Source organism: Cryptomeria japonica, chromosome 11 (genome assembly GCF_030272615.1).
Source record: "Cryptomeria japonica chromosome 11, Sugi_1.0, whole genome shotgun sequence".
In the NCBI taxonomy this organism is placed as follows: domain Eukaryota; kingdom Viridiplantae; phylum Streptophyta; class Pinopsida; order Cupressales; family Cupressaceae; genus Cryptomeria; species Cryptomeria japonica.
The window spans coordinates 514,436,780-514,508,868 of NC_081415.1; the positions used below are offsets into that span (position 1 = coordinate 514,436,780).

Consider the following 72,089-nt stretch of genomic DNA (forward strand, 5'->3'; position numbering starts at 1 on the left):
TAGAATAAGATGAGAGCTAGAGAAAGGTCACCCTAGAGCATAGTAGACAAGTATGACAACCAAATCTGCTTTGTAATTAAACGTGATGAGACATGGATGGAAGTAGTTAGTCCTAGAACTATTTGGGTTACTGAAATGGGTGATGAAATTGATTTACACATTCTGGAAACATATGCAAAAACATTACTTGAATCACCTAGAGAACCAACTAAAGAAACTTGGAGAAATGCTGAGCCCATTGAGAGTGTTCTTACAATGCAAAAACAGAGAAAAAGAAGAGAACCATTTACAAGAGATGCATCCAAGATGGCCAAGGAAGTCAAATAAAATGTGATGAACATAAATGGTATATCTACCAGTGATTTAGAAGGATTGAAATAGGAAGATCATGTTTCACAGATTGTTACTTCTTAAGATACTAACAGTGCAAAAGTTGCAGAGTTCAAAAGAGTAGAGAGCGGGAAGAGAAAATCTTGACCGATACCCTCTCCTTCTCCCAAAAGGACTAGAAATTTGAGGAAGAAGTGATAGGCAGTTAGGGAACCTAAAAATAAACTAACACCAAAGAAGAAACAAACTAAGACACCGGATACCCTGACACCAGAGAAATTGGTAAATGAGATCACACGAGATGGAAATCTTTGCAATGTGAATAAGTACTATCATTCCTACAAAGATTCAAACAAGGACACTATAGAGGCTAGTATAATTTTACATTTAGATTGCTATAAAAAGGTTTTGATTGAAGTTGTAGAGGATCTACCGAATGACTTATATTTAAGGTTAGAAGCTAAAAGAATGTCAGTAATGGAACTGGATAAAAAGCTAAAAGTTGAAACACTATTGGCAGTGCACCCTATAAACTCTAGAAAGGAAATTGATGGATTAATCTCTGAAGAAAACCGATCAGTATTTATCAATGGACATCGGTAAGTAAGCCTAATGGCTGGGAGAGTTAAGGAGATTGCTGATGAGACTACAGATAAATAGCATATATTCATTGTTGAAAAGAAAAAGCAAGAAGAAAGGAGTAGACCGAAAATGGACAAGACCTTTAAGGTATATCAAAAGAATAAGAGAAAAGGAAAAGTTGGTAGTGTTCCTTCAATAGAGATTATAGATAATCTTCCACCTCCAACTCGGGATATCCCACCAATACATTTAGTTAGTCCACCTGGTACGGGAATTGAAAATGTTACTCTTGATAACACTAACCCAGATTCTAAGATTATTTTTTTTGTGAACATTGATCAATAGGATATTAACATTTTTGTAGTTAAGGAAACTATAGAGGTCAAGGAAGATGATGCTAAGGTTAGTGAGATCTTTGAGAAACCGGCACAAGCTAAGCAACTAGAGACTGACATATCGACAGAAGATAAATGAATTAATAATAAGAAACAATCTGAGGCAAAGGTTCATGTTGAGTGTGAGAAATCGATAGTTGAAGAGGTACCTGTACAGACTAAAAAATCAAAAGTAGGGGTACAAACATAGACAAAGGAACTAGTAGAAAATGTAAGTAAAGTGGAAGAAACTGATGGAAATAAGGAGGAAATAGTAAATGTAATTGGTCAAGCATCTGTTGAGAGGAAACCCATAGCAGAACTAAGCACATCTACAGGTGAATTTAGACCCACTAACATAACAAAGGTTCTATTAGATTCTATCAAGAGGAAAACAGATTGTAATGCCTTAACATTTAAGGTTGTTGATAACACAATACCTATCTTAAAAATGATTGCACCTACCTGTAAGATAGATCACATTAATGATTCTTTAGGTAAATTGGACACATTATCCAAATTCATTGCTGATAATGTCATAACTATAGATAAGGTGAATGAGGATACTATAAATGAAAGAGTAGATAAATAGAAAGGAAAATTCTTTGAGAAAACCATCAAAAAATGTAATGAGCATATGTATTCATTAATAGCGGTACTCAACTCAACAATTTTGGAGTATAAGGAGCTATATAGAGAAGCATGTAAACCTTATTGTTTGACAGAGGATATAAATGAGGAAATCAAGAAGACACTGAAAGAAATCGATGATATTGCAAATAATTTGATAGGTTCTTCAGGACTTATCTCAGTTTTGAGCAGGAAATGGTAGTTTTTGAAGAGAAGTTAGAGAAACTTGAGAAAGAGAAAGCAAGGATAAGGTCAAAAGCTCGAGAACTCAAAATTAAACTTGGCCCAAAATTGGATTGTCTCATTACTCAGTGGGTTGAGCTATCAAGGGCAACAGTTCAAGGAGAATGATCACCTAAGCAGAAAATGCACTATCTAACTGACATGATCGAACATATTGAGACCATTCTCTTCGACAACAACAAATTCATGCAGAGCCTAAATCTACTTTTGGCAGACATTTTTCAAATTGTAACCAACTAGTTACAGGCGATGAGGTAGCATTTTTTTGTATTCTTTGATTCTTTTTTACATCCTCTATCATTGATGTCAAAGTGGGAGTAGTAGTATGGAGAAAAATAAGCTATACGATGGAGAAATTAAATGCACTAAATGCACAAAGGAGGAGATCACTTGCTTAGGGGGAGCACACTTCTTTTTATGATTTCATTTTTGGATAGCAGTTTTGGATTTTTCTCATGAGTGTTGCCATCAATGCTAAAGGGGGAGATTGTTGGCATTATACACTCTAATGAGATTAATTTATGTTTTCTTTGATGGCAACCAACTAGCAACCAAACTCCAACAAGCTTCTCCACATGCACCAGCATCACAAACATCATGCACCGGCAGGCACTTTCATCGGCATCCAAATCACACTAGAAATGAAGTATACTAACACTCAAGCTGACATGGAATAAAGTTTTGCTTATAAGAATTATATTGTAAATCTAATTAATTATTTGTAACACGACTTGGTATATTTTAAACACTCATATATGTATGAGATCTCATAGGTCATTTTGAAAAAAAGATGATTGAATGTAATGAATATTGTATGAGGTAATATAGTGGACAACGAAGTTTTTGGTTAAGGTATCTGACTGAGCTTAAACCGGTACTGAACTAAGCATTTGAGATGCTATTTTGAGAAGTATATTATATTGGATTTAAATATCTATATTGTAGTTAGTGAGACTCTTTTGAGCAATGCGCTCTAGGCAGTTGGGCTCCCTGCATGTGTAGGCCCCTATTGTAAGTAGTATTTATTCATATTGGCCAATGAGTAAATATTGTGGGTCACAAATCCCATGAGGTTTTTCCCACACCGGGTTTCCTCATTAAAATATCTTGTGTTATGGTGTGCATTTATGTTGTCTCTGTTATTTCTATTTGTTGCACTATTTCTTGTTTACCGGTACACTATTTTGGGTTGCAAAGTTATAAATAAGTTCAATTATTTAATCAACTGGTTAGACACTGATTCACCCCCCCCCCCTCTCAGTATCTTTAGGACTGTCATTGAATCTAATAGAGGAAGGCTATGAAGGAAGGCATATCAGTTTTCTTCAACAAACAAAGTGAAAGGGATTGAGTGTGGAAAATGGCTGACAACGGCTACAAAAGAAAAGACCTCATGAATCTTTGGGTAGAAATGATGGAGGTTATAATGAGGTACATCACTCTTGATGGCCATTTTGCTAGCATTTTTTCCTATCATTTCACCATTTTAAATTATTTTAAGCATGATAGGAAAATTTCTTTGCCTTTTTATTTACTTTCCTTGCTAGAGCATAGTCTTCCAAATCATGCCAAAAATAGTGAGAACCCTATTTTACATGAGGGGTTAATATTTCTTATAATGGAATATGCCAAAGCGTAAGAGGTTAAGCCATCCTCTATTGTTAACAACCCTAAATCCTTGGCTAGCCCTAATGTGCATGTGGTTTCAGACATCAAGATTAATGAGAAAGAGTTGGGTGAGAAGACCATGGACTCGCATGACCTTCATGTGTTTCATGACCTAGATTATTGGCCTTTGGAGGAAGAGGGACCCCCACAGAAAGTTACTCTCTGCACAAACAGTAGCAGAAAAAATAAACCCCACCCTAGACTTGCAGCTAAAATGTTGACAACCCTCCCTTCTAAATCCCAAGAGTTTGACTCTTAGAGCTGGAAAAAGAAAAAAGTGGGGAAATCAGGTCAAAGGGTAAAGGGGAAAAGTGTTTTCATTGGGTAACTAGTGAAATCACCTTCACCAAGTAGGGAATTAAAGACATAATCAACACCTTTATAGAGAACCCTATGCCAGACAAAACTAAGAAGCTCCTAAGAATGACTCAAAAATTAACTGAAGATGTGAGGGTTATGAGAACCGAGAATGAGTCAAGAATTGCTAATCTAGAGAAGAGTATGGAGGAATTAAAGGGAAATCTCAGGGGTTTGGTGGAAATAAGAAAAGAGGATATGAATAATAGTGTAAAAGGTGTTAAAAAGGTAAATGAGAAAATTGTTGTTCGGAGATTCTAGCTGCTCAGCGGTGTGCCGCCTTCAGCCGCCAAGTTGAAAAAGAAGAATTTGGAGATAAATTCACAAGGGGTGGATATCCAGGTTTCAACTAGACCTTCTACCATGACTAGAAGTAGGAGCTAGGAGAGGAGCACTACAAGATTAATCATGCAGAATCTTGAAAAAATAAATAAGAATATAATCCATAAAAATTTTGAGCTCATGCAAGCTCTTGGCTAGTCTTTTGTTTGTGTTGTTGGCTATTTTGCTCATGTTTCTTTGTTTTTTGTTGTGTGTTGTGGGTTGTTTTTGTTGTTGTGTAGCTAGGTCAGATCCCTTCTAGGGCTGACCTAGTGCACAAATTTCCAAGTGGCCTATTAGCCTTGGCATTTGGATATCTGGGTTGTATGAGTCTAATTTGGGGCAGTCCCTATTTAGGTGAACTAATTGTATGTAACTTGTGATTAAAGTAAAAGTAACTTGTAACTAAGGGAGACTCATAAGTAACTTGTAATGTATAGGTCTGACCCTATCCTTGGTGCCAAAAGTATATGGCCGACTTGAGGTCTATTAGGAAGTATTGATTCATATATATGCAAGGTCATGATTGCATCAATGACATGAATTCAAGAACATGAAGGACATGTAGTGTGCTCGAGGGTGACGATAAGAGCTTATCGTCTATGGTTGGGAAGGCAAAAGATATGATGTTTGCCTATGGTTAACAAGCACTACCATTAAATCAACATGGTATCATAGAGGGTTCCTTCCATAGAGGCTAACTGCTTGAAGGTAGATCATGTGCTTTTGAGGGAGTTCAATCAAAGTAATTTGCAAACTAAGAAATCTAAGTGCAGGCAAAGATGATTACTTGAAATTTGATCTATGAAATACAGACGTGAGAATTGTGAATGCCTTGTGGTGAGTGATGATCACAGAGGTGCCAACGCTCGCCTTAGACTTGGTGCAAATCGAGAACAATTCGCTAGTGCTCAATGACAAATTCATCATGCACAGGTTGGGCCTCATCCCACTCACCTCCAAGTGCGCAATGGAGATGAGCTTCTTGTGTGACTATGATCGGTGCAATGGCATGCAATGGAGATGAGCTTCTGATGTTGCATAGCTATTTTTTGTACTTTGGTTCACTACTGGTTTAATTTTCTTTTGTTTGGTTTTAGGTTTCGGGTCCCTGTAAACCCATTTTATCATAATAAAAAAAATTGACACACATTGTTCCCCTTACTACATTGTTCCTATAAAATCCTAAATTTTATCTAGCCAAGGGATACCCCTTAACGCTTACATCACAAAAATTGTTGATTAGATAAAATAAATACACATTCTTGAGAAGATATTTCTTTGGAGAAAGAAGTCCTAAATTAAAGAGAGTTCCATCAAGCTATAGGATGACCATCAGAAGGGTCTCAAGTCATCAAATTCCTAAATTATTTGACAACAAGCTATATTGAGTTGTGATAGAGCTCTAAAAATATAACTTCACAATACATGTATTCCCTTAAACCTATCATTATTGAAAGAGGATAGCAAAATAACCAAAAATGCTTCTCATGTAAATCATAATCTCAAATTTAGAAGCTACCTTAAGATGATAGAATTTCTTTCATGGTCCAATTTTAGCATCCTCCAAAACAAACCTATTAAACTTTATCGATATGGTGTCTTAGATGAGTCTTTGGAGGACTCATCAAGTGTTAAAAATATAGCGGCAATTATTGTAGTTTGAGGGTTAATTCATTTTCCCCTTGTTCTTGTTGGTAATACCATGGTGATAATTGTTGTACATATTCCTAAACCAAAGTTGTATATATATACCTTGCAGAAATGAATTGCATCAGATATGGCCACAAAATTACTATGTGATCAACCTTTGTATTGATGAAAGGCATGGTGTCTTTATTTGGGCAATTGTAATCCAATAAAAAGTAATTCGTTAACAATTGAATTTGCCACAAAATCATCCAATTGTTTCCCAATAACATCACTCTATTTTTTAATTAAAAAATATACCACATCTCTTTATTGAACTAACCATAGATTCCTATCTTTTAGAAGAAACTCTAGTTAGAAGAAAAATATCTTATTCAAAACATTCACATATAAAATTTGTTGCTAGAATCTCTTATAATTAACCCTTCAATTTATCAAACTTATTCAAATATTTGACATACAAAAGAACAAACAGACTTAAATTCATCACCACCTCAATATTCTCATTTGTTGGTACTATCAAAGACTATTCCACAAACAAAATTCGATTTAAAAATACACAAGCCACTACTACATTGATTCTCTCCTTCCATATAGAAGACCACTCAAAGTAATGACCACCAAGCATCATTTTAAAAATAACTGCACTTTTAATCTCTTTTAGAATCCTCATAAATAGTTATTCAACAATGAAAAAATGTAGACCTTAGAAAATTTAATTACATCAAATCCATAGGCCCTTTGAACTGTATACACACCTTCTGGAGAACTTTAAAAATAATTCCTTTAATTTAATCTGATAGGTAATGCATGGTGACTGATAGTTTTCCTTCTTGTACTCTTCCTTCATGAGTGGTGTTAGTGCATTTATGTTCTAGTTGAACAACCAACATTTCATCACCACAAAATGCTTATGTTACATTTCTTCCATTTTTATTTCACCCTGAAGGAATTTCTCATGTTTCTTCTACGTCATTCCTCCTTGTATGACTCTGCATTTCTATTGTCTCCAATCACCAGGTGTCCAAGATTGATATTATATCATAACTTTCCACTTATTGCCGCTTTCCATGGGTCACAGGTATATATGCTAGTTTAAATAGTCAATCCATGGAAAAATTCCTCACAGTCTCCAATGCATCTATGGAGCCCATGCTTAGCTGAGGTCATGAGCTTCAAAATCTCAAGCATATTTTTACCTCATGCTTCTAACACCATGCTAAATGGCCATTTAGAAAATAATTATCTCATATTCCTAGAGAAAAATATCAAACAATGCTCTGATACCAAATGAAGTCAAGAGATTGAATGATTTGATATTAGATTCAACAACAAACACCAATGTAAACAGAAGAAATGCAATTGTGTAGCAACTATGAATTGCCTAATAACTACCTATATGTACTACTGTAAAACATGATGTAAAAAGATAACAATTGGTCTGTAGCTCTGCTAGCTACTCTAATGGTGGGTTTACCCTAGTCTTTCCTTCTCACAGTTCTATGGAAGTTTCCCTCTAACGGTCTTCTGCTTCCTACTTCCCCTTAATTGTGTCACACTTTTATAAAGGAAATGGTAAGTGTTGATTCAAATTTTTAAAGTAAATCAATAGAAACTGAAATATATGTTTTTAATTTTGAAATGATGTAGACTAATAAAATCTATATTCTTTTGTCTATTTTATGTGTGTAATTTTAACAAAAATTTTAAAAAATTATTTGAATGTAGTTTTTTATAAAGTAAACACTATAATTTAGTTGCTAGTAAAATGTTGAAATTGAAGTTAAACAAGCCATCACACTTTAATTAGTAAATTTTACTTTTTTTTCATCAATTGTTTTTGTCTATATTGATAACTTGAAACTTTAGTGCATAGATATATTTTTTACTATTTTTTATAATATTTTTCAATAATATGAAAAGTTGTGTGTGCTGAAATATAACTCTTTCCAATTCCAACCAAAATTTTTCTTAATTATTTATCTAAATTAGAAAAGAACTATATCATCTTGACATAGATTACTTTTACTCCATCATATTTTTGTAAAAAAATTTAAATAAATTTTAGTATTTTTCCTTGACTAGATAATCAACCTTATATTTTAGTGTTGATGACCTACTTTCAATAAAAATAATATAAAAACCATAAAAACTAATTAAAATATTAAAAGATATATATTTTGGAAAATTCACTTATAGATCGATCGATAAAAGGGTATTTTTAGATTTCAAAAAAATATTATTTATAAGAGTAGGAGTTGTTGAAACATCGAGTTTTTTTATTTTTAATTTATTTTGGCAATTAGACCCAAAGTGGTATTAAATATACATTTAGTAGACACTTCCAATTGGAAAAGTTATGGTATATATATAACATAGCTATAATGAATCTATATAGACCATATGTTTGACTAAAATTAATTTTTAGTTAGAATTACTTAAATTCACTTCTGTTGATAAGTTACCCTGAAATGTGACACACTTTTGTGCTTTTACCTTTGTGGGCTACAACTTGTTATGAATGGGGTTGGGGGGCTTACGGGCTTCCCAAACCCTCAGGCCACATGATTGTGCTACTTTTTCGAAAGATCCGTTGGTGTCAAATTTTTCTTGTCGCCTTTCTACTCCCTAGTATCGCCATGATGTTTTCAAAACTTGAATCAGGGTCCTATGTGGATACTCTTCTGGGTGGGAGCCCTACAAAGATGGGAAAATATTTTAATAGTCCATCTCCTCCTGCTACCTGTGTGATTAGTGAGAATAAAGTTAAGGTTTCAGATGTGTAAGTTAATACGCCCATTGCTGAACTTAGTCTCTCCCTAGTGGGCAAGTTCTTGACCTTTCGACCCTCTTTAGAACTTGTGAAAAAGTGGGTGTTCTCTAATTGGAATTTGAAAGGAAGTGTTTCTTCTAATTCCATGGTCGGTGGGCTTTTCCTCTTCATCTTCACAAACCAAGATGACCTGGCTAGTATTCTCACGAGTGGGTGTTGGGTCTTTGGGTCTTCGAACTATCTCTCTCTATGCAAATGGAAACTGAACCTTGACCCCTAGATAGATCTGGTGCAGCTGCCCCTACTTGGATTCATCTTCCAGGGCTCCCCCTGGAATTGTAGAATGTGGAAATTCTCAAGGAATTTGCAAACTATTTTGGCAACTTCTTTGTTATTGATAGCATAACACAAAGTAGATCCAAGATTCTGTTTTCTTGGGTCTATGTGAATGTTTCTATTAGTACTGTCTTGCCTACCAAGATTACCCGCTATCCAGGCTTGGTTCTTGGGTTCAGTAGATTGAATATGAAAATGTGAAAGTTTTATGTCAAGGTTGTGGCAAATATAGTCACTTGAGCTCTTCCTACAAGAAGAGTAACAACCAGATACCTCTTCAGCCTAACAACTTTGAGAAGGTTAGGAAGGAAAATACTAACATGGCTAAATCCAAGTTGGTGATTTCTTCCCCCATCAAGAATGCTACTTTGAATGAGGAGATTGTTCCCAATCTTCTAAAAGATAAAAAGAAGTGTATTTATGACCTTAAGGCTTACACATTTGTTAGTGAGATGCATGTGGAGGATCCTGCTCCTCCTCCCACTGGTATGGAACCTCTCACGAGGGTTTCCCCTAGTGTGAGTGATATTTTCATTGATATTTTTCAACTGGGTGGGAAGGGACTATGCTTTGTGGAGTTGAAGGAGGATGAGATTATCTCTAATGAAGTTGTTCTACCCAACTCTCCAAGTGAGGTGGAGCTTTCCTAGAAAATCTTGTTGGTAACTACTAAAATGAAGACCATCAGTGGCTTTGGTAACCTCAAGGAAAACCTGCAAATATTGGGATTCTCTGCTACCCCCCTGCTAGCTAAATCTAAGCTCTGGTTTGCTGAGGAAGAAAAAGATGACAAAGTGTGGGAACAAGTCCCAATCAAGAACAAGAAAAAGAAAAAATCATATGTAGGTGGCAAAGACAAGATGGGTAGACCAACTAACAAATATTCTAGAAAGAAGGATGTAGATTAGGTGGTGGCAATAGGTAAATAGTCAACCCTCGAAGGTATCCATAAAAATAAGAAAAAGAAGACCTAATCCCCTGTGGATTGTTCTCCTCTCTATTCAGGTAAGTAGGGAGTTTTTTGTTTGCTATTTGTGTTAATTATTATTATCTCTTGAAATGTTATGGGCTTGAATAGCCCGATAAAACAACATATGCTTAAGTGCAAACTTATGGAATAAAAAGTGGATATTCTTATGATACAAGAAACCAAAATTAACAAGGATAACCTCCAGAAGGACATTAACACTTTTTGGCCCTTTGCTGACTTCCTGAATAGTTACTCTATTGGCGCTTTGGGAGGAATAGCCACCCTCTGGAATCCTACCCTTTTTGAAGGAAATCTGGTTTTCTTTTAAAAAAATTACCTAATTGTTAAAATCAAGAATATCAAGTCCAATCTACAGTGGTATCTCATCAATGTTTATGCCCCGAATGCTCATGCTCAATTATGGAACTTCATTACCAATCATATTGATAATAAAATTGATGAGTTATGGATAGTTTCTAGAGATTTTAAGTCCCCTCTATTCCCCTCGGAGAAAGCTACTGGGATTGAGGATTTCTCAGATAGCATGTCTAAGGTGGATGAGTTTATATCCTCTTCTTGGTTATTGGATATACCTCTCATTGGGTCTAAGTTCACTTGGACGAATAGAAGGTTTGGGGATCGGTTGATTCAGGTCAGGTTAGATAGAGTGCTTATCTCTTCCAACTGAAACTACCTCGATTCCTTCTCTCTCTGGTCCTCTCCTTGATCAGGGTCTGATCATAACACTATCCTTTTAAGGTTGTATGAGCCTAGGAACCATAAATTCTATCCTTTCAGTTATGAGATGATGTGGGCCCAACACAAGGAATTTAGTACATGCTGGTTGATAAATGATGGAATTGTTAGGCCCAATATGGAAAGCTAATGTACTGAGAAGGAGGGGTGAATCAGTACTTCAAACCTTTTCTTCAATAATAACTTTACTGTTATGCATAAACTGAATAGTGCAGTAACATAATATAAAGCTAAAATAAATAGATAACAATCATACATGATTCACTCCATAACACATATATTTTGGTTACGTAGAAACTCCTGGTTAGAGAGAAAAATTGAGGTGGGGATGGCACCCACAACTTCACTACTGCAATAATAAAGAGTGCTTAGTTAGAGCTACATGTTTAGCTATTTCTGATAGCTTACCCTGTTAGGAGTAACAAGATCTTTTAGATCTACCTTGCTAAAGGATTTTACAACACTTAATCTAAATGTTGTACCTGGTTAGTGGATTTACAATTTATAGACTTGATTAGAGTCTTTTACCCTATTAAAGGTTTCTCTTACAACTTCAAAATATTACAATACATCATTACAAATATCTGCAACTTTACATCTAGAATGTTATAGCAGATTTATCTATGCTCAGAATAGATTACCTTGCTTATAGCATACCTCGGTAACCCATATAGTAACTCGATAAACCCTTTTGTTTACTCTATTCTTTGATTGTTCTCTGAAAACCTTCTCGGTGACCTCTGTGTCTCTATAACAGTCTTCTTACACTCATGCACACACTTGTTTTTAATTCTTAACTCATGCTGTATAAATAGATCTCTTATGTCAGTGATCCATTCATTGCTTCGATCTTACAAATATGTTTTATCGAATGAATAACCATGCAAGATATTTCATTGGTTAGATGACCTGAAAATCATACACAATCTTTAAGTGCAATTTCCAATGTGATAACGGTTCTATGTGCCTGGATCTTGTAACACATTTTCATATGTATGTCCAGGTTCAATGAATCTGGTAACATGTTTCATTCGGTGTATATCAACTCGGTGTGTCATCTTTGCTGCTTGGTAGACATGGAATGATACTCTATAGACAACTCAGTGTAAACTACGCTCTGATACTACTTTCTTCTATAACCGACTTAGACTGTGCATACCGACTGAACATCTTGGTAGTAGTAACCGACTAGAGTATATAGAATGACTTTGAACATAAAACTAATGGCAACTTGATAAGTAGTAACAATCTCGCCTTTTGACATTAGTTGAGATGTTTGACAAAAACTACTTTCAAAGTTATAACTCAATAATCTATATACTTGCAAAATTTGACTATACTGATAGTATATACAATAGTCAATGAAATAATATATCTAGATATACTCCCCTTATTGATATACTATACAAAACTCTGATTTTGCATGCTCGGTGATGAATGTTCTGTGTGCTGCTCTTGATCTTTGCTTACTGTCCTGTTCACTGCTCGGTTCATTGCTCTTGGATACTCTGCTTGCTCTGCTCGGTATGCTCCCCTTGTATACTATACTCCTTTTTTTTATACTTAGAATACTATATCACTCCCCCAATACTATATTACTCCCCCTTTTTGACAAACATCAAAACTTAATTACCATTCGGGGGTGGTAACTGATCAAAAATGGATTTGTACTTGGTCCGTGCTTCTGTGAGAGCAACAGAGAGTGCATTTTTTACACTATCCATTAAAGAATTATGTGCTTGAATATCAGCTAATAATGATATTAAGCCATCTAGAGTGCTTCCCTCTTGTGTAGTATATAGGGAGGTGGCTCAATTGATTTGTTCTTGGATGGATGAAAGATGAGGAAGGAATAATGTCTGAAGTGTCATTATGTCCATCCTAATCTTGTGTTCTTAATTTCTTAGGTCCAATTATTTAGCCATGAGCTATTGTAGCTCTGTATAAAAATTCTGAATTGAATTTGGCTTTGTGGTCAACTTATTTGAGAGAGAGGCGATCTCTTTCTCAATTGCCTCTGTTTTTATTTTAATGTCTTTAATGAATAAAGAAAATGTGCAGATTTTCTGAAATAAATAAAGAATGTGCTTGAGTTGAGGAGTCAACTCAGCAATAAATTTGACAAGTTTAACTTTGCCAATAGCTATAGCTTTCTGTACCTCTTCTATCATTTTTACAGTGAGCTCTTTGTCTTTTAGCTTGCTCAAATACTCCAATGCATCGACTCCAGATGTCTCTATCTTTGTTAGGAGTTCATCCAGTTGAGTGTGGATGGCTACATCAATTGACACTATAGCTTCAGGTAGCATATCTATTAAGAGTGCTTTCACCTTTTGAAGTACCTTATTTTTCTTTTGAATGGCCAATTGCTTCTCTTGTTTGGCCTTTTGTTTGCATACTTCACCAAAATCAATGAGTGCATGCCCCTTTAATTTTGATATGTCTACATTGGGCAACACTATTGGTTTTGACAAATCAACTTTAAAAATATGCTTTTTCATCTTCTTTTCTTTACCTTTTACCGATGGAACTAAGACAATGACTTGTGAGGCTTGATGACCCTTGGTGGGTTGCTCGGTAGAGGCAACACTTTGATCGATTTCTTTAGCCTCTGTAGAGTCCTTTGGTGTCTCAATACTCGGTGTCTCAGTTGCAACATTCTCAGTGCTAGAAGGTGCTTGAGATGTCTGTTCTTGAGTAGTGCCTTCTCCTGTTGTAGACTTGTGACCTTCGGTGCCTTGCTCTGTGTCATGAGGGGTTTCGGTTGAGACAGGTTGCTTGACCAGTGGATAAGGCTGAACTTGTTCCAAGACTGATTCACTAGATACAAGTTTTGCATATTCATTGCCTTCTATCATTTCCTATTCCGGTGCCTTTGTATCCATGACATCTTCATCTATTTGAATGGTGTTAACAGGGGCTTGCTCAGTAACATCAGGATCTTGCTCGGTGACATCAACAATTTCAATTTCAGCTTGCTCACTGACATCCTTGATTTTAAAGATTTCCTGTGACTTTTCTTTTGTCTCATTTTCAACTTCAATATATAGCCCATTCATCAGTTTTAAGGCTCTTTGTTTGACAAGAAACTTTGAGTTGTAGTTTGTCAGATGTTCTTTTATTTCAGCTACTAACATGTCAGGAAATAGATGAGCTAGAATTCTTTCTCTGATCTGTTTCTCCAAGTCCATTGCATACTTCCACCTATTATCAATATGCAAGTAAAGTTCATTCCAAAGTGACTTAGCTAGTTCCAATGGAGCTAACCAAAATTTTAGAAGTGTGCAAATGATAGCTTCTTCAATTTGTCTCTTCTCATCATTATTTCTGGTTTCATACTTTACATATTTGAATGATCCAAATCCTCCATATTCTTTCAGATTAGCACAGAAGTTTTCAACACTATGTACATTTACCTTCTTGCTTTTGACAGTCTGAAATTTGCTTGCATCCTCTAATTCGGTATCACTCGAATCTTTTGCCAAAATGAGTCTCCGAGTAGATTTCTTATAGGTCTTTGTTACCTTGGGAACAGTAACACTCTTTGTTTTCTTACTCAATGAAGTTGCAGATGCTCTAGTGTTAGGTTGCTTTGGAGGTGGAGTCGGTGAGGCCTTTGATGTGTCATGTTTCTTTCTCTTCAACACTTTTCCCTTAGGCAATTCAGTGCTTAGTGTTATTGCTACCTCTTGGGCTTTAGATTCCTCTTCGATAATGGCAATGGTGCCTTTGATAGGTGTAGAGGAAGAGTCTTCTTTGAATTTCTCTAATAATGCCTTTATCATCTTTGTTGCCTTTCTTGTAGCTTTGGGTACTACAATGCTCATTTTTACCTTTACCTTCACTTCCTCATAGGTTCCATACCTTAGCTCAGTAGCATGCCTTGGTAATGTAAGAAATGCATCAATTTACTATTGTGTGATGTCAAGATCAATCTCATAACCCATAGGTGACAAGGATTGAGTTCTCAGTTCAACAACATTCACATAACAGTAATCAGTGTCAACTTCAAAACATATGTAATTTTTGTATTTCTCCACTAGCTGGACTGGAATCTAGTACCTGTTATGCATTTTCTCTTGAAATTTACTAAAGTAGTCATCCATAATATCATTGAAATTATCACCTAACTTTTTGATGAAGTCATTAATCTGATGGGTGATTGGTCAGTGTAGTTCCCAAACAACTTTACCAACTAATGGAAAGAATTTTTCAAAATAGAAAAACATGCATACAAGTAATGATCCAAAATTTAGTGTATTAGCCGAGTTGTTCTTCTTCGGCTTCCTGACGGTGTTTAGATTCTCAAATAGGTTCTTCAGCAACACCTCACATAGATCAATTTTCATTCCCTTTTTCACAATTTTGTATGCCAAGTCTACTGCTGCACAGGGTACATTGTTTTCCCTTGCTGTTGGAAGAAATAGTAACCTATAACTCTAATGGAAAATTTTAGTTCTTCATCTGTGACATTATTCAATTTCAATCCTCTGCAATATGATTCCACTCTGGTTAAACTGATCAATTCATTCTGTGATATCATCTTTTGAGCTCGGGCATGATCATAAATGGGGTAACCGGTAATCAAATGAATGATTTCCTTGGTAATCTTAAATGGTTGCTCTTCTAGCCACATGAAATCATCGCGAACTCTGCTTAGAACAAACTTGACCCACTGAGGTTTGAACACATGGGGATAGTTTAGGGCTTCAGTCAATCCCTTGATCTTGATGTGCTCATACTTGCTGTTCAATTTACCATCGATACACAGCTCATCATAGGTGTCTTTGATTTCAACATGATTGAGTTCTTCAACACGACATTTGGTGAAGAATCTCACATCCTCGACTAACAACACTCTATCCAGGATGAGTGAAAAAGTAGTTTTGTCATCCGGTTCAGATGCAACTTTGGGAGTCAAAGAGTATTTTAGTGAGGGTTTCTCTACATTCTTGACAACAACGGGATCTTGGATCTTAGGTGCCATTTTAGATTTCAGATAAAATCTAACAAAGGATCCTTAGGGTTTCAGGATTTCAAATGACTAATGCTTTATACTTAGTAGATAATGGCAACTAGATATGATCGATAAATCAGCTTAACAATGCATTGAGATTCATGTAAATACCTTGAATTTGCTTTGTAGGAGATTTTGATCGCCTAGATTCGCTTTGCTCTGCTCTCTCAAAAATTTGGTAAGTGAAAATGATCGCGAAAATGATTTTAAGTACACAATATACCTTATCAGGCTCCGTGCAGGTTAGGTCAAAAACATTAAATGCTCTCGATTTCACTTTGTAAAGCAGCAAATCGAACCCTAGTTGCTCTCCCCTCTCCAACTCCAAGGAGAGAGAAGGGAGGTCACTAGGGTTGACGGTTTTCACTTAGGGGAGACTTTACATTCAAAAGAGGGGTTGAAACCCACAAGATCCAATCCCACACAATGCAAGATTGGATTCTAAATGAGTTTCAAGGGTTAAGACAGCAAGGCTACCCTCTTTTGTAAAGAATGTAGATAGAAAGATTAAGCTAGGAATGCATGAAAAGTGAGAAAGATTCACTTATAAACTGAGATAGGAATATAGGATGAAGCTGCGAACTTGGAATTAGCAGTAAAATGTCGAGACGGCACTGTCCTACAAATTTGAGCAAAATTTGACAGGACGATGGTGCCCGGAGTGCACACGGTCCTCCGAAAAATCCGCGAAACGAAGGGGGATCTGTTCGTCTCTGCACAAGGATTCCAGATCTTCAATTTCAGCCACGTACCTGCAACCTTGTTGTAAGAATGTTTGTATTCTTACATGCGAAGGTGTAGATGTTGTTGTATGTTGTATGTTGTAAGTGATCTCCTCTTCAATGGTTGAATCCTTGTCTTGAATGCAACACTTAGCCTTGAATGGAGACTTAGAATGATCAATTGCTTGAAGGAATGCTTGAATGCTTGAATGCTTGAATGTTTGAATATCATTTCCGTGCCTTTTCCATCTTTTTATCTTACCGAAATGGGAGAGGAAATGTAGTTTATATACTTGTCAATTAGGGTTGATAGACTGATTTTCCCGACCTTAGGCCGACCAAGAAACATTATTTTCCAATTTGCAAGCAAAAATACCCGAGACCCAAAAGAGACCGGGCCCAAAAATAGGGCTAGGGACTAGGGCGCTGGGCGCCATGGTCCCACCTCCCGGGACAGCAGGGTGCAAGGAGGATCAGGCCAGGGTGCTGGAAAAATGCAGTTTTTGATGTCGTGGACAAGTTTCGCGGTCTCCATTCAGGTTCGGTGTTGTGTCGCCATCGTGAAGACCCAAATGCGGTTGAAATTGCAAGTGTTGCAATTTTAGGACGCTACATTTAGCCCCCACTTTAGCGGGAGTATAAGCGTACACTCATACTTCCGGTAAAGTACAAGGAAACAACATTGAAAGACTTTCACCACGTCAAGGAGGCAAGATACACCAAGCCCCCAGTGGACTAAGGACCTTACAACTTCGATTGACAAAGTAAAAGGGAAGATCACGAGGGAGAACCATGACTGTCAGTAGTAAGGTTCTCTCACTATGAGTCATGTAAGAAAAATACCAAAAATTTTCAAGGCAAAGCTAAGTTCGCCAAGAAATTTTCAAGTATCTTGAAGGGATAGACGGGGTGTATGCCCCCCTACGTTAAAGCAATCACACACACCTCAGCAGGGGTGATTGCTTTAAGGTAGTGATACACGTAAGAAATGAGAAGGGAAAGGAGCACGTTATCACAAAGATTTAGCCCCCAAGTGTGAGATAAACCCAAGGATAATAGACACAAAACACAAAGCATGCGGTGACTTTGCTTTCCTCAGGGTCAGTATGCTGTATGATAATTCATGTATATCATATGTATGTATGCATAATTGTTCTTCATTCCCCAATCAAGGAAGGTCACCTAGAAGAAGGGAACATATGTGTCTTTTGAGTCAACATGAGAGAGACCAAAAGAGATCTCAATGCTTTGCATCGTCCTCAAGTAGACAACACTAAGGACAACAAATAGAAGAATGAGAATAACACATAGAAGAAGTAATGAAAGAGAGGAGGAGAGAATCTGCTATGCTAATGAAACTAGTCTAGCATGTCATCTACCCCCCGATCTTGCTGATCAATGTTTCGGGAAGGCAGGGAACACGCTAGAGGAGGAACATCCAACATAGCAGATGGAGCTATCACAAGATCCAAACAAGGGCTATGTTCATGTTCCAAGCCACGTTGTTCTTGTCTAGGAGCTAGGATAAGTGCTTTAGAAAATTCGTTAGATAGATGGTTATCAACATCAACAAGTTCATATTCACTATCAGAAGCAAGAGAAGTAACATTTTCATCATGAATAACATTTTCATCTATATCATCATCAAGATTTATAAAAATAGGATCTTTAACTCGCACAGGATCAAGACCATCATGCATCTTATGTTTAGGAGATTTTGGCTCAATTTCTGGTCGAGGAGAAAATGGAATAATGCTTGTTGAAGGTGTTTTTGGAGATTGCAAAGTTTGAGAAGCAGCTGCCTGAGCTCTAAGACGACGCTTTCATCGGCGTTCACATGCAGAACGATTTCATCTAATCTTAGTAGGAAGTGGAGAAGATTGAGGAGGAGGGATGTTCTCATCCTTGTCACTTGGGTGTTTAGGTTGTGGTCTCTTAGGCTGGATAATAGGAGAAGAGGAAGGTCTCTTCTCTCTATAAAAGGATGGAGGAGGAACTGCTCCATATAAAGGAGGAATTTTTGGTTTAGGAAGGAGACCAAGTCCATCATGACGAGGAGGTATAGGTCTGCTTTTATAAAGTTTACTAGACATAGACATAGTCACATCCATAGGAATGGGTTGGGAATCTTCTTGAGGAAAGACATTAATTTTATCTTTCAAAGGAAGAACTTCCTTCTCAAGAACGACAGGAATATCAAGTTTGGGAGTTCTAGGTTCGCTTAGAGATAGGATCATATCTGTTTTCCACTTTTGATAAGATTTGAAAAGATGATCACTTCGCGGAGGAAGGGATTGGAATTGTTTAGGCCAAAAATAATCAATAGGAACGCTAGAAGTTCTTTCAGCTGGTTTAAAGAGACTATGATTGACAGTAACAACTTCACCATTATGGGGAAATTTCAAACACTTGTGAATAGGAGAAGCAATAGCTTTCATGGAAGATAGCCAAGGATAGCCAAGCTTCACACGAAATTGTTCAGATGAAGGAATAATAGCAAAGTTCACATCAAGGGATTTGTTATGGACCTCAATAGGTAATGTAATAGAACCAATTGTAGGAGAAGAAATGCATCAAATAATTTCACAATCACATCTGTTTTGTCATAGATCACTTGATTCAATTGCAAAGTAAAAAGGAATTCCTCAGTAATAACATTAACCATGCAAGTAGGATCAATAAGTACTCCACGGCAAGGTGTATTCTTGACTTTTGCAACTATGTATAAAGGACCATCAGGTGCCCTGATAGTTTCACTAGAATCAAATGTGATGGAAGGTTCTTTAGGGTTTTCTTGCTGCTCTACAAAGTTAATCACATTCAGAGTCGTAGACACAAGACCATCAGATGAGAAAGAGGAATCATTAGTCTCAATCGCATTAGAGGTATGAGAAGGTGATGGATCAGTAAAAATCTGAAGATTTTGGTTAGGAGGAGCTACAGATGTGTTGCCTTTATCATTCACTCCTGAAATAGAGATAGTATTATTATCAATCAAATCTTGAATTTTACCCTTTAAAGCAAAACATTTTTCAGTATCATGCCCAGGTTGACAATGAAATTGACAAAAAGATTTGTTATCAAAATAGGGTGAATTAATCTTTGCAGGATCTATTTGCCTTATAGGAGGAAGAGTAAGCACATTTTGTTCCAATAACTTATTCATAATACTATGCAATGATTCATTCAAAGGAGTAAACTTTCTTTCTTTCTTGAAAAACCTAGAAATAGGAGGCACACCTGATGCTGCATTCACATTGTTGTTGATGATGTTTTCATTGAATTTGATGGACTCTCTGTTCGGTTTAAACTTCCCAAATGGTTGTTGACTACTATCACCCTTATCACTCAGAGCCATAGGATTTGCTTGTTCCATTTGACTCACAGTCAGTTGATAATTGTGAAGAGTTGCACACAACTGTTGGAAAGAAGTAAACTCAAAAAACAGAAGTTTGTCTCAAATATCTTTTTGTAAATTAGAAATAAAGATTCTTTGAATATCATTGTCAGGCACTGGAAAAGAAATTTGAGCATACAAATGCTTATATCTACCAATGAAATCAGTCACTTTTTCTTTAACACCTTGTTTACAATGCATTAAATCAATCAAAGTAACTTTAGGACTTATATTGTTTTGAAATTGTTGAATAAAAGCATTTGCAAGTTATTCGAAAGAAGTAATAGAATAAGAAGGCAACGAGCAATACCATTGTAGGGCTTTATCTCTCAATGTTCTAGTAAACAGTTTTGCAAGCAACCTTTGGTCATAAGCAAAATCGGTACATATTGTTTGAAAAGTCTTAACATGTGTTAGAGGATCACCTTTACCATTGTAAAGCTCCAATTGTGGGAGTTCAACATGCTTAGGGGGAATAGCTCGAACAATGTCAAGAGAAAGTGGGCTCGCAACATCAAATGTGGGCACACTAAACTTAGATTGATTCATAGAGGCAATTTGTTGCTGTAAAGAAGAGACAGTTTGTGCAAGATTGTTAATGGTCGCTTCAGTCGAAGAGTTCATATTAGATGTGTTAGATTGTGATGGAGGTATGATGTTATTGAAAGAAGGTATTGATTGAGAGTAAGGTGGCGGGACACTATGATAGTTAGTCATAGGGGATGATTGGAAAGGAGGAACACTACAAGGAGGAATGGAATGATTGAATGAATTTCCCCCTTGCGTCATGTTCATTTGTGGAGATATAATAGGAACACTCATTGAAGGAATGAATGAAGAAGTCAGATTGAATGAAGGAAGAGGGTTAATTGAAGAAGAAGGATTGCCCCCATGACTAGTGATCATAGGAGGAATGTCTTGTATAGAAGTAGTCATTATGTTTGATGTAAAGGTAGGTATGCTAGCAATAGAAGTTGTCAAAGGAATAGAATGATTGACTTGAGTAGGAGGTTGTGTATAACCCAAAGTTTCAGCACAACTCTTCATAGGCATCACATTCGAATCCACAATGTGTGCAATACCACGCAAAATATCAATTCCATTCTTATCACTTTGAAGCATATGTTTTAGACCCTAAATTAAAGGAAGAGCTTGACTATCGGGGTATTCTTGAGACATCCATTGTCGAAAATTGTCAAATTGGTTATCCAATTTCGAAAGTTGTTCTACAGAAACATCATGGAGAGCTTCTTCATCATTAAGAGGATTAGAGGAATTACCCGTGTCCTCGTTAAAAAGGCTATTCAAATTAGGTTCCATCTCCTCAGTAATTAAACCTTGGAAAGACTTAATTCTAAGGCTTCGTCTAACGGGAATAGTGTAAGTAGGGCTTATTGTTGTAAAACTCATGCACTAGAGAGGGAGAGAAGATTTTGAATTTAGAGGTAACAAATTTCAATAAAATTAGCCAATCTCCTAGATTTAAGCTATTAAATGCAATCACGACAGTCTCTCGAAATTTTGGAAAAAATGTCAGGGACCATGGCACTCAGAGTGCACACAGTCCTCGCAACTTTTTTCGAAATTTGCAGGGATGAAAGTTATGATGATTTTAAAGCTAATCTGAAAAAAGTGAGTGATTTTACGATCTGTAGATAGGCCAAATTAAAGTTGCAATCTCAAAATTGAACCCTACCAAGATTGTTGAAAAATGTAAAATTTGAATTTTGAAAAAGAGAGGGAAACTGAAATTTTGAATTTTATGATTTTAGAAGGAATAACAAAAAGAAATGCAAGCTTTGAAAATTGAAAATTGACTCAATTTCACGCAAAATTCAATTTTGAAAGCGGAAATCAAAGATGGTGTAATTAAGCACTTAATTTCGAAAGTCACAAATTGCAAGAATTTGAATAAAGCACTGAAATTTCGAATGAACGCCAACACACTTTTCAGATTTAGGACAGTAAGAACATAATTTTGACACAAAATTTCAATTTCAACAATTTTTGAATGATTAGGAGCCTTAATCCAAGCAATCCCTAGACCAACTTTGACTTTAATTTGAAAGTGTTGTAATTGATAAAATCAGCCAAAATTCTGGATTTTAGCAGAAAAATACAGTAAGATCTAGCTCCCGAAATTTCGAAAAAAATGTCGGGGACGATGGTGCCCGGAGTGCACACGGTTCTTGCAACTTTTTTCCAAATTTTCAGGGATGAAAAATATTATGATTTTGTTGCGGAATCCAAAGTTACAGCTGATTTGGAGATATTTTGATCAGTGAAATTGTCAGTCAAAGGTTGAATCAAGAAGGTTTTAAAAATTAGGGTTTTGACACTTAACCACTTAATTTTCAAAATTAAAGCATAGATATGATTTGATAATTTGCAGTAGAAGGGTAGATCTGAAACAAGCATTAACAATTAAAAACTTCACAAGCTCAATTACTAAAAGAAAATTTAGGGTTTTTATGCAATTAACCTCTAAAATTTGCAAAAGATCAAACATGGAAATGTAATCAAGGCATCCAATTTTCAGATCTAACCATGAATAATCAAAAAGGATGTTCACGTCGGGTTCACCAAAATGTAAAGCGGAAAATCGAACCCTAGTTGCTCTCCCCTCTCCAACTCCAAGGAGAGAGAAGGGAGGTCACTAGGGTTGACAGTTTTCACTTAGGGGAGACTTTACATTCAAAAGAGGGGTTGAAACCCACAAGATCCAATCCCACACAATGCAAGATTGGATTCTAAATGAGTTTCAAGGGTTAAGACAGCAAGGCTACCCTCTTTTGTAAAGAATGCAGATAGAAAGATTAAGCTAGGAATGCATGAAAAGTGAGAAAGATTCACTTATAAACTGAGATAGGAATATAGGATGAAGCTGCGAACCTGGAATTAGCAGTAAAATGTTGAGACGGTGCTATCCTGCAAATTTGACCAAAAGTTGACGGGACGATGGCACCCGGAGTGCACACAGTCCTCCGAAAAATCTGCGAAACGAAGGGGGATCTGTTCGTCTTTGCACAAGGATTCTAGATCTTCAATTTCAGCCACGTACTTGCAACCTTGTTATAAGAATGTTTGTATTCTTACATGCGAAGGTGTAGATGTTGTTGTATGTTGTATGTTGTAAGTGATCTCCTCTTCAATGGTTGAATCCTTGTCTTGAATGCAACACTTAACCTTGAATGGAGACTTAGAATGATCAATTGCTTGAAGGAATGCTTGAATGCTTGAATGCTTGAATGTTTGAATATCATTTCCGCGCCTTTTCCATCTTTTTATCTTACCAAAATGGGAGAGGAAATGTAGTTTATATACTTGTCAATTAGGGTTGATAGACTGATTTTCCTGACCTTAGGCCGACCAGGAAACATTATTTTCCAATTTGCAAGCAAAAAGACCCGAGACCCAAAAGAGACCGGGCCCAAAAATAGGGCCAGGGACCAGGGCGCTGGGCGCCATGGTCCTGGGGGACCAGGGCACTGGGCGCCATGGTCCAGGGGGACCAGGGCACTGGGCGCCCTAGTCCTGAAGGACCAGGGCGCTGGGTGCCATGGTCCCACCTCCCGGGACAGTAGGGTGCAAGGAGGATCAGGCCAGGGTGCTGGAAAAATGCAGTTTTTGATGTCATGGACAAGTTTCGGGGTCTCCATTCAGGTTCGGTGTTGCGTCGCCATCGTGAAGACCCAAATGCAGTCAAAATTGCAAGTGTTGCAATTTTAGGACGCTACACACTTTAACTTTCTTTCCTTTTTCTGCTTTAACCAAGTAACCAAACTTCCTTCATTCACTAGCTAGATAGGTTTCGTGTATTCACCGACTTGACAGTTTTTCCTGTATAGTGCTTTAAAAGACTTTGATAGAGTTTCAAACTTTACTATTACATCTTCATTATGCAGATTTTGAATTAATTACATAATAAAATAGGAACTATTAAGATTTATCCTTGAGAGACTGCAGTCCCTTCATACCTTTACCGATTAATTTGGAATAGGAGCACCTAACTCGGTAGGTAAGGTGCTTTCTTCATTTGACAAAATTTCCTTCTTTTTCCAAATCATCTTTAATTTTTCTTTTATTTCCTCAATGTCTTTTCTAGGTTGATCTCTACAATCTCCAGCCAAGTGTCCAATTTTGTGACAATGAAAACATGCCATACCAGGATTTCTCCATGATCTTCGGTTGTTCATTCCAAACCTTATAAAACAATTGGCACTTATATGTCCATATCTTCCACAAAATTCACACCATATCCTTGTATTGTAATCCCATGGTACTATAGAATATTGTTGGTAAGGATCTATGTGAGTTCGGTAACCTCTAGCATTTGCTCGGTGTGCATACCACATATAGTTCTTTTGCTTAAACCAACACTTCTCAGTACTATGTCCATATCTATTGCAGTTTTTACAAAACCCTTTGAATTTTGCCTTCTGATAATTGTTTATAGACTTTGTCCTACATTGATTAGATGTGTGACCATATTTATTGCAATTGTAACAATAACCATTGGACTTAGTGACATTCGGTTGCTTACCTTTTCTGATTTGGCACATGTTGGCAGTGTGACCTTGATTTCCACAGTAGTTACAAATAGGCTTCTTTCTTTTGATGTTGTTCTTATTTCCAACTTGCTTTGATGATTCTCCTCTCTCAGTAGTATGAATTCCATTTTTGGTAGAGTCTTTTCCTTTGTAACCGAGTCCTGCATCCTTGTTGGGTCTTCTTATATTCAGTTGCTCATCCAACATCTTTGATGCTTCATAACTCTTCTTCAGTGTTTCTTTGGATTTCTTCTCTGTTTTAAGTTCATCAGTCAACCTTGACACTTCAAGTTTCAATGCTTGATTCTCATCATCCTTCAGAATTGCTTCATGATGTGCATAACCTAGTTGATCTGACAGATTTTGTTGAATTCCAGTCATCCTTGTGATTTCATCATTCTTATCAGATACTAAGGCTTCAAGTTGTTGTTTCTCTTTTTCTAGATTTCTTACTTTATCCTCGGTTGTCCTTAGTGCATCAAGATTTTCAGTCATCTGTGTGCTGAAATGTTCATGTTCTATTTTCATTGCTTTTAGTTGATCAGCCAGTGCTTTGTTCTTTTCTCTCAATACTCCAAAAATTTCTTCAGTTTCTTCAGATATACTGTTCTCAAATGATGTCTCAATTTTTTCCACTAACTCTTGAGAGTCCAACAAATCATCAGATAATCTTCTTCTCACTTTCAGAGATTTCTGCATTTGCCTTTGCATGTCTGCAATCACTTGATTAGCATGATCTAGTTCTTCTTATAGATACACTATCCTCTGAGATTTTTTATAGCCTTCCATTGATAAGATCTTTCTCTTTAGGCAATTAAACCTTTTTCCAAGATTCAAGCTCTGATACCAATTGTTAGGCCCAATATGGAAAGCTAATGTACTGAGAGGGGAGGGGTGAATCAGTACTTCAAAACTTTTCTTGAATAATAACTTTACTGTTATGCATAAACTGAATAGTGCAGTAACATAATATAAAGCTAAAACAAATAGATAACAATCATACATGATTCACTCCATAACACATATATTTTGGTTACGCAGAAACTCTTGGTTAGAGAGAAAAATTGCGGTGGGGATGGCACCCACAACTTCACTACTGCAATAATAAAGAGTGCTCGGTTAGAGCTACATGTTTAGCTATTTTTGATAGCTTACCTTGTTAGGAGTAACAAGATCTGTTAGATCTACCTTGCTAAAGGATTTTAGAACACTTAATCTAAATAATGCACCTGGTTAGAGGCCTTACAATTTATAGACTTGATTAGAGTCTTTTACCCTATTAAAGGTTTCTCTTACAACTTCAAAATATTACAATAAATCATTACAAATATCTGCAACTTTACATCTGGAATTTTATAGCAGATTTTATGTGCTTAGAATAGATTACCTTGCTTATAGAATACCTCGGTAACCCATATAGTAACTCGGTAAGCCCTTCTGTTTACTCTGTTCTTTGACTGTTCTCTGAAAACCTTCTCGGTGACCTCTGTGTCTCTGTAACAGACTTCTTACACTCATGCACACACATTTTTTTAATTCTTAACTCATGTTGTATAAATAGATCTCTTATGTCGGTGATCCATTCATTGCTTCAATCTTACAAATATGTTTTATTGAATGAATAACCATGCAAGATATTTCATTGGTTCGATGACCTCAAAATCATACACAATCTTAAAGTGCAATTTCCAATGTGATAACGGTTCTATGTGCCTCGATCTTGTAACATGTTTTCATATGTATGTCCAGGTTCAATGAATTTGGTAACACGTTTCACTCGGTGTATCATCTTTGCTGCTCGGTAGACATGGAATGATACTTGGTAGACATCTCAGTTTAAACTACGCTCTGAGACTACTTTCTTCTATAACCGACTTAGACTGTGCATACCAACTGAATATCTCGGTAGTAGTAACCGACTAGAGTATATAGAATAACTTTGAACATAAAACTAATGGCAACTTGATAAGTAGTAACAGGAATACCCCTATTTTGGGCACCCCCTTGTTTAAAATTACTCAAAAATCCTAAAAGAGAAAGTTAAAGGATGGAACCAATACTCATTTGGTAACATCTTTGACCAAAAAAAGAGCATCATAAATGGTCTATGTGTGATTCAAACTAAAATGGAAGAGAAAACCGATAATGAGGAAGAGTTTAAAGAAGAAATGGACTTGAGAAACCAATGGCTCATACTTAATAGAAAAGAAGAAGTGTTTTGGAAATAGAAGTCAAGGTTACAATGGCTCAAGGAGTGGGACAAGAAGACTAAGTTCTTCCACCAATCTAATTTGAAGCATAGAAGCTGGAATAGAATAAGGAAACTCCTAAGAGAAGATGTATATATGGTGAAGAATAAAGATGATATGGATGCCTTATTTGTTGAATCTCCAAGTCTAAGCATTCCCATGAACCAGGGTTGCAGTCAGGATCGAAACAATATTTTTAATGTCACCCGAGAGATTATTGGGGACACTGATCTTCTTCATCTCAATAAAAGAGTGAATTTGCAAGAGGTGAAGACTGCGTTGTTTTCCTTTGCCCATTGTAAGTCCCCTAGTCCAGATAGGTGTCCTTCGGCCTTCTTTCAACATCATTGGGATATTCTAGGAAGTGACATCTTCAGCGCTATTAGAGACTTCTTTAGAACATGTAAACTTATTAAATAGATAAATGCAACTTTTATAGCTCTGATTCTGAAAAAATGATAATGTTGTTTCAGCTAAATATTTTAGACCCATTAGTTTATGCTATACTAATTACAAAATTATCTCTAAAGTGATGGTCAATAGAATGAAACCCCTATTAGATAAAATGATCTCTAGTAATTAGAAAGGGTTTGTTGAAGGAAGACATATTATAGATGCAGTCATTGTGGCACATGAACTCATTCATTTTATGGAAAACAACAAAAAACCTACTATGGTCTTAAAATTGGATATCTCCAAGGCTTATGATAGAGTGTCTTGGGACTTCCTTCTTGAAGTCCTTAGGAGATTAGGGTTTAAAGGTATATTCTTAGGAATTATAGAACAACGTGTTTGTACTCCGAACTTCTCTATTCTCCTAAATGGATGTCCTAAGGGATAATTCTCTTGTGAAAAAGGTTTGAGACAGGATGACCTCCTCTCCCCCTATCTATTTATTATTTTTGTTGAAGTGTTGGGAAGAAATATAGAAAAAATCAGAAGAGAGAGAGCTCCCTCAAAGGCTTTAGGGCGACCTCCACCCTAAACCCCATTACTCACCAATAATTTTTGGAGAATCTTTTTTCTTGGAGGAAAAGCTATTGAAAAAAACCTTAGACAACTATGCTTCAATTTCAGGACAGTATATAAACTTTGTCAAAAGCAAACTATTCTTTATGAATGTCAACTCTAGCCTTAAGCTAAAATATCCTCTATCCTTGGAGCTATCAAGCTACTACCCTCCCAGATTCCTATCTTGGGTTCCCCCTCATCTCCAAACACCCTTCTTTGAACTTTTGGAACAACATTCTTGAAAGGTTCCAAAAGAAATTGGATGGCTGCAAAGGAAAGCTCCTTAGTATGGGAGGAAAATTACAACTTGTCAAGTCCTATTTGAAGAATATATTCATCTACTACATCTCTCTGTTCAAAATGTTAGGCTATATTGTTGATAAGATAGAGAGGATTCAAAAAAGGCTTCTATGGGTTGGCACTAAAGAAATAAGTAGACTTTCCTTGGTTGCTTGGGAAAAAGTTTGTAAACCCTAGAAGTGTGGAGGGTTGGGTATAAGGAAGATCAAGTCCTTTAACACAACCCTCATCACCAAAATTGGTTGGCAATTAGCTAAAGCACAAAAATATTGGACTAGCATATTTAAAGCTAGATACTTTCCTAGCTAGAGTGGGGATAATTTCTTCAATTAGATGGATCTCCTTGCTAGTTCTACTATCTGGAATTATGTGGCTAAAACCATAAATGAGATCAAAAGAAATGGCAAGATATTAACATGAAATGGTATAAAGACTAACTTTTGGAAGGACACTTGTTTGCACAATTTTCCCCTAGATCATATCCCACAATTCAAGAATATCAAGCAATTCTTAAGAAGTCACTGTGGAAAAAATGTTCATGACTACATAATCTGGAACATGGATTGTGCTTCTTGGAAAGATTTGAATAGATTGGATTCCTCCTTGTTGAATATTCATCCCACTAGTAAAAATCAGCTTTTGCTCAAGGCTTTTGAACTATGCGCTCTTCTGCCCAACTGCTCCCTTTACTATCTCTTGGTGGAAGATGAGTGGATTTGGAAATCTAATGCCTTAAGGAATTTCATGGTAAAATAAGCTTACCAAAATTTGGAAGAAGACACTACTGAAGACTTTAATTGGAAAGCTATTTGGATCAAGGGTCTCCTCTTGAAAATCAATTGTTTCTGGTGGTCTACGACCCATGGAAGGATCCTCACAATTGACAATTTGAATAGACAAGGATTCTTTATTGCTAACAGATGTGATCTCTGCCAAAAGGAAATGGAAATTATTGAACACATATTTCTTCATTGTGTTTATGCCCAAGAAATTTGGGAAGAGGTTCTTATCAAGCTGAAAACTAGCTAGACTCAACCTAGAAATATGAAAGACTTTATAGAATCTTGGCATTTATCCCCTTACTTGCACCTGGTGGCAAAAAGTACTTGGTATCAAACTCCCCAATTCTTGGCATGGAATATCTAGAAGGAATAGAACAATAGTGTCTTCAGAGAAGAAAGGAGAAGCAGTAGGATCCTTGCAACCATCATAATCCACCAAATTAAAGAAAAAGTTAATGCCCAACCCTCAGCTTCTCCCAAAATTTACCCCTCCCACTTGGACCTCTGGCTAAGATAAGTATGGGGGATTCGTCATAATTGTTTAGAGCTTAACTGGCAGAATATGTTACTAAGAAAGACCTGCTCTTGGCAACCTCCTGAACCAGGTTGGATTAAATGTAACTTTTACGAATGTTCTAAAGGTAACACTAGGGTTTCAGGGGTAGGAGGCTTAATAAGAGATCATAATGGTAAAATGCTTGTGGGATATGTTTCCAACCTTGGGATTGCCACTAACAACAAGGTTGAAGCCTCGATGTCTTGGATGGGTCTCCTAAGATTATAAATTATCTTGAGGAAGAATGCTATCCTCGAACTTGACTCTAAATTAATCATCGACTGCCTTAACAATATTATTTATTTGTCATGGGAAGTCAGGGGTATGGTTAACAAGTGCAAAAGGATCCTATCATCTTTTGATGGTATTAAGATACAACATGTCTATATGAAGGGCAATAGGATGGTGGACCTTATTGCTAATAAAATTCTTGAAAATCTAGACTGGCAGCCTTTTAATTTTGAAAATAGCTCTAGAGAGCTTAAAGAAATCCTTGTGAGAGAAAGACAAAATGTAAGTGGATAAGTTTGTGTCTCTATTTTCTGAGTTCTTTTTGTTCAATGTTTTGAATTATTCCAAGATGGCCACCCTTTTTCAAAATTTTACAAGAAAGGTGGACACCTACATGATGTTGTGTAGGTTGAAGATGACTAAGCATCCTGTCACTATGGGTTCCCTCTCCAGTTGGATGGTTGAGGTGGATTGTGACCTGGATCCAAACTATCTCAATGCAGATGCGAAAGCGATGGATGGAGATGGCACATGGATATGGGGAGATATTATCTTCATTAAAAAGATAGGGAAAGCCTTAGATTTTTGAACTACCTTTATGAGAAACGATCACATTTGGTGTCACACTTGTAAAAAATTTAATTCAAGTAAAGTTTAAAAAGACAAGATTAAAAGTAATTCTTCAAGAAGAAGCTTGAAAGTGCAGAAATGTAGATGTTTGTCCAGTCGCTTTCACAAAGTTTTTCTATGCTTTGTTCATCCTATTATCAACATGGGGGGCCCTCTCAAGTGCACTAACCTCACAATTATTTGGGGTTGCTTAACAATTAGGAAATTTGGGAGAATTTCCAAGTGGCTGGCTTCACTCCCTTCTACTTGGAATTAAAAGGTTATAACAAGGAGTTCTTTGCTAGATTTTGCAACTCCTGGCATAATGGTGTGGTCACAGTCGATAAAATTTTGTTTACTATGACTGCAGAGTAAATTGCAGAGGTGATGGGCTTATAGAATGAAGGGGAAAGAGTTGAAAAGAAAATCTTGGGAGATTATAAAGGGTTCATGAAGCGGTTCTTTGAAAAGGGCGAGAAATCGGTGTCGTTCTAGAATGGGTATGACCGCTGTGCTTTACCCAAACCCTTTCCTTTTGTTAGTTACCATGTCATGAAATATTTTACCTTAGAGGGTAGATACCCTAATGTGCACGGGTATCATTTCCCTATCTTGAATCACATTAGGCAGAATGAGAAAATTAATATGCTTTTTTTCCTGTTCTCCTCTTTGCAAATGTGCATTTAAAATGGGGCCAACCCCCCACTCTACCAGGGTCTAATATATCTGTTATACAAGTTTTCTATGGAGCACTCTCCTTTTTCTAGTTGTCTTGTCTTTGTGTCTGGTAGCATTGGTGGCTCTGTGAGAGCTTCTTTTAAATCCCCCAAGTTACTGCTCTCTGACCCTAAATCTTGAAATTCTCCTAGCTCGTCTTACTTTGTTAAGACCATTCCCAAGAACTACCATTGTTGTTGAAAAATACTCCCTTGAACTAGCCCTGCTTAATGTCAATCCTGACATAAAAAGGATTAATACCCCTAAATGCACACCAAAAAATGCCAAGAAAACCAATAAAGAGTCAGAGGGGAAAAGCATTACCATAGACATGGAGGTGCACAATTGTGATGATGAAGGAGAAAAACTGGTAGAGCAGGAAAAGATTGAGAGCTATTTGGGTGAGAGAAGGTCGACACGTTTGCATGCGAAAGGAAGAAGAGATTTAAATAAGAAAGAGGAAAACCCAGCCAAGGCTAATCCATAGGAAATCTATGACTTAGAGGAGGCAGATGACTTGAAGGATAACTTGAAAGATGAGGAATTTCAGGTGGAAGAAGATGAAACTGAAGTAAACCCTAATGATGAAATGGAGTAAATGGACAAAGAATGGGAAGGCGAGGAAGAAGAGGAAGGGGAGGATGAGAGTAGCAACACTGAAAGTGAACCAGAGTCCCCGTTCAAAAGGATTGTCGGCCCCAACATCTCTGAAGATGAAGATACGATGTTGTGCTCTCCTATGTCGCTTGTGCATGATGATAGTAGTAAGATGGAAGGGCAATTACATGACATGAGAGAGAAACTGTCAACCCTGGAACAAAAAAGTGAGGAGCGGGAAAGAAAAATACAACTGCGGTGTGATGTAGTTAACTCTCTTTGCTGCATTACAAACGTTATCATGAAGAGTGTTGTTCTGGGAACTATTTTTGGATATGGCAGAATTAAGAAAAATAAAAAGAAAGTGGCCAAGCAGGGAGAGAAGGAACTAGACAAGGAAGGGTAAATGGACTAGAATGACACATGGGATAAAAAATTGGGAAGACTCAAAAGGGATTGGAACCTACTCAAGAAATAGTAGATATTTTATGTTCGGCTCATTCCTTTTTCTTTTTGTTTATTTTTTTCTCATGGTTGATTATCAGGGTTTGCGCACCCATTTTGATAAACTTTATCTTTTATGGTCATGCTAAGACTTTTATTTCTAGGTTTATGGATGATATGAACGCCAAAATTGTTAGTTTTAGGACTACTGTTAATAGGTATACTAGGACTGTTCTATTTAAAAGATGGAAGCTTGTTAGAATCTGTAGAAATAGCTGCAGGGTTATGAGGATTTTTTATTACTTTTGATGGGGGACTAGGTTTTTTTTTTAGCTTCTGGTGGCTACTTGGTGATGTATTGCTATAATCCTTATCTCTGGTTCAAGGTCATCGCCCTACTAATCTAATCAAAAACATTTTCTAACAATGTTAGGGAATCATTTTTTATAATTTTCATATCTATTACACATACTGCTCATTTTTTATATGTATCATTAGGTAAAGATGTGTTAGGTTATCAATATTTGGAAGTGTGCTTTGTATAATTGATACTGACATTCAACTTCCCCTTATCAACTAGATGGATTAAATATCGATAAACCTAAAGAGTAGCAACTTATATCTTGTCTCTAGCTAAGTGTTTGAATTGCATTCAATTAACACCTCTCCAACATAATTATCAAGTGACCTTTACGTGGAGACAAGAAAACTTGAAATTAATCATTTGAAGCAAAAACATACTTCTATTTTAGAGTCCTTAGAAGTTCATGTAGATCAAGAGCATGTATTGGATAAAAATGAATGACATGTTGTGTGGAAAATTAGTCATAAATGGATAATTACACATTATTACATGCATTCTAGTATATTGTGGTAGTCACTATCAACAATCACTCAAAATAGTATTTTGTTTGAACATTACTTGGCAATACAAATATTATTTGTTGATATCTCATATTCGATACATTTTGAACTATGTAGTATTTGATGGGTCTTTGTATCTTCTCAAGAATCAACTACTAGAAATATGCACACATGCAAGTTGGTACACATGCCTCCCCAAAAGAAAGGAGGGTAATCATCATTATGCACACACAATACAAACAATTCAATCATCAATTTAGGTTTAGCCATCTTGTAGTGAAACGAAGGAATAAATGCTCAGAATATGGTGATTACATTATGAGAAGAAGGAATGGAGTTCTCAAAGGCCAATTTTAAATGCAGAGAGAAAACTTTAAAATTAATCCTTTCAAGAGAAAACATACTTTGATTTCATTATCTTTAAAATGTTCATATATAGATCATCAATATGTATAGGATAGTAAAGACCATTTAATTATATGAAATATTATAGTAAATGGAGTGTTGTGCATTTTTCCAATCATTCTAGTTTTTCATGGTAGTCGCCATTGATTCTCACTCAGCATAACATAGGCTTTAAGCCTTAATTTACATTACACACATTGCCTATTATGGTCTCACATTCGCTATGATCTTATAGCAAACATGTTTAGCAAATCTACATATCCTCTAAAGCTTCAACTACTAGAAATATGTCCGCATGAAAGTTAACTCATGTCTCTCTAAATAGGAAGGAGGGTGATTGTCATCTTGCACATTCACAATCATCTCAAATTATTAGACAAATCAATTGAAAATGTATTTGAACTCGTTACAATATACTTTATGTCCAATTACTTCAATTACCACAAAAAAAAAAAAAATTATATTTTTTAATTTTGATTAATAAAAAATTACTTTCAAATTACTAAATATTGAGGTGCCAGTTACACATTAAATATAATTGGTAGTTATTTACTACGCACTAAGGACACACTCAAGGTCTCACATCAAGAAGTGATTGGAATAGAAAATTAACATGTGATGTAAAGGTAGATTTATCTTCTTCCCTCTCTTGAGCTTTCAACTTGTGCAATGTAAATATACAAAACCAATTAGACAGTATGTCATTTTAAATAAAATATGAGTGACCGTAGATATGCCAAGTTATTTCTATCGTAAATATAACTATCATCCACATGAACACCCACCCCCTTGTTCAAATTTTCAAACTAGTGATTACAATTCGACGTGTAATATCGTCCACTCGTTGCATTTTATGCGATGATATCTCTTTCAGGCATTCTGTCAAACAGTTCGGATGTCTTGTATGTGGTTTCAAATTTTGCATACATGTATACCAGGGGACCCGCAACTTTAATTTTTGACACAACTTGTCCTTCCTTTATCCTTTTATGGATTTCCAGACCGTGCTCCGAACTTTCGAAGCTCCCATTTTGCTGACCTGGCAGCGTGCTGGCAAATGTTGCGGTGGTCAATGAGAAAAGAAAGTTTCCAGAAATATCTGGAAAAGTCTATACAAATATCTGGTGACTGAGAGTATTGTAAATTTGATGGACACGAAACACTATTGACATAGTACATCCAAATGGGAAGGGATGAAATGGCAATGTCAGAGAGTAGCTGTGTTATTCAAGTTGGGTATGAACTGACAATTAATGAGGAGGATATGCCCGATGTAAGTTCTGCTCGGATCTTCCGAGTGCCAAGGCTACGGCGAGACTCCATAGACCGTTTGCACAGTCCACATCTTGTTTCAATCGGCCCTTTTCATTATGGGAAGAAGGAGCTGCAAGGCATGGAGAACTCCAAATCTGAGGCAGTTCGAAGGATGCAAAAGAGGATCCATAGGAGTAATCCAGATGCGTCTATCAAGTCAATTGTTGAAGAATTCATACTGCTCAAGGACAACAAGATAAGGAAGTTCTATAGTGAACATATTCCCGTTACTTCTATAGAACTAGCATGGATGGTAACCAGGGATGCATGTTTTATTTATGAATTTCTTGTTAATTATATAAAAGTTAGCAGGAATGCTCACCACTCATATGAAACTCAAGTATCTCAATTTGAGTATGTTGAGTGTTTTTATGAAGAAGAGAGTGCATTTAAGTGGAAGTATGATTCAGTTTTTAATGTCGATCTTCAAAATCCCATGAGAGAAAGACTAATGACTGATATACTTTTATTTGAAAACCAAATACCTTTGTGGGTTTTGAAGGATCTCCTTAAATTCCAGACGGGTTCTGCAGAATCCGCAAAACAAAAGGTAGAACACTTAATGAGCATGCTGCTTTGGCGAGCAACCCGACATGAGGTTTTCATGTGGAAAGCTAGAGTTTCTTACAACATGTACAGTAAGAATCATGTCCTCGAAGTAGTCTACCGCTCCATGGCGGGCAGCGATGTTGAGGAACTCCTAGATTCGCCGCCTTCGTCTCGCAATCGCATGCAGATCTGCTTGGAGAAATGCTTTGGTTCAATGAAAGCCATTTGTAGACGTTGGTATAATCTTTGTTTTCTCAATTCCTCCTCAAATAAGAGCCCTGGCAACGCGGTCGATATGGTGTATCTGAAGCTCCCAACAGCAATGGAACTCGTGCGCGGAGGAGCGAAGATCCAGCCAGTTCTCTTTGAAGATATAAAAAGAGCAGTCTCGCAAGATCCAACTAGATCGATGGATTATTGTTCAGTCATTCGATGGATAAGATTTGATGAGAAAACATCAACGTTGTACTTACCACAATTCAGGGTCACGTCGGAGGCACATATATTGATAGGAAGCATTATTGCCATGGAAGCAGCCGTTGGAGGGTACAGTACAAAGCCAATGACTCAGCTTGCCTTGCTTATTGAAGAGCTGATAGACCACGAGGATGATATTGCAGTGTTAAGAAACGCAGAGGTGTTTCACAATTTCCTCGGAAGCAACAAACAAGTGGCGGAGCATTTCATTTTGGCTCAAGGGATTACCCATGTCTGCGGCTGCAAACCAATTGATGACGTCAGAGTGAGGTTGCATAAGTACAATAGAAGAAAGTACAAGAAACTCTGGAGTGAGTTCGTAGGTGCTTATTTGTCTAAGCCATGGTTGCTTGCTGGGTCAATGGCCGCCGTGCTGCTAATTCTGATGACAGTAGCGCAAGATTTTTGTCTTTTTCTCACTTGTAACCGCTATTCCTCTTGAAGCCCACCTTTACTCCTCTTTTCCGTTTAAGTCCATTTTAAAATTGTCATCAGTGTTTACTTTGTGGCCAGGGTTTTCTTTAAAATTAGTTTTATGTACTGCTAAGTTTCAGACAGCTCTGTTGTTGTTCATATTGTATAATTTTTTTTACTGTTTGTTTCAATAAATTAAAAAATTAAATTATCAATGGTTCAATTGTCATCGCCGTTTACTTTGTGTTCATATCGTATTTAGTTTCAAGGAGTGTGAAAGCTTTCAGACAGTTGTGTTGCTGTTCATATTGTATGATTTTTTTTTCTTATTCCTTGTTTCAATGAATAATAAAAAATAATTCTTTTAGTTTAATGGTGAAGGTAAAATTGATTGTTGAAAAATATGATATTTAAGTAAAAATTTTAGATTTTGATTAAGATTTAATTTTGTTTATTAAATAAAAATTTCAAATCTTTTATAATTCATATAAAAGTTAGGAACCTATATGCATCTATTAGATGTAATTTGTTTTAGTTTTTTTAGCAAATAAAACATTTAACTACAATGATATAATTTATATTTAATTTTCTTATCTAATAATTTGAAAAATATTTGTTTAAGTATTTTCGTATTGATTTTGAAGTCTACATTTGAATGAGGACGACATGTCTCTTTTTTGAATGAGGACGACATGTCTCTTTTTTGTATTCAATTACGATTTTGAAGTCTACATTTGCACACCAAGAAATTTTGACTAATAGCAAATTCTTGCAATAATTGAAGAAGGATAGCTCTGGTGTATGACTTATATGGTTCTCATAAGTTTTTTATTTCGTATATTGTGAAGAAATACTAATCAAATTCCAAATGCTTAATTAGAATAGAAGACATATATTTGTAGTACAAATTTACCAAAATTATATAAATGTTTATTTGTAAAATTTAAATTATAAATTCATTAATTCCTATTTTTCATATTATTTAATTATTACTCATTTAATATATTAGGTACACCTACAAAGATTAATATGTATAACTTTTTAAAAGTCAACAAACATTTATTGCATACTATGACAAGTTTGACTTTGTATGTTGTGGAAAAAGATAATATGTTTATGGTTGAATTTATTAGTACTTAATGAAAAATAGATACAAGAACAAAAGTCTAAACTAATCATTATTTTAAACAATGAAAAATTATGCTATTTTAAATGTGGAGTTATTTTATTTTAAGTAGAGTAGACCCACCAAAGAAAATATACTCGGAATGAGGAGGAGAAGTCTCTTTTTGTATTGGATTGTGATTTCAAGTCTCCATTGGCACCCCAAGAAATTATGACTAATAGAATTTTTTCGCAACAATTGAAGAAGGTGCCATTAGATGAATCGTTTTCTCCAACATTTAAGAGGGATACCTCCCATGTATGACTTAAATGATTCTCTGAATTTTGTTATTTCTTATATTGTGAAGCTATACTAATAAAATTTTAAATATATAATTAGAATAGAAGACATATATCTCTACTTAAAATTTACCCAATTTATATAAATGCTTATTTGTAAAATAAAAAATGCAAATTCATTAATTACTACTCATTTAATATATTAAATTCCTTAAATAATGTATGTCATAAGAAAACACTAACATAGTTAAAATCAATTACTTTATGTTCAATTTTTTTTAAAAAAATTATATATTATAAGTCCATAACTAAATAGGAACCTAATGAGTCTCAGAACATCAAGAAAAATCCTATAGACCTAAGAGTTAGCAATCTCAATCACATGTTTATAAAAAATATCGATCTAAGACTTTTTCCCATAGATTAAATATAAATTTTGAATAAAAAATAATTAAAAAATAAAATAATAATATCAATTTTTTTTATTTTTTTTTATAGTTTTTCCAACTGTACTAATTTATTATTAATAAAATTTGATAAAAATTTATTTCATTTAAAATTCAAAAGATTTAAATGATGAATAATCTGTTATAAATATATAATTTTGAAATTTATAAACTTCATAATATGAAAAATCACTACATAAACTACCTACTTGTTTGGGACTCCATTAGGGAAAATCATAAGGTAACCTTCAAAATGGCATTGTTCTAACATTTGGGTGGATTTGTTTCAAGCTACAAAAAATTTGCAAGACTATAAATGAGTACAAAAAACATAAGAGGAATCTTTGAGTAAAAAATAAGGGAAACTATTTCAAAATATTGCAAATTCCAAAAAAATAGAAAATTAAATGAAGTGCACTTTGCACCCAATACAAATGAAAAAGTAGCCCCTTTGCTTTGTAGCATCATAATCTCAGAGGAGTACTTTTCTCCTTAGCTTCTTGAACTTCATTTTTTTCCCATGATAACTTATAATTATAATAAGCACACCTCCATTTTTATTTTTTTTTGGCTCCCCACCAAAATAATCTCTAATGCCATGGCACACAAAACAATATTTCCTAATGAAATTTTGATAAAAAGAATAAAACCTAATTTTAGAGAGAGAAAGAAAAATAGAGTATTTAACATGATTATCTCGAGGTGTAATCCTTATGTCATGGATGTGATACTCAGAAGGATAGCAATAGATTATGTTTGTGTAGTAGATGTTATTTTTTTTAAAGATTTAGAAATAAATAAAAAATCAAGTATAAATATTTACCTTAATTTTTTCATTTTATTCATATGTTCATTAAAATAGCCATTATTAGTTATTAGCCCCATGTAAAATATATTGACCTTTATAAAAAAATATATTTTCTACATATCTTACAAATGCTACAATTCAAGATAACAAATTTATTTTCAATATTCTCAATAGATAAAATGTCTTCTCTAATATTTTTAAATTTCTAAATTTCATTATCAAACATTTATAAAATAATTTTACCATGAATATATTGTGACCCAAATTTTCAAGCCAATCCAATTTCCTTCATAAAGGTGGAACTTTTACCCCAATTTTTTTGACTTATAATTACTCTACTTTCCTATAGACGACTACGGGTTGAATACTATTTAAGAAGCACAAATTTAGTTTCAAACTTCCAGAATGAGGATCTCATAGTCTAAATTGATTATTAACTTACTTTTTTTAATTACTTTATTAGGGAGGGGGCCCCGAATCCTTACAAAATAGCAAAAATAGAGACCAAACAAATAACCATAGGCATCAGACAACCAGGCATTGAGAAAGCACATGAATAACTCTCTAAAGTAATAAAAAACTACCATACTCACATAGCCAAATATGATAACCCTGCCCAACCTCTTTCTATCAATTACAACTACTAGCATATAATTGTAAAGATTTATAGTAGTATCAATGTACTTGGTCTAAATATAAATATCCAACATAAGGCATGCAAGCCTAATTAAACATATGTCTATAGTGATAAAGAAGAAACTAAAACTTACAAAAACTTGAACAAAAACTATCATTATTAGCACTTGAATTTAAGACACTCCAAACAAAAGGACCATCCCCAACAACATCCTAATCGTACTTAATTCTAGTTCTGCACAAGATGCTCCATCTGCTCCTGCCAGACCTCAGAGAACAACATATCCTCTTTTTGTTCCACTTGCAGGCTGTCATTCCCCTTCAAATTTTTTTGACTTTTCTTCAGCCTACTATGTCCCAAAATGAACCTGATGGCCACTTTCTGCATGACCCCATCAGTGATAGAACATAGGGCATTCAGGACATCCCCCATTAGTCGATACCCTTGCCTACATTTCTCTACCTTCACTTTGAGGTGAATAACCTCAACCTGACGGTCAATTATCTGGTTCTATTGCTTTTTGGCACTAAAATTTTCCTTAATAGTAGGAGAGTTCTGAGAGTAGGGAACCATATCCAAATCCTCAAAATTATTTTGAGATGGAAAGTTCATTTCCCAATCAACCTTGTCCTCTTGAGAATCACTCACACCCTTTGAATCCTATTTACTATCATCCCCTTGTTCCTCCGCTTCCATTTGAAATTTCTTATCCTTTGAGCCCTCCCTAGAGGATTCATCATCATTATCAAGGGTAAAAACCTTCACCGGTTTAGGGGACACCTCTTTCTTTTCAATTTTCTCTTTCTTGTCTTTCGTAAGGAGGTGAGTAGATTCCCCTTACCCAAAACCTTCGCCAGTTTAGGGGACACCTCTTTGGTTTCAATTTTCTCTTTCTTGTCTTTGGCAAGGAGGTGAGTAGATTTCCCTTGCCTAGAACTTCCATCATGCTTCTCCTTATCATACAGGTATTATTCTTTGGCTTCAAAATCATGCAATTCTAAGTCAATTGTTATCTGCTTCTTATTAGAATCCTTTTCAGTCTTTCTAGCCTTATTTACTTAAAAAACTATACCTTTTATCTTGAATCTTTCTCCATTTCAAAATAGTTGAAAAATATTATCAAAACAATTATATTTTTTATAAAATCTAAACTATTATTTTGAATTTTAATACATAGATAATTCTTAAAAAAATTTAGGGTGATCCAAAAATAATGTACAAAAATTTCAAACAATTCAAAAGGAAATGATTCTCTTCACTATGAGAAACTCCATTTTGCATAATTTTATCATCTACATTTTGTATGTTCCACAAGGGCCATATCCATGCCTTTATAATAATAGCATATGCATTTTACCTAGTGTAAAGTTTTGTCTAGTACAATGACAAAATATATTTTTAAGAAAAACTTTTCACATGGTAAGAGAAGGTGCCACAATAATGGGGGAAAGACCAATCAAGAAAAGAATGGATCCATATTTATTTATAGCATTAAGAGAGAGTAATGGGTAATTTGTTCCAAGAAATTATGTTTTTCTATGGTTTCTATCATTTCTCCTTAACATATACACTTTGCAATTGTATAAGAATAAAATACCAAGTCTAATAGTCATGGCCTCATCTAGGGAACAAGTCAGCAATTACATGTTACTAATATGAGAAAAGGGAGACCCATATAATGGCCAATATATTATAATAGAAATGTGACAATTTATTGTCTTTCAAATCTTTGATCTTCTGTTAAAAAAGAAAATACATTTGATTTATCTAAAAAGTTCAATCTATTGATCATGAATAAAATTACTTTTTTTGACAACCACTCTTTTATGTTAGATTGATTATTTTCAATATGACCAATAACTTTTTTTATTGTTGTAGTATAATTATACAACACATTAGAAGAAAAAACATACTACAACAAGGTAGATTAAATTATATGTGCTTGTAATTGGTTATTCTAGTTTAAAACTATTATAAATTCTATAATAATCCACATTAGCCAAAGAGATCCTTTTTTTATGATGATATAATGACATTTAGGTTTGTTATTCTAATATTTGTAATGTTCATGTTAATTTTATTTGAAATCTTATTCATAAAGATATCATTTTTATTTCATACAATTAAAATGTAGTATACTAATTGGGTATGTGCATGGAAATGGAGGACATAAAGGAACTCTTAAAGTGTTTTTTTTTAAATCAATAAAAATTAATTTTGGATGAAAATCTGAAAAATAATACTACAAAAATTTAAAAAATGCAACAAGAACAAGAATCATTATGGTTTGAAACTAATTTCTAAACTATTATTTTTTAAACTGGTATATACTAAAAGGTTCAAATAAGGGTAAACATAAAAAACAATATATAACATAACATTTAGTGTGCTCATTTTTAAATATTTATTTTTGGAAGTATTTTATACATCACTTTCATGCAAAATTAGCTAATATCATCTAGTTTATGCCTAAATTTTCTACTAGTTTTTCAATAAATATATATATTTTAGTAATTTTGTCAAATTTACACATCTTGAAAAATAAAAAATTTAGTGTGGGCCCCCTAATATTTTTTGAAAAAATCAAAAGTCAAAATTTCATTACATTTGTATAGAATAGAATCTAGAATATAAACATCTAATTTGTTTCAAATTTATATGAAGGGATAAAAAGTACTATACATTGCTTTTCAGTTAAAAAATTACCCTAACAAAAGAAATGAAAAATTAAAACCCCAACACATTCAAAGTATATAAAAATACAAGGTTACAAAGTTAAGGAAAATCCTAAGATTATGGTATTTTTTAAATACATATCATAAGCCATACTAAATTGACGGGAAGAATGCTCAACATTTAGGTGTTTTTCTCTATCTTGACAAACAAATTTCTTTCCTTGCATTGGCATGCAAGTTCAACCCTTTACTTTGGATTATCACAGTGGGTCCAACCTTCATAGTTGGTATTTTCTAAGGCAAGTTATAATTTGCACTCAAGTTGAAACTATTTTTTATTTTTCTCGTAATGTGAGTGTGTTATAACACACTCATACTATATTGTACTTAAGTTATAACTTAGTTGTATTAGGGATTGGTAATGTTTATCCACTAGAATGTCATACATATGATCATGCTTAATGTGAGCACATTATATAAAAAAAGGAATGAAAGTATTTTCTCAATAACCTTTTGGTCCCTTGCCTTTGCACATTCACTCAATGTTCTCTTATTTGCATGATACAATAAATTTTATATTTTTCAAACAAAGAGTAACCTAGTTGAAATTATAAATAAAGGAAACTATAAATATTTGAATCTTAGTGAAAATACTTGCAAAAAAATGATATTGGACTAGGGAAGAATATGAAAATAATTATTTGATGATTTTATTAAAGTGAAACTTTGAAATATATGGGGGTGAAATATTGTCTCACTTTCTATAACAATTGCATAACAACATAGCTACATTGTAACCACCAATGTAATAAAGTAAACTAATCTCATTCTTACATTCCCCACTTATTACATTGATCCTACAAATGTACCCTTCAAACAACTCAAATTTGATGTTGTTAAGAGACTTGTTGAGTATAACAGGTATCTAAAATTTGATTTGATGTTATTTGAGCTTAATATGGTGGTGCATAACTTATTCTCTAATGTGATGATATATGACCTTAATTTTCATTCTTCCCTCATGGAAAATTGGATTCTTCACAAATTTCAACACCCTTTAATTGTCGCAATAAAGAATAGGTTGTTTCTCCTTAGGAATGTCCATATCGGCTAAAATGTGACGTAACCAAATCACTTCCTATGCAACACCTCATGTAGCAGAATATTCAGCCTCTATGGATGAACAATTTTTTTCTTACTAATCTATGAAATAGGTTCATATCATTCATTTAATTTATATTGTCATACATAGTAAATGTTACATAGACTATTGCTGAGAGTTAGCTCAAGAAATTATTATTTAGTAGTTGCAATGCGAATAGCATGGACGGTGAAGGCGGTTGGAAGCAACTGCAAGTGAACAACATGGATGTCTAGAAGCTTGTCTTGGTTTGTGATGACAAAAATTAGTTGATAGATAATTAATTTATTTTAAAAAAACTAACCAACTCAATCTACTTGTTCATCCTCACCAAGCTCTCAAAAAGATTCCAAGGCCTTATTGTTCATTCATACCTCATGTGATTTAGAATGTGTAGTATGATGTCCAAAGTTGCTTTTATGTTCATTCACGTGTCCACCTTAGTAAAGAAAATTAAAAGTGCAAGCACAAAGATCAAGTCTTGGTGAGATTTCATGGTCTCTATCCATGGAACCGATTTAGTAATAGCATTCATTCACTAAGCTTCAAGGGATGTACACATTTTATTCTTCCATTGCATTATGTAACTTGCGGCAAATAATTTGGCTTTGTGTTCACTAATTACATTTGCTTGAATGTTTCTCTAACTATGTAAACAAATCCATAATAATCTACAATCATTTCATTCAATGATACTACCTCTCTTTGACACATTCGGGCAAATTTTTCACGCTCACGCTATCCATCATTCCATGTTTTGAATGCATTTCAAGTAGAGCATTTCCAATTTTGGTATTGGATGAAAATATATTAATTTCTATAACCCAGTAGCAAATCGATTGTTCAACAAATATCACAAAAAATAAACTATCTGATTTGTAACAATTAATACACTAGGTTGATTAAAAAAAAATGAATAGGAAAAGAAAATTTAAATGAAACCAAACACATGATCATAGATAACACCGATATACCTAGGAAACCCCAATGTGGGGTAAAACCTACAAATGTTGAATCTTCTATTCAGCTTCTAGAGAAAACTTTTCTTGCAAATACAATCCTAGCAAAATAATATCTACTATGTCAGATAAGTGAAACTTTCCTCATGCAAAAAATCCTAAGAGAAACTTTCCTCATGCAACAAATCCTAAGAGAAACTTTCCTTGCATGATGCAAACTAGAACTTTCCCTCCATGAAGCAAGAGAAAGGAAACTTGTCTCAACTCTAGGAAATATTACATTTACAAAAATAGAAAATATTCTCTTGTTGAACATTCAACACAAGATGCATGTAAGCAAATTCCACAGCCACACCTTCCGAACTATAGAAAATTAACACTCCTTCTTAGTGAGGATGGTATTCTGAACAACACCCAGCTTATCCCTGAGGAATAGAAACTTTCTCTTAATCAAGGCCTTCGTCAGGATGTCTTCTATCTATTAGTCCATAAGAATGTATTATAACTTCATTGTTCCCTTATCCACATAATCTTTGATGAAGTGATACTTGATCTCAATATGCTTCGACTTGTCATGAAACACTGGATTCACATAGAGTTTGATACAACTCCGATTATCACAGTAAATGACTGTCAGATCTAGCTCCTGATCAAAGACCCCAGCTAGAAGTTTTTGAAGCTAGATAGCCTCTCATGTAGCCATACTAGCTGCCATATACTCAGCCTCTACAAAACACAGTGCAACTGACTTTTGTTTTCTACTGTACCAAGAAAAAGCTCCTGATCCCAAACTGAAATAATGCCTAAAGTCATCTTCCTGTCAGTTGTACTTCTTGCCCAATCTGCATCAGTGAACCCCTCGATCTTCACTCCATCCTGCTAAATATACCTTAGACCATAATCAAATGTGCCTCGGAGATACCTCAAAACATGCTTCGTAGCTACCCAATGCACATATTTAGATTCCACCATAAGCTGACTAAGTGAATTCATTGCAAAACAAATGTCTGGCCTTGTGTTGACTAGATACATTAGAGAGCATATCAACTGTCTGTACAAAGTTGGGTCCACTGCCTCTAATTTAGAAGCATCAACCTTCTTCTAGTTGGTCACAACTGGCATGGACATAGGCTTATAGTTTTCCATCCTAAATCGCTTCAAGATATTAATTGTATACTTCCCTTGTCCAAGGAATATTTCTCCCTCTTTATACCAAAAATCCAATCCAAAAAAGTAGTACATCCAACCCAAGTCCTTCATCTCAAACTCTCCTCCAAGATACCACTTACAATGTGCCATGAGCTCTTCTAACCCTGTAAGAAACAAGTCATCAACATATAACACTAATATGAGAAGCTCACCCTTCACTTGAACATAGTATAGGTTTGGATCAGTATCACTCTTGGTGAAGCCCACACTATGCAAGTAACCATCAATACATTCATACCAAGCCCTGGGATCCTTCTTGAGCCCATACAGTGCTCTCTTCAACCTGCACACATCAAAATCCCTCCCATGTACCTCAAAATCCTCTGGTTGTTCTATATAAATCTCTTCCTTAATTACTCCATTGAGTAAAGTCGTCTTCACATCCATCTGGTGAATCCTCCAGCCCATCTGCCCTTATGGATGAGTACCTGGCTACCAGGGCAAAGTTCTCAATATAGTCGATCCCTTCCTTCTGATAAACTTGTTTAGCCACAAATATTGCTTTGAAATTTTCCACACTACCATCTTCAGCATGCTTGATCTTATACAACCATCTCAACCCTACCATTGACTTATTTTTAGGTCGTGGCACTACCTCCCACACACTATTATTCATGATAGAAGAATACTCCTCCACCATGGCATCCCTCCAAACCTAATGCTTGGATGCCTCTTGAAAGATAGAAAGCTCCACCTCAATCAGTTCACTCGTGAGTGCCAAATAATTAGAAAAACATTTGGGAGTTTTTCTTTGTCTAACTAAATCTTGAGGATCACCAACATACTCCTGAGCCTCTTTCAATGTCTTCTCAGCCGCCCTATTTCTCCTCATCCCTGTCATAGGAGTCTAAGGATGAGAAATCCTATGTTCTTCCTCTTGATCAACTTGCTTGGCCTACATTCTTTTCTCTCTAACTTGTGTGACTCAAGTCTAAGGAATTTGTACAACATCAACCTTGGGTGTCTGCTCCTCCTCTTGAACCTCCATCAAGCTTCTAGACTTCTGAAGAGCTCCTTCCTCCTCAAACTTCACATCTTTCTGAATAACTATTTTCCTGAGGGAAGGAATGTAAACACTATAGGCCTTATAAGTTTCATTGTACCCAACTAGGATACCCTTCTCTGCAGTTGGTTCCAATTTGGTTCTCTTCTCCATGGAAATAGGACAATACACAAGGCATCCAAAGATATGAATATGCCTCAAATCTAGTTTCTTCCTAGTGAACACCTCATCTGAAGTGAATTTGCCCAACACTTTGTGTGGACTCCTATTATATAGATACATGGCTGTATTGCAAGCTTCTAGCCATAAAAACCAAGGCAGATCCTAATCATGAAGAATGGCCTTGGCTTCTACAACTATAGCCCCGTTTTTCTGTTCAACAACCCCATTCTACTAAGGGTTATATGGAATTGTCAACTCTTTCTTGATACCTTCCTAAGCACAAAAATTTTTGAAGGCATTCGAGGTATACTTTCCTCCATTGTCATATCTGAGTATCTTGATCTTCCTCCCTATCTGGTTCTCCACTAGAGCCTTAAACTCTTTGAACCTATTGAAGACTTCATCTTTATTCTTCATAAATTACATCAACGTCTTCTTGGAGAAATTATCAATGAAGGTAACATAATAGTCATACCCTTTTAAGGATGTTGTTGACATGGGCCCACATACATCTAATTGAATGTGATCCAAAATCCCTTTAGATCTAGTGTCACTTCTTGGAAAATTGGTCTTGGCATATTTCCCAAGAGCACAACCCTTGCACACCTCATGCTTTTCAACCTTCATCTGAGGTAGCCCTACCACTATTTCCTTGAGCACACTAAGTGCTCCATGGTGAAGATGAGCCATCATCCCTTGCCACAATTCTCCAAGCCCTCTACAACTACTCACCAATGCATGTGCTGGTGCAAACTGCAACTAAACAAGCTGCCACGCCTGACTCCAGTCACTTTTTTTACCTTGGAGTTCTTTGAATGGATATACAATTTGCCCTCTTCAAAGGTCACAATGCAACCCTTGCCCTCCAAAGTAAAAAGAAAGATTAAATTATTTGTCATGCCAAGGACATACAACACATCCTCCTCCAATAGAGGTTTGCCAAACTCCCTCTAAAACTTGATTGTGCCTACACTAGTTGCTTGGTATTTTCCATTGTCTCCAAGCTCAATAAAAAAATCTAGCTTTTTCTCCTCCAATTTGATGAAATATTCTTTTACTCCTGTCATGTGGCACGAAGCCCCACTATCAATACACCATACACTTTTGGCAATTGAACTTGAGAGACATGCAATGAGTTAAAAATCATTCTCAAACCGTGTTGTAAACTTGTCCACCTTTCCTATAGCCGCAACTTGCTTCATTTTCTTGGCCTTATTTTTCTTATTCGGGCATTGACTAGCATAGTGACCCATCAGATAGCAGCAATTTTTTTTATCTTACTCATGTCTTTCTTCTTCCCATCCTTGGAAGAAGACCCTTCAATTTGCCCTTTATTGATTTTTTGTTTGTCCTTGCTTGCAAGAGCAGGATTTTCTTCATCTTCAACCTTCTTTGATAGACTTGCTCGATGAAAATTTTCACAGATCTCCTTGTGGACAAAATCATCCCAAATCCTCACCCAATCAGGTAGGCAATCTCTACCAACAACGTATTTGACAAACACTATGGGCACTTCTTCGAGAAGCCATTCGGAGCTATCCACACAAGCTCATCTTCAACAATCATTTCTCCAACACCAGCCAACTCATCCCTGACTTGTGTCAATCTGGACAAGCAAGAGGTCACACTCTCACCCTTGGACATCTTGGTGTTATGCAACTTGTCCTTGAGCATCATCTTCCGATTTTGATAGTTGCTCTGATAGAGTTTTGTGACTGTATCCCACATTTCCTTGGTGATGTATTTCTCAAATACATGAGGAATCAAATTATCTTTCACCCCATGAAAGATAATCCTCTGAGCCTTGGCCTCCTTGATTTCATGTGAATCTAGGGCAATAGGATCATTTACTGGAGGAATCACTTCTTTACTAGCATAGGTCCACAACTTATTCTCCTCGAGAATGGATGTAATCCAAACCTTTCACTGTAAGAAGTTAAATGCACCCTCAAGCCTATCCTGATATCGAACATTGGTTGCCATTGCGAAACAAAAACCTTGAAGAAATTGAAAGTTGAAACCTGAAGAAATCTATGAAACAAAACTTGGCTTCATATTCAAAGTTTATAGCTCTTATACCATGTTAATTTCTATAACCCAGCAACAGATCAAGTGTTCAACAAATATCATAGAAAAGAAACTATCTGATTTGTAACAATTAATATACTATGTTAATTAACAAAAAATGAATAGTGAAAGAAAATTCAAATGAAACCAAACAAATGAACATAGATGACATCGATATACCAAGGAAACCCCAATGCGGGGAAAAACCTACAAATGTTGAATCTTCTATTCAGCTTCTAGAAAAAACTTTCCTTTCTAATACAATCCTAGGAAAAACACATCAACTATGCGAGAGAAGTGAAATTTTCCTCATGCAACACATCCTAAGAGAAACTTTCCTTGCATGATGCAAATTGGAACTTTCCTTACATGAAGCAAGATGTTGTGTCCCACATAACTAAAATTATCCAAACATAAAACTGCTCTTGGTGTAAACCTCACAACTCTAAGAAATATTCTATTTACAAAATAGAAAACATTCTCTTGCTGAATATTCAACACAAGGTGCACATAAGCAACTTCCATAACCACACCTTCTAAACTATAGAAACTTAATAAAATATATGTCTCAATATGTTTTAATGGACACCTATAACATGTTCCAAAGCATTGTTATGGCATGGGATGGAAGGAAGTTGGTAAAGAATGTTGAATTTAGTTTTATGCCCAACAAAGCGCATTTTCTCAATAATTTACCCAACCTTTCCAACAAGTCCAATCTATAAAGCTTATGACTAGGGCATACGAATGAGACCACGTACCCTAGAGGCGTTCTGTCAAACAGAAAATGTGCATTGTCTAGGCGTCTTCAATCCTAAAATACATTGATGTCTATGTGTGACAAACCAAGCACATTTGTTTGAATGTTTGTAAAGACTTGCTAATGCACTAATTTTATTTTCATGCTATGATAACACATTCATGAGGCTTTGAGGCATTCTTACAAACAAATTAAGTGCATTTTTTATGATTCCACACTTCGCGTGACTATTCATATTCCATGTGGAACATATTAAATCACACACATTAAGACTGGTCAGTATCAATATATATATATTTGTTAAAGAAACTCAGCAAAAAAAATTATGGAAACATAGACAAGGCACATGAGCTATTTTCCAAAATTCCTCAAAGAAATGTGTTCTAATGATATGTTGTGATGCTATGTTATACACAAATGGTTTGTTGAGAAGGTTTATGAAACATTCGAGCTAATGTAACTTTTAAGCCTTAAATCACACACACTAAACAACATATTACGTCTAGAGGATGTTAGTCAACTCTAAGTGTTTAACACTTTAAAGTGTAGAAGTGTATTCTTAGTGTGACTATTTTACAGGATTGCTTGGTTTATGTCATCCTTTAGCATGAAAGGGGCTAAAATCAGTCCACAACCATGCTAAGGAATGGAAAAGATCTCAGCAGTATTTGAGTTTTATAATAGCAGATTTCCTTCTTGGTACTTCTTGTATTATCTAGTGAATGAATGATTTGATGATAACCTGTGATTTTTATCCTCTAATTTCTCTCATTCAGTCAGTTTGTGGTGCAAGGACATACATGTTAGTTGCAGGTTGTAGATTGTGTTAGTTGATTTTAATTGCTTTAAGTTATGAAAACCTATTGTTTTCCTTCATGCATGCATTAAATTCATCCATTTCTAGGAAATGTTTATGCATCTCCATGTTCAATTGAGTTGTGAGATTCAAGGTTATTTGTTGGAAGGTTTTTGTGAGTTTCGTGGTTACAGATTTCAGATAAAAAATTATTTGGTGCATCACCCCATTATGATAGATTTTTAGTTACATGCAATCATTCTATCCGTTTTAATATCAAAATAAAATGTAGAAGATTCACTAGGCAGAAAGCTGACCAGATCTCCGGAGATTCACCTTCACTTTGAGCAACCCACAGGCTCGAAGGTGTTTCCGTGTTTCACAAGATTTCTTGGTTTCACACTTAGCATCATGGGTGCAATCCTTCATGAGAACAGTGACAACATACATTAAGCAACATAATAAGCCTAAAAAATGTCAGTCAACTCTGAATATGTAACACTTTTAAGTTTAGAAGTATAAGCTTAGTGTGTGTGATTTAAACAGTTCCACATTGCACTGCTTTATTCATACCAAATGTATTTGTTTCGAAATTTCTAAAGCCTTTTCAAACAATTCATTTCTTGTATATCCAACAATTGTGCTTTCAATGAGATAACATGTTTTCGCATCCTATGTCGTATCTCTGCTTCTAAATGTTCTTTGTCTGAAGCTTCTGCATTAAGAGTACATGTTTGTGATTTAATGTTTTGTGTAGACAGGGAGAGTGTTAGCAAAGGTTGTTGAATGACTTTTCGGTTTATCGATTGCATTTGCTTCAAATTTCTAAATCGTTTTTAGTATATCTATTTTGTATATAACCTCTGCATTATTTTTCCAAAAGATCTTTTCAAGACACTGCGTGGTACAACTCGCATGCTTTCTGTGCTTTCACATTTTGCCCGCAAGTTTACCAAGGCAAATGATACTTCAACATTCAACAAAAATCTTGTTTTAACTTATTGGCCGCGCGTGGGGAGAAGAATGGGATTTGGCCTTGCATTGACTAATTACATTTGCTTGAAAGTTTTTAAATCCTCTTTGACACATTCATTTTCAGCGAATCCATAATCATTGCATTTGTTTTTGAGACAGCATCATCTTAGAGGCGTCCTAACAAACATTCACACGCACTGCCTTGCGAATGCTTCCATATTTGGAGAGGTGCATTTTGTCAAACAACTCGCACAATAGATATGTTTCAACATTTGCCATTAGTTGACTGATTTCTTTGTGGACTTATGTCAAACATTAGGTGCCTTGTCTCTGCTTTACACATTTTGCACTTATCATGTCAGCCATAGCACTTACAACTAAAAGGTGCATAACTCATTCTGAAGCTCTCCATTTTCAGCACAACAATTGATGAAGGATGTAAAGCTTGGATTTTCACAAGTGAGTTGCATTGTTTTAAAGCTTTTTCAACAAAATAATTTTGTACATACAGCTGCAATCATTGTATATGAGATGTGAAAGATTATGATAATAATTTAAAACACTCACAAAATACAAGTCATCAATTGAGAAGAAGATTAAATATTATTGATATGCAAAACTTAATATAAAATTACAATAAGAATGATTACATTTATAGACTCCTCAAGTCTATCAGAAAAGAAACGTAACTAAAAAAACTAATAGTAGTTTTGTCATTGCATAGACAACAGTTTCTAAAAACAAAAACCACAATTTAGACAATAATTTCTAAAGTCTAAAAAACTATAAAAAACTAGACTAATGCATATCTTAGCAGTTTCTAAACTTCTAGTTTATTAACAAAATGAAAACACATTCTTAGTAGTTTCTGCCAAGTCTTGATCTCCATGGCATCATTCTAATCTTGAGTTTAATCTCCAACATAGCGATCTCTAGGACAACATTCTATTCTTGTCTTCAATCTCCCCCTGAATGATCAATGGAGGTGAGTTCCAACTGATGTCTAAAGGGAGTAAAACTAGACATAGGAAGAGCTTTTGTGAAGATGTCAGCTACTTGTTTAGAAGAAGGACAAAATTGTAACTCCACTTGGCCATCTTGATCCAAGTCACAAATGTAATGATGTTAGATCTCTATGTGCTTCGTTCTAGCATGAAACACAAGATTCTTTGTCATGCCAATAGTTCTATTGTTATCACAGTAGATGGTGGTTGGATGTTGTTCAACCAAATGTAGATCTTCCAATATCCATCTAATCTAAACTAGTTGAGTACATGTTGAGGTGGCTACAATGTACTCTGCTTCTACAGAAGAAAGAGCCACGGTTTCTTGTTTCTTGCTACTCCAAGAGACAAGTCCAAAACCAAGTGAAAAAACATATCCAGATGTAGATTTTCTATCATCCACTAAACCAGCCCAATTAGAATATGTGTAGCCAACTAACTCAAACTTTTCAATGGGATAATAATGAGTTCCAAAGTTTTGTATACCTTTCACATTCCTTGTGATTCTTTTAGCAGCTTGCCAATGAGACTCATGTGGATCTTGCATGAATCAAGAGATGAGGCTCACAACATACATAATATTGGGTCTACTAGTTTTTAGATACATGGGACTGCCAACCAAACTTCTATACAAAGTAGCATTAACCTTGGGACTTGTATCTTCGTTGTTTAATTTTTCACAAAGTTATATGGGTGTTGCAAGTGTTTTGCATGCAGGTCCATTCAAAAAAAGTTCAACAAATCAACTACATACTTGGTTTGGGAAACATATATACCTTTTGATGTTTGTTGTACCTCCATACCAAGAAAATATTGCATGAGTCCCAGATCTCACATTTCAAATTCTTGTTTCATTTCTTCTTGAAAATTCTACATGAGAGTTTTGTTGTTACCTATAGAAATAAGATCATCAACATAAAGACAAACTATGACAATATCATTATTAATACATTGGACATACAATGTAGGCTCTGAGTGGCTTATGTTGAATCCTTTCTTCATGAAATAACTATCAATCCTAGCATACCAAGCATGAGGAGCTTGTTTTAACCCATATAGAGATTTTTTCAACTTGTAGACTAAGTGTTCTTTTCCTAGAACTTCATAACCCATAGGTTGTTCCACATAAACTTCCTCATCTAGATAACCATTCAAGAATGGCGATTTAACATCGATCTGAAATTTGGTCACTGAAATTGTGCTGTAATAGCCAATATAATCTTGACTATATCAAGTATAGCCACAAGAGAAAAAGTCTTTGTATAATCCACTCAAAGAGTTTATGCAAACGCTTTGGCAACTAATCTTGCCTTATGTCGTTCCATTGAACCATCTGAATGATATTTGAATTTATATATCCATTTCACACCAATCACCTGCTTATCTTTGAGAAGTTGGACTAAATCTCAAGTATTGTTCTTATGAATGGAATTCATCTTATCATTCATAGAATTAACCCATACAGGCTCTTTTATTGCTTCTTCATATACACTAGAGGGTTCAACTTGAGTTGTACTAAGCACAATTCAAAATTAACAACTGGATTTGTATTTATGTACTCGTCTTATATATATCAAGTAAACTTCGTACCTTTCTTGGAGCTGATGCTGAAGGTGATGTTGGAGGTGAATATTCACTCGAGTTTGTGATACTTGAAGAAATAGGTGAGCTTGGAGGACTAGAACTGGAGCTTGAACTTCCACTTGAGGTTGTGGGGAGAGGAGGAGGAACACTATTAAATTCCAGGTCTATGATTATTGATGAATTTTGTTGTACATCATCTTTCCACTACCATGCTCCCCCTTCATCAAAAATCACATCCCGACTAACAATCCATTGCTTTGTGTCAAGATTATAGAATCTATATCTTTTAGTTGTAGTAGAATATCCCACAAAGATACAAAGTTGGGATTTGGCATCCAACTTCTTCAACTTTTGAACTAGAACATGCACATATGCCAAGCAACCAAAGACATGAAAAGTGAGCCACTGAAGGCTTGTGACCACTCCAAGCTTCCTTTGGAGTTATGTTTTGAATTTATTTTATGGGACTTCGATTCAAAATATATACAGTAGTTGCAACTGCTTCTCTCCAAAAATTATTTGGAAGATTATTCGTCTCCATCATGCTTCATTCCATTTTCATACTGGTACGGTTATTTCTTTCAGCAATACCATTTTGTTGAGGTGTATCTGTGGTAGCAAGTTGTCTTTGTATGCCATTCTTAATACAAAAACCAAAAAACTCATTACAAGTAAACTCTCTCCCTCTATCTATTCTGAGTATCTTAACAGGATACCCACTCTGCTTTTTATCCATTACTTTAAAGATTATGATAATAATTTAAAACTCACAAAATACAAGTCATCAACTGAGAAGAAGACTAAATATTATTGATATGAAAAACATAATAAAAAATTACAATAAGAATGATTACATTTATAGACTCCTCAAGTCTATCAAAAAAGAAAAGTAACTAAAAAGACTAATAGCAGTTTTATCATTGCATAGACAATAGTTTCTAAAAACAAAAACCAATATTTAGACAACAATTTCTAAAGACTAAAAAACTATCAAAAACTAGACTAATGTATATCTTAGTAGTTTCTAAACTGCTAGTCTATTAACAAAATGAAAACATATTCTTAGTAGTTTCTGTCAAGTCTTGATCTTCATGGCATCATTCTAATCTTGATTTTTCTCTCCAACATAGAAATCTCCAAGACAACATTCTATTATTGTCTTCAAGAGGGGCTTTGATGGCTACGTAAAGAGAATACTATCTAACAGTTTACATTCCTTCTCCTATCTTCATAATGGTATTGTCATCAATGGTCTCTTGAACTTTTGAAAGCCTCTTCAACAAATAGTTTTGTTCATATCATATCTTCCAGTTTCCAACTTTGAGATCTAACAAAAATGCCCTTCATTATGCTTTGAAGTGTTAATAACCTATTTGTCGATTTCCACATTGGTGTGATTGGTAGGATATTGATTTTACAATTGTCAATTGTATCATCTTTGAAGGTTTTAAAATGGTTATAGATCCAAAAACCCAAGAAGTAAATTAAGTTTCCACAAATGCACAAATGAGCTTCAAGGGATTAACTGGTTAATGGTTAGTCATTTGGATTTTTTTGCACAAAATGAGAGTGATCATTAACCATTGACTAGTAAAAGGTTAAGAAATTCAAACTTTTTGTATAAAATAAAAGAGGATTAACCATTAACTTTGGAAGAGGTTAAGCTATTCAAACATTTTGCACGAAACAAGAGAGGGGAATAACCATTAACTTTGGAAGAGGTTAAGGTATTCAAACTTTTTGTGCAAAACAAGAGAGGGGATTAACCATTAACTTTGGAAGAGGTTAAGGATTGGAAGCTTTTCACGCAAAATGACAAAGTGGATTAACCTCTAACTAGTTTAATGGAATAATTAACTTTCAAAAATTTCACTCCAAGTTATTAAAATGGGAGAAATAATAAACTAAATAATGAAAAATATTAAAGTTGTTTTATTTAAATAATTAAATATTTTCTCATTTAAAACTTAGAGAGCCTGCTTTGGAAAAATGTGTATAACTCTTGACTGAGATTTCATTTAGCCAAGAAATTTTAATTTAGCATCAAAGATGACTAAATGAGAAGAACCAAATATTTTTCTTCATGATGAAGTCCGAGATGCACAATTTTAATGCTTTCCAAACAAAAGATGTCAAAAATTGAAAGATTAAAATCTTTTAAACCACCAACTAAATTGGAATGTAAACTAGACGCATGGCTCAAAATTATTATTAGGACATGTTAATGAGGTGATTTCCCTCAAAACTTTGTAATTTTCAAGATTCATCCATTTTCACACTTGAACTGACACATTACAAGCCTGATCCTGATAGGGTTTGAAAATGATGACTTTGAGCTAAAATGGCATATGTACACATCTTAAAAGCTCTTATAAATGCACATCATAACTTTATATGACATTAGCCTCAATGAAAAGTTCAAATTTTGGACATTTCAAAATTAGGACAACATATTAGATAGGATTTCATGTCATCCTTGATCTGGAAATCCACCTTGAGCTTATGATTAAAAAGTTGATGGACATATTTAAGAGATTTTTTTAAAACTTGAAACATAGAGCACATTTGAGAGTGTACAACTTCTCATCTTGAGAGGAATGGTGACATATTCCATTCGCTCTACAACATACTCTTTATTTTCCACTATCATTATCTGTTCTCCAGTGCATCGATCTATTATTTTATCAAACGTCTCTCTATTATCCATCATATTTTTGTTAGAATCAAAGTAAATGGACAAAACATCTCTCAAGGGTTGTGAGATTTGAGAGACAAGAACGCCAATTTGATTAATGTTGTAATTATCTATATCTAGTATATCCTTATTAGGTGTATCATATTTCTAGGTTGCAACATATCCTCTATTCTTTCACTAGTGAGGATGTCATCTCAACTACCAAAAATCACCACCACTTTGATGTGCCTTGTTTACTAGAATTTTCTTGAATAAGGCCATTATACCAATAGTGATTAGTGTCATGCATGTTGGTATTACAAATATTACACCATTTATTATCCTTCAAAGGCTTCTATTGCTATTGTTTCTATTTTTGTGGGGGACCATTTCATTACTTTTGACCATATTATTGTCTCAAAGTCAGTGTCTTACATTCAAAGTCATCTTTCAATGACTAGATCTCTTCTTCTTGTTAAATTAAATTCTCCAATTCTTCAAATGAAACCTTCTTGGTGATGTTCAATGGTGTGATGGAAGTCTTGAACTAGGAAGGAAGATCTCTCAAATTGACTGAGATCATAAATTTATATTGGAATTTCTCTCCAAGTGTGACAAGATCTACTCAAAGCTTAGACATGTGAGGTAAGAATTGCTCAACTTTCTATCTATATTTCATATTGAGTCTATGAATATTGGACTAGAGATGAATGATGTTAATTTGATTCTTTTCCTTGTAGGTGATGGATAGGGTATCCCAATCCTCCTTTGTCACATCTTGAACATGTGGTTGAACCTTGTTAGTGATGTTAGGCATTATAAAAATAAAGGCTTTTTCATTGGCCTTTACAAACTTCTTGCATTCATATGATTCATTTGGATTACTACATTAGCATTGATCTCCCATAGCTATTGAAAGTGGAGAATCATGCACATGTTTATCTTCCACATAACGTAATTAGGCCCTTTTATGAGAACTTGGGAGTACACATGATAACACCAGAAAAAGAATGTGTCAAGAAAATATTAATTTTATTATATTTTGACATATACATCTTATCTTGGTATACACTGTTGGCAAGAGACACAACATTGATGATCAAATGTTGTCAATCATAGAAACTTGAGTCATATATCCAATTTGTAGTTCATGATTCATTCATTCCAGAAGATTGATTGAGGTCCAATGAGGTCCAGTAAGAAAAACATCATATCTAGTAGAGTGTACAGTTTGGTGGTCAGCAGATTATTTTGGTTGAGTATTTTGCCTTGCAGATCTGGGAGATGTATTATGGATATGTGATTTACCTTATTCCAAGTTTGTGCCCTTTGGTGTTAAGTTTGGTGTTCGTTGGAAGAACCACTAGATGGTTTTTCAAGTAGAACAGTGTTTTGGTGCAGTAGCATGTGAAGATTCATTGTGTGGATCATGCAGAGTAATTTTTATGGTTCTTTGTGTATTCAAAGTCGATGAGTCAACATATGGGAACCAAGAAAACATATTGTTTTGGTTTTCTTAGTTGATTTTGGATCAGATTGAGCCAACTTTGGATAAACATTTCATGTTGCATGTTATGCAGTTTTTAGGATAACATGGAATTGATTTAATTTGATGATGGAGATATATTCGTTCAATTGATATGATCATTTGACATGTTAATGGTGATGTAGTAAGCACGTATGAGCGATTGTCTGTATTTTCACATGTGCAGTTGAGAAATTTGTGCTCCGGTATAATACAAAATATCATACTAGAGTAGTGTGTTAGAATAGTGGAAGAAAACTCTTTATGCTTAACCGAAACTAGATTTTGGCATTTGTAGATGCTATTCATCAGTTCAGACAATCAGTTATTATTTGTAATAATTTGTACAACACTAAGTCCTCTGGGGGTTGTATCCCTCTTCTTTGTAATTGAGCAGTGAGGTCTAGGCAATGTGCTTGAATGCATGTGCATTCCCCTTGTAATATTATTATACTCATGATCACAATATTAGAATATTGTGGGTCTCAATCCCACCGTGGTTTTTTCCTTAACCGGGTTTCCAAGTAAAAATCTTAGTGTTATGGTGTTGTTGATCTTGGCTTTGTGTTTCTGTACTTACCTTTCTTCATTTGTATAAAGTGGTTGTAAGATCAGGTTATTAAAGTTAAATTTGTTGAACACTAATTCACCCCCCCCATCTTAGTGTTCCCTTGATTCCAAAAATTGGTATCAGAGCCTAGTTCCTCAGAAGGAGCCTAATAGCTTGGGAGATATCTAGAAAGGTGTCTTAATGGATTCCAATGGTCTTAGATAGCAACTACTTGTTGCACTTGATGATCTTGACCATTACAAAGCCAAAGTATGAGAATTGAAAACAAATCTAAAGGATGCATAAAATTTCATTCAGACATTAAAGGAGAAACTGAGAAAGTCCAAGGAAAAGAGAAACGAGCTTGTTGATCAGCTTCAGGAGAAAGAAAGTCTTAGCATTGATGAAGAAGCCCTCAAAGAAAAGACAAAAGAATGTGATAAAAGTGCTAGAGTTAATGTGCTTTAGGAGAATGAGATGGAAGCCATTGTGATGAAATTGAAAAAGGAGATTGAAGACAGAAAGAAGAATGAGGAAAGCATGACTCAGTCACTAAAGGATAGATCTGATGAATGTTGTAGACTAAATCATTAAAATGACCTGCTAAACCTTGAATTGATGCAATCAAAAAATAATGAGCAACAACTTGAAAGACAAATCATGATTCTGAGAGATGAACTTACCAATGCTAATGACTACAAAGAAAAATTCAATGCTAGCTCAGCTAAGCTAGATGAAATGTTACAAAGTCAAAAGAATAAAGGTGATATGGGAGGACTTGGATTTGAGAAAGGAGAAAGCTCTGAAAATGGGAAAAGCAATACTAAACCTTATAAGAACAAGAAATCTTTGGTAAGACAACCTAATGCTTATAAATTCAATGGTAAATGCTTTGTTTGCAATAAATTTGGTCATATGGCAAGTCAATGCAGAAATAGAGAAAATCAAAATAATTCATCATTGTTTGGACAATGTTTCCATTGCAATAAATTTGGTCATAAGTGAGTTGAATGCAGAAGTGTGGTAAATAAGAGAAATATAAGATTCTATGATTGTGGAATATTTGGAAATATTGCTAACCAATTTAGAGCAAAGGGAGATCAAAGTAGTTCTAGGCCTAAATTGAGAAACAACTTTGTTTTCTATGCTTGCAACAAATCCAATCACATTGCTAAATTATGCAGAAGCAAGAATGTGACCAAGAATGCTCCAACAGATAATAAAAAATTTGATGATAAGGAGAAAGCAAAGGTTCAAGAAATCAAAGAGAAGTACAAGAAGAAATGGGTCAAAAAGAGTGATTTTGAGGCAAAATATGGGTCGACACAGGTGATTCTGGTGCTGGAACCTCATCTGACAACTAATCTAAGGCATCAAGGCTTGCCAGATGCTCTCATGAAAATCTTTCAAACCCACTATCTCAGATTTGTGCCTAATTATGGTAGGTTACAAAGGTATATATGGTGATTGCAGATATTTATGATGGATTTCTGGAAGAATCTGAATGTCCACAGAAGATCTTTGTGAAATGAAGAGTATCTGAAAGTATTAGGGTTAAGTACATTTATTGCAGTAAAAAGTTAGCTATGCAAAGGATAAAAGGCAAATTAACCATTCATTTCTCACCTTGTATTCGAAGTGAAAGAGAATAGTAAAGGATAATTTGTAGAGATTCTAAAGCGATATCCAAATTTAATGTGCCATCTTATGTCCGATTGAAAGGTATATAATAATGAAACCCCTTTTCGGTTGACATTTAAATTTGAATTTGATAAGATGGTTGTGTCTAGTATTGCAACTCCTTTGGTCATTTAAATCACTGAGTGTGCACGTCCGAGCTTCAAGAATCATCCATTCATTTCAATGGAGGATGATCCTGAGAGTACATTTTCATTGGTGCCCTACAAAATACTACATATTGAAGATATTAGGGTATATACGTACTACCCTATTGAGGAATTGGGTAGCACACAAATGTTGAACCTGTATAACAATCAGTTAGCAGACAAGAGTTCAGTATTGAAACTGGAATTTTAATAATTGGAGAACAAGGGTTTCACATATTTCATCAGATTCCCGATGTTTTATGAACATGAATGGATCCGGTTCATCTTGAGTCAAGTTAATAAAAAAAAATTCTAGTTGGATAGGCCCCACAAAATCACCAAGGCTGTTATCCCTAAAATCTATGAATAATGAAATTGTGATCAATACAATAGGACAAATAGGCGATGCTAATTAACAATTTTCTGGAACATGATATCAGGTTTGCATCAATAGTCATTGGTTACAAAATCTATTTTTCTAGCAGAGAAAATTTTGTTTCCAGTACTGTCATTTATATTGCATACAAGTTGATAAGAGAGAACAAGAAATATGATCTTTGTGAATTTCTCTATTATCAAGAATATTAAGAAGATCAAAGAAAATAAGAAACATCTTTTCAAATTCAAAACACTTCTTCAACATGTCTTCTTTTCTACCTTATGAAAGAAGTTCTGAGTGTTGGTCTAGTGCAATGGGAATTTGGTAGACCCATCTGAGTTGAAATCCAAGAACACTTATACAATTTTGGTGACTCTAAGGTCCGAAGCAAGAATCTATGGAGTTATTTCAAGAACTTCTAGAAGGAAATACATGATGGGGAAAGGATACCTAAGTTTATTATAGAGAAATATCAAGAAACAATTTACTTCATGGTAGATATTGATCAGTGTTTGATGGAAGTTGTAGAGCTCTAGACCGCATGGCTCATGCGTATGGGCTATGAAGTCAGAGAAATTTTTTTGGAACTATATGCACAACATATGTTGAGAAAATGTATGGAACCCAATGAGGAGAAATTCAAAACATACACGGATATTAGGAACATACAAGGAGAAAATTTAAAACTTCATCAACAGTTTAAGAAGCCAGTGATTCAGAAGAAGGCTCACAAAGAAGTGGAGGATTTTGCAGAAAATATGGGCATAACAAAGGAAGCTATCTGAAAAGCTAGGGAAGAAAATATTCTCTCTAAGGAGAATTCTATGAAGAAAGAAATTCCTAATCCAAGGCAAGTTAGAATCATAGCTCCTTCCTCCGGTCCTATAAAGCCAACAAGTAAACCTAAATCTTCAATCAAGCCATCCGGTGGTGAAAAGAAGAGGAAGATAGTCAGATTTGTGATTGTGGATAAAGAAGAGATTGAATCTGATGAAGTCGTGAAGGAAGTGATGGCCCAAAATCCAAAATTCACCAAGATTTCAAAGGAGAAGCCTTCCGATAGAACAAGATCTGGTAAGAAATCCAAGGCATCTAAGTTTGATAAAGCTTTGAAACAAGTAAAATTTACTATTGTTCCTCCTATAACATTAGAACAAATTGTTAATGAAGTTGTCAAGAATGATAACTTGAAACCACTATCTAAGTGGTATGACAATTATGATGAATCTGGTAAGAGAACACTAGAAGAGGCTACTCTAGAATACCTAAATGTGTATAGTAAATCATTGATTGAACTAATGATAGTAATACCCAAGAGCTTGTATGATATTTTAGATGCTAGAAGACAAACAATTAATAAGGAAGATGAGAGACTGAAGGAATATATGTTGGTCAATTTATGTTTAGTCATTACTATTGATGAGATAGATAGACTGCTAAATCTAGCAAAGAATGATCATTCAAGAGTAAACACAGGGTAAACAAAATCATGTTAGGAAAGATAGATGAAGTTGCCAAGGAGACTGAAAAGATTTTGATAAAAGTTTTGTTAGATAATCAATATGAGGTAAATAAGGCTAAAGGGTAAGAAGAACAGGACACAACATCACAAGTCAATTCAGAAGTCAGGCAGACAATAGATGACACTTCTATTCCAGAAATCCAATCAAGTGAGCATGTAGAGGTCAGTGTGCTAGAAGAAGTTGGAGAAGAGGACATAGGGAAAGTAGAGGAAGGAAACGATGAGGTTGAGAATTCTCTAATAATTGCAGTTGACCCTCCAATTCTTGAGAAGAATGTAGAAAAAAGAAAAAGTTGAGGTCAAGATTTAAATCAAGACTGAAGTGAAAGACACTATAGAGAAAGTAAAGGGAAAGAAAGTCATTTATGATCCAGAATTTATTCAAGGTCCAATCAACCTTTCTTATTTGTCCCCAACTCAAAATCTTCAACTTGCATTGTTTTCACAAGCCAAAGCCAACAAAGATCTTTTGAAGTCCCATACTGAGGATAGTATGTTGTTAAACATGGCAATCAGTGTTTTTAAAAATTTGATACCCTCATTTCAAAATGATACTACAGATACTCCATCTAGGAAATTCAAGAGTTTGATTAATTATGTAGACAAACATTTTGAGTCTTTTGAAAGGTCATCTAAAAAAAAATTCCAAAATGAATTTAATGCAAAAAGGCTTCAAAATTTGAAAAGAATAATTGCCAAAGTCAAAGCCACATTAGGAGAATGTGGGAAGAGCATATAAGATGTATTGTCCATAGGTGGGAACTTGTACAAATCATGTCTATTCTTGAACAAGTTCACTGCAGCTATTGAGAAGAATTCTAAGGTGCATGAGAATAAGATTGAACGCATATCTCAGTTAGTTGATTCCTTGACTTCATCATTGAGTAGTCATGAGAATCAGGTAATATCTCTACTTGAGAAAATTAAAAACTTGAACTATGATCGAGAGAAAATAATTGGGAGAGTTATTGAAGTTAGGAGTCTTATTACTCCTAAGTTGGACATTATGCAGAGTGCCTTCAAAGATACTCAAGATACTCTATCTAGTGGTGATCTGAATGATGTAAAGACAATAGAGGCACAAGCTTATTTTTTTAGTGGGTTCATAACCATATTGGAGAATCTGTAGAAAGGCTGGGACAACCACTTGGACTCATTGAAGAATTCTTATGCTGATATCTTCAATTTTCTATGAATTCTTATGTGTGTAAATAGCATTTTTTTATTTCTGAAACTCTACCTTTGTCATTGATGTCAAACAGGGAGAATGGATGAGTGAAAAATGTTCATCTTAGGGGGAGATTCTTGATTCTTTGATTCTTTTGAGTCTGGTAGTTTGATTTTGGTTTTGGTTCGACACTTACTCATTTTTCACTTAGTATTGCCATTAATACCGAATCAGGGGATTGTTGGCAAGAGACATGACATTGATGATTAGATGTTGTTATTGATGGCAACTTGAGTGAGATATCCAATCTATAGTTCATGATCCATTCATTCTATAAGATTGATTGAGATCTAGTGAGCTCTGGTAAGAAGAATAGGGTATCCGACAGGGTGTAGAGTTTGGTGCTCAAAATATTATTTTGGTTGAGTATTTTGCCTTGTGGATATAGGAGATGTATTGTTGATATGCAATTTACCTTATTCCAGGTTTGTGCCCTCCAGTGTTAAGTTTGGTGTTGGTTGGAAGATTTGATAGACGCTTTTCTTGGTAGAACAGTGTTTTGGTGCAGTAGCGTGTGAAGATTCATTGTGCAGATCATGCGAAGTAGTTTTGATGGTTGTTTGTGTGTTTGAGGTCGATGACCCAACATATGGGAATCATGTGGACATCTTGTTTTGGTTTGCTTAGTTGATTTTGCATCAGACTGAGCTGACTTTGGTAACACGTTTCATGTTGCATGTTATGCAATTTTTAGGCTGACATGGAATTGATTTAATTTGATGATGTAGATATATTAGTCTAATTGATATGATCATTTGACATGTTAGTGATGATTTAGTAAGCATGTATGAGCGATTGTGTGCAGTTTCACATGTGTGGTTGAGAGATTTGTGCTTCGGTATAATGCAAAACATCAAACAAAAGTAGTTTGTTAGAATAGTGCAAGAAAACTCTTTGTGATTAAGGGGAACTACATTTTAGCATTTGTAGATTCTATTCATCAGTTTAGACAATCATTTATCATTTCTAATCATTTGCAGGAAACTGATTCCTCTGGGGGTTGTAGCCCTCTTCTTTGTAATTGAGCAGTGAGCTCTAAGAAGTGTTCCTAAATGCATGTGCATTCCCCTTGTAATATTATTATACTCCTGATCACAGTATTATAATATTGTGGGTCTCAATCTCACCATAGTTTTTCCCTTAACTAGGTTTCCACGTAAAAATCTTGGTGTTATGGTGTTGCTGATCTTGGCTTTGTGTTGTAAGATCAGGTTATTAAAGTTAAATATTTTGAACACTGATTCACCTTCCCTCCTCTCAGTGTTCCCTTAGAGCCTAGTTCCTTAGAAGGAGCTTAACAACTTGACAAAGATCCAGAAAGGTATCTTAATGGATTTTGGTGGTCTTAGACATCAGCTACTTGTTGCACTTGATGATCTTGATCATTCCAAAGCCAAAGTCCAGGAATTGAAAACAAATCTCAAGGATGCTGAAAATTTCATTCAGACATTAAAGGAGCAACTGAGTAAGTCCAAGGAAAAGAGAAAGGAGCTTGTTGATCAGCTTTAGGAGAAAGAAAGTCAAAGCACTGATGAAGAAGCCCTGAAAGAAAAAACAAAATAATGTGATAGACTTGCTAGATTTAATACACTTTCGAAGAAAGAGATGGAAGCCATTGTGATGAAATTGACAAAGGATATTGAAGATGGGAAGAAGAATAAGGAAAAATTGACTAAGTCACTAAAGGATATATCTAATGAATGTTGTAGACTAAATCATGAAAATTACTTTCTAGTGAAGAGGTAATAGACTGGAACGATAACCTTGAACCAACCAACCTCTAAGGCTCCCAAACTCAACCAAAACCTACTACCAAATTGTCCTTACACAACACCAAAACAAGCAAGGGTTCAATGACACTGAAAAATTCCTTGGGAGACTCAAAGGTTCCAATATGTCCACTTACAAACAACTAACACTCTCAATTCTTATGTGACTACACACACCCTTGCATTCATATGAGTGGGATACTACTAAGCTTTAGGGTTTTAATGGACCACATGAAAAATTCAATACAACGATCCTTGGAGTGGTGTTCACACAACACCTTAACACAAATAAAACAATATTTCATGGTTTCAACCCACCGGAACACCAATTTTGACTCACTTGCCTACAAATAGAACCGGTTCTAATTAGTCCTCCATTTGAAGAAACCGGGTGATAACTTTTGACACCTTGAGGATTTAGGCAAAGAAATTATATTTTTAGATACCCTTTTGGGATTTCTCAACAATATCTCACTTTCTAGTACTGGACCAACTTGCAGATATCCCAACTAATACTGCACTGATAGACCTAATAGGGTTATTAGACCTATTTGACTGAACGCCTTTCATAAATTGGTTTGGTTCTCTTGATTGGTAACCATCACTGACCATGAAATGTTATGTCTGTTGGTCCTCATAACTGGAATGACAACTAGATATTAAAACACAATTCAAGGATTGGACATCCTTACTAAACAACTAGCTTTCCTATAGCAAAGGCTCATTTACTTATCGATTAGGGACGTAAACTTGAAATGGGCCAGCACTGTATGTGTACTAAGTTTATATCGTAACCATTCTATCCTACTCTAGGAATGGAAATTCTCTAAAGTAAATGTGCAAAAACATAATGAACTAATACTTAATTAGAATTCACAACTGAAAATAACTTAACCAACTACTACCAAATGATAATGTTCTGGTAAGCGGATTGAAACTACTCTATTGTTGTGGCTGCAGGAACAGACACAAGAACTATTTCCCGTGGCTACAAGAATAGACAAATGCTGAAACAACAACTATTGCAAGATAGAAATTAACTGAAAAACACAAAGGACTACTCACCAAGTGGGACCCCTTGAGTGAGTATATCTAGAACTTCTTAGATTATAACTGTTAATCTCAAAATCACATTGATCTCTTTATTCCAAATTGACTGTAAAAATACATAAGTCTTAAAGTTGTGTATTACAAATTCTATGGCTATTCTCTTCTATCCCCGAGAGGAGATAGAGACCTTTTTATTTATATGGAAACTTATAAAAGATTCCTATCTGATCAACCCACATTCCAACCAAATAGGCGAATAGGTTTTATTATACTAAAGAAGAAGTCAGTGCAGGAAAACAGAACAACATATGTCCTGCAGCTAAGAAGATATAGCCTGACTTGCTTTGTAGATTTAAGCTCCACTAAGAATAGTTATAAATTTCTCATAAACCATTCTACTAAAGAAACGGTTAAGTGGCTTCTATCTTCTTCAATGCTTCTTTTCTTTGACTAGGTCTACATCATGGCGGCATGTTTGGTGTTCCTTTAAACTGCCACTTAGTCTTTTCTTCTTCTTTTTCGACCCTACATCACGATGTTAACATTCACAACAAACATGTGTATATAATAATGTTAACATGACATAAATTAAACCATACTTAAGATTGATTTAGATATTTTGCATAGATAAACCATTTATAAACCATTATATGACAACCTTAAGTATCAAACATATCAGTTCCAGAAACACTTAAAATTCATTATCTAGGAGAGTATCCTGATCCAAATATCATCTAGACACAAGACCTAGGAAGGAATACTATGACAAAAATCTATCAAAACAAAGCCATTATTTAGGCTTATCATCTCCCCCAAACCTAACTTCTTGTTGATCCTCTAGCAACAGGAAAATTCTGAATTTTGGCATTAATTCTAAAAATGCTAGGAGTAACTTGCCTAGAACCTCTTGCAGACAAACTCCAATAGAATCTTTTCATCTTTTCCAATAGCGTCCACCTGGTGCATTCTTCTACTTCACTATATGGTGGATCACTATTGTTGCATCCCATTAGTGGGCATAGAAGGATTGGCGGCTGAAAACTAAGAGGCAACCAATATCTTCCTTTCGTTCTTCCCAAGTGTATATATTTGGGTGCTCTCTTCAGTGATGCATGATAGTTTTGTAAGGAGTGTGGCTCAGATTGCTTCAACTCATTTGGTAGGCTATTGCAACACTGGACCAAATTTCCTATTTCTACCTATCATTTTCTTGTAGCCATTTTGTCATATTCTTTATATAGTTCTTCTCTTAAGGGTAGAATGTCTTTTGTGAAATCTGGCTAATATACAATCATTTGCCAACCAAAATAAAATCTTCTTATCTCTCTTGATTTAGCCCTTAAAGGCAATGAAAGCTTAAGTTCTTCCTTCCTATGTATCTTGAATTTATATCCTCTTGCAATTTTGTTTTGTACCCATGACATGAGACCTCTCAACCAGACATCTCTAATATAGAGGAGAGGGTTCCAATCAACATCATCAGGAACATCGTAATTATGTAAATAAAATTCACAGAGGAGATTCTTAATGGTTGTAGGAGATGTTTGATAAACATCATAGAATTCCTTAGGTGTTTTCAACGAGGGACATAGATCCCTGACAATTCTCATTATCTAGAAAAAAATATGCTATTCCTTTAAATATAAAGAGTAAACCCACAGAGGTTCTTGGCATTTCATTAGTTGTGGTACCATAGTGGCTACCATTTCCACCTTAGTTTTAAGTTGAGCAATATTCTCATCTTTTTGTTCAATAATCTTATTTTACTAGTTAATTATCCTTTGCATTTCTGCTTTCTCCAATTCCCATTCCTGGTAAAGGGCAAGTGCTACTACATGACTGGTAAGGGAAGTAAGTGGTCTATGAATAGGTGCCCTAGGCTTCATCTTTTCAACTCTGCTTCCTACTTCAACAACCTATTCTACGGTGGATGCTAAAATATCAAGCCTATCAAAATCTACTTCTTCCTGCAGCTGCTCATGAAGGTTTTGTAGCTCTTCTTCTTTATCTTTTTCTTCTTCCCTTAAGAGTTCCTTAGGTGTAGAAGAAGGAACATCATTTTGGGGTGGACTGTGTGGCTCTTGTTCTAGAGAATCAACCAAAATGGTGGCATTCAGATCCATTGATTGTTCCTGATCTTTAAGCTTTTTCTAGAGCCTACCACTTCTTCTCCAAGATTTTCCTTTAGTGGTTGCAGGACTGCTTCCCCTAGCTAATTCCTCAGCTACTTTAGTGGTTGCAAGAGAAACTGTTTTTATGACTTTCCTTTTCCTGGCAACAAGAGAGGGTAAATCCCTACTTTTACTTTTGTCCTCCTTTTCTGTGTCAATTTGTTTCCCTTTTCCTTTTTCCCTTTCTGTAGAAGCCCTTGTTTTCATTAGGCTTTGAGAAGGAACCCTTTCTGAAGATTCTTCTTGTAAGGGTTCCTCTGCTTCAGGAACATTTTTCTCTGGCGATATCCTGGAGGATGAGGGTTCAATAGGGGAACCAGGTTTTTCAAGATTTTCAAAATTTTCTTGCTCTTGAGATGGAAGCAGTTCCACTGTACCCACTTTATCTACCCTAAATCTTCTAATTTCCACAAATTCATTCCAAGAAATTGGAGAGACATCTCTTAAATATTTTTCAACCAATAGCTTAATCAGACAATGATGAGAAATAGATTGAGGCCTACCTTTCTGGGTTTCTGTTATGCTTATGGAAAGAAGATTGTATAATATGTTTGGAACATTCATCCTTCTCCTGTGGCGTAGATGACTCAGAAGCTTGAAACGATGGGAATGTAGACACAAGAATCTTGCTTCACATGTTAAATACTTCAAGACATACAATGCTACTGCTCTCCATTTAGGTGGAAGAGATTCTTGTCTAGCTCCTTTTCTGTCTATTACCAAAGGTGGGTCTCCCTGTCATGTAAACGTAACTCTTGCACTACGTGCATCCTTAATTTCAATGTATTTTTCTCTGTTTGTTGTCAACCCAGTTACTTCTACAATACGTTCCTTTGTCACCACAACTCTCAACCCTTTTACCTAGGATTCTCCATCTACAAATGTGCAGGTAAATTCTCTTGCAATTTCCTTGTTAAACTCAGTTAGCTTTAGAAAATAATCCATCCACCCACTATTGTGGAATACTGGCTCAAATATTGGTCTTGAAGAAGGATTTCATGAATTTTCAGTTCATGACGAATAGGTGGACCACCCATTGCAGCAATAATACTCTCAACTCACCAATGACATAAATTTGCCCAATTCTGCAACTAAAATATACTCAATATATTTTTATTTGGTCGGAACCCAGCTGCAATTCTAAACTAACTCTAGGAAGATAAAAGGACAAAGTACAAAATATCACCTCAAACCAAAAATTTGAAAAATTTAAACTCAATTTGTGATGACATAAGAATTATCTACTAGAACAATTCACATCATACTTCCCCTTCAACCTAAGGTTTAACAGGTGTCCACACATGCGGAGGAGGATTGAAAAGGACACTATGCAAATATCATAATGATAGTTAATATGGTTTAATTATATACATGTGACAAAAATAAATACAAACGAGCATGCCTGTCATCATTCAAAAATGACTACAGCTGAAGAAATTTATTATATAGGACATTGAGCCACCATGCATGGAAAGTGAGGTGGAAATGAATGAAGTGGAAGGAAATGAGTGAATGCGGAAATGAAATATTTATTACGCAAAAATGTACTTCCACTGGATATTGAAGTATTTATTATGAGCATGCAGCAAAGATTTTGTAATGGTTACCCCAAAATCCACTTCTAAATGAAATCACAGCTATAAAGTAATTCCGTCAAACACTTTGCTTGCAGTCCGTAATTTCTCTATTTTGTGTTACAACCCTTATGACTCCGGAATGGTTTGTTGTATTGTTTTTTTGTGCCCTTTTTAACAAGGATCTATGCATGTAAGATGAATATGAAAATGAAAGCATAAACACACAACTGAAATAACCAACACACTGTATTTATAATGATTTTCAGATTAAGTGCGATATTGGCAATGAAACAACTCACTAAATACTCTAGCAATAGAATAGCATGAATATTGTTTTCAAAGAGTGATGGCCTGGGCCATAGCATTAGGCTACTGCTAACAAAATGCTACAGTACGCAGCTGCTACAGTGACGTTGCTACAGTACGTGGTTGCTACAGTGACACGACTGCTACAGTGCACGACTGCTACAATGCACGGCTACTACAGTGACGCGGCTGCTACAGTACGCTGCTGCTACAGTAATATTTTATCTTCAGTCAGTCCAAAGTCTTCATATATCATCCCCTCAAAGTGGCATAAGCATCGGACAAATGGAGAAGAAGTTATGAGCAAAACATCCAATCTGCCTGTAGCTAGAAACGTGCCCAAACTGCCTGATAATGAAGCTGGTTACAATGGATTCCAAAGGCCAAACCCCAGGGGAATGAAGTCTAGAATGTCACAAGAGAGGATAGACATCCTCTGATGCCAAGAATGGGTCTTCAACTCATTGCATCAATTTCTTCTCATATCCCACATATCTAATGAAGCCACAAACGCTTTCTTTTATTCTCTTTCCAAGGGTCGACTCAACTCTCATCGGCAATGTGGGATAAAAGATGAGTAATATAAAACATATATTAAAATATTCATTTATGTCTCCCTTGGGTATAGATCCCATAAAATAAATATTAGAGTAACACTTTAATATTTTACAATTAAATTAAATGTTACTTTAATAAAACTTCAGGCATTAAAATGTATTAGCAATCGGACTCCGAATAATGCGAGTGATAGCTCGTTGGAAAGCTCTCACCAAGGAGTATCAAATCCAAACACCAAAACTGGCCTCCACTATGTCCTACTGACTTACTAAAAATAGTAAGTATGCCTAAAACTGAGTAAATCAACTTCATTTTGGCCCAAACTGGAAATGACTAGGCCAAAACACTCCAGGATCCCCTTAAACCCTTCGTTAGCCCTCGGGACCATGTAGAACAAGGTTAACACACACACACTTGTTCAACTGCTAAAGTGGGGACATTGCAGTCCGCCCCCCTTGAAATTGCTTGTCCTCAAGCAATCAGTCTAGCCTGTTGAATAACCTGCTCACTCTCCCATGTAGAATCCTCCTCCAGCAGGTCTCTCCATTTGACCAAATACTCCTTCACTATCCTGTTTCTAAGCTTCCTCTCTCTGGTGTCCAGAATAGCCTCGGGTACTAACACAAGCTTCCCCTCCTCATCCAAAGGGGATAAATCTGTAGAAGGCACTACACTCTGACCAATGGCTTTCTTAAGCCTAGACACATGAAACACATTGTGCACCCAACTGCCCTCTGGAAGCTCAAGCTCATAGGCGACTTCCCCCACTCTGCAAATCACCCTGTAGGGACCATAAAATCTAGGCTTCAACTTTTCAGCTCTTCTCTTCTTGAGTGATGACTGTCTATATGGTTGTAGCCTTAAGTAAACCATATCCCATATCTTGAAACTGCGCTCTATTCGGTGTTGATCAGCGTACAATTTCTGTTGATTTTGGGCTTGCTGTATATTTTCCTTGAGCACTTTCAGGATGTCCTGACTATCCTGCAATAAGTTTTTGGCTTTGGGCACTCTGCTATCCCCCAAAACTAAATCCATGAAGCTAGGTGCATCATAACCATAAAGTGCCATGAAAGGAGTCATCCTGATGGACATATGATAAGTGGTGTTATAACAATACTCTCCCATA

At 35.3% G+C, this 72,089-nt stretch overlaps 1 protein-coding gene across 1 annotated transcript; it reads left to right on the top strand.

Moving 5' to 3' along the window:
- The first annotated feature begins 34,639 nt into the window (after positions 1-34,639).
- LOC131860279 (UPF0481 protein At3g47200-like) lies at positions 34,640-36,223 on the top strand. Its single transcript, XM_059214664.1, has one exon. It carries the CDS (start codon positions 34,640-34,642, stop codon positions 36,221-36,223), a length of 1,584 nt encoding a protein of 527 aa, XP_059070647.1.
- The last annotated feature ends 35,866 nt before the right edge of the window (positions 36,224-72,089 follow it).

Bases quoted from the DNA above. Each gene is read 5' to 3' on its own strand.
- LOC131860279 (XM_059214664.1), top strand. From the start codon at position 34,640: ATGGCAATGTCAGAGAGTAGCTGTGTTATTCAAGTTGGGTATGAACTG.